Genomic DNA, 72,089 nt, shown 5'->3' on the forward strand with positions numbered 1-72,089 from the left:
GCCGAGCGTATATAGCGGCCCACTACACCTGCTATTCGCGCCGACTGCCTCAAAGCGAACGCACTGTGCCTGAACAAACATCTAACAGGTCCTAATGTTGACATTTTATTTCTCTATTCACTTCTGCTGAACAACTGTCAATCTAATATATGATTCCAACCGTATTTTGTGCAAGCAACGGAATAAGATATAAAATGCGCCGCATCCGCATTATTAATGATTTTTTAAGGGATTTTTTGAGATTGTGATAGCTGTCATTTTGATTTTCCTGTACTTTTCCGATTTCCGACTGACGTATAATTTTCACTTTTCAGGTTTTCAGACAAGAACGTCAAAATTTTCGTTTCAACCAGCTTCTACGAACTGTCACCTATGTCAAAGTCAAAAAGAAAAAATCATGGGTCCAGTGTTACCAAATAAAGACAACCCTAATCTACATAACACCTTACTGCACTTCACCTGTGCGACTTCACCTACCTTCTCTAGTTCTCTGTCTGCCTAGTAGTATACACCGTGTTCGTCTACTTCAGAACCATTAAAAAGTTTAATTAAAACATTACTTTTATCGCGCAATATGGCTAAACTAAACTATTATATTTTTTAAATTAACTTCCTATTGTTGGAAATATTGATATTATGAAAATGTGTGTGTGTGTTATTTAGAGCTCAACATTTGTAAAATCATGAAGATAACTACTGCCATAATGTTTCTAAAGTAACATGAGATTATAAACTAATAAATTGTAGAATTACCACTTAACGTGTCTTGTCATAGTATCGTGGCAACATTTACATTAGATACATTCCTGAATTTCATGTTTCATGCACGCTGGTGAATAGAGTTCGTCATGAAAATAAAAACATAAATGATTATTTTTTTCGATATTGATATTATAGAATTAGCAATTACATCGTTGGGTTATGTGCCTAGAGTATAAGATTTGAATTTTTCTAAAACAAAAATATAATATTGGGCTGGTGTTGGAATGTGTTGTGTTGACACTTGAAAGTGTTTGTTTGGAAGAAGCATCTTGAATTATATATTTCTGCCTGAAGAATGGCACTGGGAGGATCGACCTACTTGAAAAGCACCACAATGCTGGAGCAACTCTTGGAGGAAATTAATTTTCAAAGGACGAAGGAGATGCGTCAGCTGATGAAGGATGGTAAGTGACACTTTATTCTTAATTACTGATACCGTAAACAGGTGCACTTAACAATACCTTCCAGTGCACTGAAACTAGAAGTTTTAACAAGATGACCAGGTCCAACCCAGGTCCTGTCAACATGCCCTCAATCAAACAGATACATAGTTATATTAGGTATGGTCAAGAGGTATGTTCTTGTATTGAGTATGGGATCACTTTACCAAACAAAGAAACATAATTTTTGAGTTTGGCTAGGTACCTATTAAAGGAACATATCTAACTGTATTTTTGCTCATAGGTATCATTGTCCCGCGTCGTAAAAGTAGCCTGTAACATTTGTCCTTGTTTACCACACTTGTTTGAATTTTTCTCAATCACTTCAGGACTTTGGACTTAGGCGCTTAAGTCATTTGGAGATACAAATTCTACAATCTTGCTTAGACTAAAAAAACATAATGTTGTAAGTGCCAACACCCATAAGGTACCTTTTACCGCGAACTGACACATAGCCTACTAGCTTCTGCCAGCGGTTTCACCCACATCCCGTGTGAACTACTTCACGTACCGGGATAAAAAGTAGCCTATAGCCTTCCTCGATAAATGGGCTATCTAACACTGAAAGAAATTTTTAAATCAGACCAGTAGTTCCTGAGATTAGCGCGTTCAAACAAACAAACAAACAAACTCTTCAGCTTTATAATATTAGTATATAGATATGTTACTCTTATGTACTACGAAATACAATAAAATACTAAAGTCAAAAATATTGCCAACTCTAGCAAATTCTTATACATATCATTGAAGGAGTTAAAATACAAGTACTCTGTTTTATGATGATTACCATTTTTAGATTTACATTCCAAATCTCATTCTTACCTTAGTATGTACAACCAATACCTACTGTTGCTGGCTTTAAACAAACTACCCATCTATTTATTTTATGTAAGGTAGTCATTTCAAGTAAAATGTTATTTAGCATTTCGTTAAATTTTTGTATAATGAACTCCCTCTTGCATACTCACTCTCTTATGTAATACCTCTACATACTACCCCATTTGGTCCCTTACGTATTCCCCGTATGTTATCCCTTTTATACATATATACATGCCCTCATGACTACCCTATGTAAATCCTCATGTATGTCCACCCCTTTATACCTATGTATATTGCCCACGGAGGAAGGAAAAGGTAGCTTAGATGCCATAAGGAAGGTGGTCGGGCGCCTTCTTGTAGGTCAATCAACGTACGATAGGCGCGATCAATTACTAGAACTAACGAGACGGGTTACTTGTCTAATCAAAACCAATCTGTCCAAGGTTGATCTTGATTAATTGGTGAATTTATTTTGAAAATATTGGGCGAGTTGCATAGAAGGCGTGTAAGGGCAGAACTAGTATTTTTTCTTGTCATCTGCACTAGGGCATGCAATTTCGGTAAAACAAAAATTACCGGTAAAAATTCGGTAATAAAAATATTTTTACCGGTAAACCGGTAAAACGGTAATTTTTGTAATTTTTTTAAAACGTGATATTACAGCAATAAGATTGGGTAGTCTTAAAGCAAAACTAAATAAATATGCAAAGTATATGGTAAACGTTTTTGTGACGTGGGCCGTAACAAAAAACATGTCAGTACCATCCGTGCGCGATGTCGCCGACAAAATGCAAGAAAAACGGCTGCGATGGTACGGACATGTAAAAAGGAGTGACACCTGAGGACATCGGCAGTGTGAATGTGATACTCAATCTCAATATACCCGGTCAAAGGCGCAAAGGCAGGCCGAAACCGTGGTGGTTGAGTGTCGTAATGAATGACATGAAAATCTGCGAACTCGAAGAGGAACATGTCTATTCAGGAGGATAGAGCGAAGTAGAAGAAGGAAGATACGGAAAGCCGACCCCGTCACAAGACGTCACAAGACGGATAAACGCTAAGAATTACCGTAAAAATATGTTTTCATTGAAGTGAAAGCCCTTTTTATGGCAAATCATCAAATGACAGACTTTTTCAGTCTAAAACCCATGTTTTTAGTAGGCGTTTTATGGACCAGGGTCGCGGTAACTCTTTCGAACAATCCCGCGGCCCAGGCAGGCCTTGGCCCTGTTGGGCCCCACCGGGTTGCTGACATCTCCCTGAGGAGCCCGTAGAACAACGCGCGCCGCTGACACGGGTCTGTTGTCTATGCAGACGGTGGAACGATGAGCCACCCGAACTCACCGCCCACAGACCGACGCCTACGGTGGCCGGGAGTCGTCTCGACCCTTGGCGCCCGTGGTGTCTTCCTGGTCCACTACAGCGGCTGGGATCAGAGATGCTACTGCAGTCGCTCCAACGTCTCCTTCTCGAGCATGACTGCTTCGCAGAAGGAGGCGACGGCTTCCCATTCCCTCTAGCTCCGGACCATGGCTTGAACCAGGAAGGACGCGAAAGGTCGCCGCTGCCTATTGCCTCGACGACAACACGGCGGTACCCTTCCCAGGCAGTGCACACCTGGACTGTGTGCTCCACCGTGTCCCTCAGAGCTGTCCGCCCTTGCCCCAGTAGGTAAAATAAGCATTAGCTACTACCTAGTATGAGCTGACAGCTATGAGGATAAACAAAATAACCGAATTAATACAATTTGTTTAAATTTTATAAATTAAAATGAGAAAGAAGATTTGTATCTTACCTAGAGATAGTTAAGGACACACAAGTTTACTTTCCTAAAAAAACAGCAACTTTAACACTTACAATACGTAATGTATGCAATATTACATTATATTCAGGCTACATAACAAAGATTTGACGTTAAATGAACAATTGCTATATTTTATCAGAAAATGTAAAAACCGGTAAATTACCGGTTTCATATTATTTTTACCGGTAATCTAAAACTCGCAAAAATGGGCGATTTACCGGTAAAAACAAAACCGGTTAACCGGTATTGCATGCCCTAATCTGCACACCCGCGTTAGTTAGGAAATTTTGCGTAATGACATCTCCAGTACAGTTATTTCGTTCTCCATGATATTACCCTATGACTCCTACGTACAGTTACCGGCACGGATATTGAGCTCTCGGCGGAAGAGGGATCGCTTTGCGCACCCGTACGCATAAGGCAATAAGGCAGTAAATCGCTTCTGCGCAGGTGAAGGTCAGGGCTCAATATCCGTGCCGATAACTATACTCGCTATATATTGTATCTGAGAACCCAAATGTGTTTCCCCTATGTGTCACTTACATATATGTATGAGCCCTTATGCACTCTTATGTACCCCCCTATGAACTCCGAACAAACGAACTTTTACTACCCCTATGTAGTCCTCCTATGTAGGTACTATCTTGAGTATACCCACCCATATGTTCTACCTAACTATACATATACTCCCTCGCCTATGTTACACCTTTATGTACACACCCGAGTATATAAATAGCTTTGTATGTGTATAAACAACTCCTTTACCTATAGGTACTCAGTACTCCACTTATGAGCATTACTTCCTACTAAAAAGAAAGTACCTACTTTACCTATCACCTATGTTCTCCCCATTATTAGACCCTTAGCCATTTTTATAAAAATGCCGATTACATAAAGCGTTTGCAGTAAGAAGGGCGGAAAGGGGAGACATATTTTTGACTATTTGAACTATGCAAGTTTTGCTTATTGTTCCTATACCTACAGTTCCGTTAAGTAATGAACCTCCTTGTTTAGTGGTCATTCAACCATGGCCTACATGACGCTACCCAACATTGGGACAGGGGAGTTCATGACTCATACAAGGGTTGATTCAATCCATTAGTAATACGTCGACCCTTCTTACATCTGTCATGTAACAGTAGTTCTTGTGAATCTTTCCAATAATACAATATTGTAAGATAGTGAGTGACGTATCTATACTTAATATGTTTGTTACTTAGTATGTTTGTTACCCTCAGCATCGTGTTGATCTGCAGGTAGGTACCTACTTAATTATTCGGAAGTCGAGTTAAACACAAGCGATTCGGGTCGAAATCGCTTTGAGAAACTTATCAAGTCTGGAATTTGAGTCCAGTTGGTGATATAAGACGACGTGCCCGGGAACGTAAATTCCTCACCTCTTACTATTTACTCAGTAACAGACCGATAGCCGATCGTGACATAAGAATTTCGGAATTTTCGGTAGTTGCGAGCCACGTGGATGTTGTTAAGATGTTTTTAAGTCCAGGGGCCCGATTCTCCTAAGTTAATAATGTCAAAATCGAATAGAAATCGAATCGCAATAGCAGTTTTAACCATATCGGACATTCTGCTACTAATAAAAGACCAATCGTATTCGATTGATATTTGATTGGTGTGCTATTGATCTGCTGTTTTGGTGATTTTGGTCTATAGTATACGGTAGTTTGCTGTACCTACAATCATTTTAATCGTAAATCATTTGCAGACAAAATGATTCATTATTGAATGACAGAAAAGGTTTATCCTTTGTAAACTTCTCCGATTTATGTAACTGACTTTTGAAGTCGTATAAATCAAACAAATAAATAAAAATCCTTTTCTGTATCGTTTATTTCAAAGAAAAAATAGCGGAATGCCTCATACGCTTCAATCGTAATCGAGTCGGGATTGGATCTCAGTCGAATCGAGTCGAGCGTGAATCATATGTCGCTTAAGAGCGCTATTACAAAATCGAATCGCTCAGGTTTAGGTAAATTAGAAGATAGCCGGCAGCACTTGCGCGTGTGCGTCTAGTGAAATACGCAACGCACACCTGCGGACCGCCACGCGGCACAAACAAACTTGAGACTTTGCCACTTTTATTTTCGAAATAGTTTATTGGTTTTATAGTTTATGAAATATTATTTGTACCGATGAATTTTATAACCTAGAATAGCTCGATTGAGTTACAATAAACAAATAATCGTTTACAATTTTTAAATTATTTAATCGACAACCAAACTTTTCACCATGTTTATCAATTAGGTATAAGTAATTGATTTATAAAAAAACTAAAATCTATAATTCGTCTTCCATGTATTGTATCTTCATTTTCCTGCAACAATAAAAACTAGGAATGTAAATAGTTTATTAAAACAAATATGTCTGTTGCGAGTGACAAAAAATACTTACCATATTATTTGTACTGGTATCCGATTGAGTCTGATAATCTGAATTAAATATGCTTTCATTATCCTGCAAGAATCAAAGATATCCAATAATATTATTATGCAACAGCGAAACTAACGACGATGACATTTACGTACATATTTCTATATAACCAACATCAAAAAAAGAGAACCCAATCTATAACATTTTCGCATTAGAATATCATGGGTTAATACTTGTGTATATTACATTTCAATCAGATCATTATAACTAATAAATAAAATAAAAACTCACTAGTATCAAAACGAGTTCGTTGCGCAGGTTGCGCTATATTTTTCGAGCTCCGGCGAGTTTGCGCGGCGCAACAGCGAGCGATACGTCCTCCCTCGATAAGCGCTTGGCGCTGACTAAAGTTGAACACCGCGCGTCACAAGATTTATATTGATTTTTGCATTGCAAACAAAAATTATTTTAAAATATTGTTTTACTTTTAAATAGACCAATTTTTTTTTCAAGCTTTATAACAATACCACCTTAATTATTAAATATGTTTTATTTGAATTTGGATTATACTTTCATAGATAAAAAATATAGTTTTGTACGGAAAATTGTCAGTAACTCTCAGTTTTATAGAATTATTTTTGGTGTATTACTGTATGAATTGTAATAAATTGGTGTAAGCAAGCACAAGTACAAGATATAGTTGTATCTTGAACATTTTTATAAATGGTTAAATTGCTATATCCTCGTAGTACTGAAGCATCAAAAGATTCCCAAAAGCAACATTTTATGAAACATCCTTTGCAGAGACAAAGATTTTACTGATGTACGTGGACAAATTAAAATATTTATTGAAAACAGCCCCAAGATAAATGATCAAACTTTCTTAATCTTATTTTTGTTTTTTTTTTGTGACTATATCCAAAGCATAATGACGCATCAAAACTCGTATAAAACTCGAAAAATTGTGATAGCCCTCTTAAGTAAAATTAGGAGAATCGGGCCCCGGATCGTGCTAGGCTTGTTGCACAATAAGACGCAGCGCACCAACGTTTTCCAGACAACTTACCTGCTTGATTTTACTTCGTCAGAATTTTACTACACTCAGAGGCACGGAAGTTGGCCCAAACAATCACAAGTAGATATCAGCCCAGATAGCTGTTGTAAATTCTAATTTCATATGACATATTGGCAGTCCTTTCGTATAGTACAGAAAAATGTCTGTTTAACTTTTATAACACTAGAAAGAGATTTCGTTGTTGGAACACAAAGCAGAAAGTTAAGTTACAATTCGGATAGAAATTGCCGAAGTTCTAAGCACGTTCCAAAAAAACAGAATTTTTATGATCGTTTTTTGTTTTCACCAATTTGATGTAAAATTGCCCTTGCTGCAGCTTAAGTTGATCAGACAGTGTTGCTAAGACGTCAAGGGCGTAGGTACACAGCGGAAGATGGCTGAAACTTTAAGTGCACCGCGTACAAGTTAAAGATATGCATAAAAATGTATGACCAGACTGGCCTTTACACAAGAAGACCAGAAAGTGGAATGTAAGGTGTTCGTCGGCGCACGACGACCGATTTAACGTACATGCAATAAGAAATCCGTTTCTCACTGCAGTAGAGATACGCCAGCCTTTGCAAACAGCAAGAGAAGTCAACGTCCGTAAGCGCACAATAAGAAGGATGGAGGAGCGGGATGTGCGTGCTCGAAGACCAGCTCGAGGCCCGGAACTTCTCCCGCACCATCGCGTAGCCAGACTTAGGTTTGCAAAATTACATGCAAATTGCACGCATGACCAATGTAGTAAAATTTTATGGACAGATGAATGCAGAGTCATCTTTAAGAGCTCCAGACGGCCGTGGACGTGAATGGACAAAGCGCGGAGAACGGTTTCTTCCCACCACTACCAAGCAAACATTCAGTTTTCATGGTGGGTCCATCATGGTTTGCGGAGGCATAAGTTCAGAAGCTCGTACTGAATTATTGGCTGTCGAAAGTCGTCTGACAGCAGTGAGGTATATTGAAGAGATCCTTCAAAATCATGTTTTACCCTAGGGATAGGAAGTGAAGAATTTCGTATAATGCCGGACAATGCTCGACCTCACGCAGCTCTTTGCTTGACCGAATACTTGTTTGAGGTCGGTATTCAAAAAATGGACTGGTCAGCAAGAAACACGGCCATGAATCCTGTAAAACATGCCTGGAGCATGCTTAAAATACAGGTCCGTGCAAATCGTAACCCACCACGGACTCTCAGTGAACTGAAAACCGCGCTGGTAGCTGAAAAACATCATCCAGAGCATGCCAGATCGTATGTCATGTAGGCAGTCATCAGATCAATCTGTTTTGTTAAAAAAGTTGAATTTAAAAGTTAGTGGTGTTTATTGCGCTAAAGGACTCCGCTTTCTAATTAATGAAACTTAATTAAAATCTTCACAATTTTAAAATCAACATTCTGATTTTTCATTTAAATAATGGTCAATAAGGCCCAAATGTGCTTGGGCCAGATTCCGTGCCACTGAGTGTATTGCATTCCACTCTTTCATAGTAGCGAACCATTTCTTAGTGCTCCTCTAGCTACCCTTACCTACCCTGTCTAACTTCTTAGCTTATGCTGCGAGGTTTCCACCTTTCGCAACTGACTAAGTTCTTTTATTATAATTACAACATAATTAAATATTACCCACACAGCCCACGGTAAACCGATATCAAGGATAAAATGCCGATGTAGTTACAGGTTAGCTAATAATAATATAGGAAGTACATATACTATTTTTTAAGAAAAAAACATTTAATTAACTTTACAACAGCGTTGGTATAAACAGTTGCATGTTCCGTACATAATATTTTTACATAATTATTCTAAAAAGGGATCACGTAAAATGTCGGAATGTGGCATCCATCAATGCAGTTGCTTGAACTCTTGAATAGCCTCACTAACAAACTAGGAAGGACTACTTTATGTATAACAAACTGGTCGGACAGACTATATTGTCTCGGCAGGATTGAATCACTAAGAAGTTAAGTTGTCCGGTTTACATTCGGTTCTGATGACATGACAGTATGCAATACTGTATAAGTAGGTTTCCAATTAGGTAAATACTTGTACACAGCATTTCATCAAAGATTTTTAATGTGGCTTTTCATTAGACATTCAGTATTTACAAGATCTGTTCATCTAGGTACGAGAACAAGAACTTCATACAAATATAGTGTAATTGTACTCTAAACATCTCAAAAAATATGCATTAATTAAGAATGCATTGTTCAGGCAGTTAATGATTATTAATAATGTTCACGAATGCAATGTGCACACACAAGCAGAATGTACAGCGGACGCTGAAGAGGAGAGAGGCGCGAGCCTGCTGACTCGTCCGCGCTCATGTCACACAGCACCGTGGACATGTTCCATATACGCGAACTAATTATAATTAAAATAACACCTAGTTCTACTTGATCACACCTGTCGAGGAACCGGGTTCTTTTCAAGGTCATGGCTGATGTCTGTGTCCCAGGAATGCTTTTAAGTAGACCTCTTAGTTATAACTTACTTGAAACTTTTAGTTATAAATTTGTTTTCAACTGATGAGTACGTATCTTATTCAAGTACAGTACAATATTTGTTTATTATTCTTAATTAGAAGAATTATACTTTTTGTATTTGCTTATTCGTCACATAATTTGATAGGTGATTATAATTTCGTGATAATTATGTTGATGCAGTGATTTTTTTTACAAAAATAACTAGGTACACGTATTAACAATAAATGATGAATTAATTATTACTATTGAAGCAACATATAAATGAGGTGGAATTCAGTATACTTAATAACATGTTGAAGGCACTTTGCAATGTACATGAGTTAGCTACAACTTTGCTATCAAGCACTGTTGAGCTACAAACAGTTGAAGTTCTCTAACTGCAACATACACGATTTATGTATTTCATAATCATTTCAGATTGTGGTTTCGTAGTGCTACAAGGAACGACATATTGGACAGATCTGTTCGTGCGGCACTTTCTGTTTCAAGAGGAGCAGTCGATAGACTGTGACGATTTGTTGTTTTTTGTAAGAAAACGCCACGTGAAGGGCTCCTCGCGCTACCTGCCCAAGTACGAGGTAAGTGCTGAAATCGCGGACACGCGCCCGCCGCCCGCTCGCACGGTGCGTGCCACCTGCCACTGATTCATATCATTGTACTACACCAGTGCACTCTGAGTTCACACTATCTTGTCTACAGTATAACTTTTATAGAATTTCAGATATATTTTTCTGCCTTTAACTGCGATAACATATCTGATAAATGCGATAATGTGATTTATTATATCAGCTTTTTACTTTTTTGTGAACAGACTTGTAAAGAACAAAATTAAATAGGTAATTGATCAATTGAGTTTAAGAAAGTGCATCGGTGTATGTATGTCAAAATATAGCCAGTACGTACTCGTAGGCAGAAGATGTTTGTGTCAGACAACAATATGCTATGACCATATAAATAGTTATAGCGGAATAGTTTAATGCTGGTAATTAGTTGCTGAACTAACTTGTCAATTATGTGTTTTATGATACAATTAATCTCCCTTGTGCGTCCTTATCTTTTGTTCTTAATTTAAGTCCAAAAACAAAAATATAATAATGGCAAAGCAATGATGATGCCTCCTCTAGATCTCGTTAATGATATCAGTAAACATGACATCATGTGACTGTGTGGAATGTTTTCTAAGTGTTGTTGGTGCCCGCTGCTAGTGTTACTGACTCTAGTTCCATCAATTCTAATTTAGCACCATTTATGTTGAATGTTACAAATTCTACATGGTAATATTTCGGAATACAAAAAGTATGCATTAACAACAGTTATGTATGTACTTTATTTTAAACAATATAAAAATATTATTTCTTATAGTAGGCTGCTGGTACAACAAGTACATGTACTTATACGCAACTCCCGGCACTGTCCGCTACTTGCGTACATTCGCTCGTCACCAACTATACATTAATCACAGTATATTTTTTTTAATAAATACTTAGTAAGTTTTAACTTTGATTCGAGGTTGTTCAATAACCACTTATAAACTATACAATTTACAAACAAAAATTCTATCAACAGTTCACCGTACATAATTGATCGATTAAATTATTGTTCTTTGTCAAATAAAATCAAATCTTACAATTATATTCAACAATAAAAGCATAGGGTAGTCACTTTGTATAGAACAGTTTGCAATAGTTGTGAGGGAATAAATATATGCTCACTTTGCGAATTATCACATTTGACACGTAGCGGTCACTGAATGTCCCTCGCGGTTGTCGCGAGCGCACTGTAAGCACAGCCTAGCAGCGCGGGGCAGCGGCGCCACCGCTCACCCGGCCCGCGCGCCTGTTCGCAGACCGACGTCGAGGTGTTCCGGAAGGATTCCAAGAAGCTGCCCATCGGAGACCCCGAGATAGACTGGGAGGAGACGGTCTACCTTAATCTGATCGTGCATCAGTTTGACTACACGCTAACGCTGGCCATCTGCACGCGGACCAGTCCCAAGGAGCTGCAGGTCCTCAAGCGGCACTCGCAAAAGGTGAGCGTCATACGCGTTCCGGCGGCGGCAGCGTCGCGCGCGCGCGTCACTAGCTGAGCCGACTGAAGAGCTTGGTGCGTGGCCACGGCAGCGGCCAGTCGTAGCGCCGCGGCACCGGCCCGCACGTTGCGCTCCAGGTACGTGAACAGCCAGTACCACCACTCGCGCTGGATCATGTAGTGGTTGTAGCCGTTGCCGCTGCGGTGCGGCGTCACCAGCAGCGAGTGGAACGTCCAGAACAGGCGCGTGGTCACGTAGTACGCGATCACCACGTCCACCGTGTAGTGGCCGTGCGCCAGCAGCACGAACGACACGCCCAGCAGCAGAGCCCCACATGGCCCAGTGCATCGGCCACAGCTTCTTCGGCGAGTACTCCGCCACTATGAGGTAACTCAACACCAGGACCATGGTGTGACCCGAGTATATGTAGTCGCCGCAGTACGTGTGTTTGCCGTTTATTGATAATCCGAACCCGGATATTAAGTAGAACATTCTCTTGATGACTAGTAGCGGCGTGGTGTTACTCTTGGGGCTACAGTAGTAGGTGGTGCTTGACACCGGAAGCACAGTCACAAACATGGTGACTGACCGGTACAGGTACAGTAGGCCGATTATGAAGAATAGCCGTCTCGCCACGATGAACCGATGCTTGTGGAAGACGACCACGAGCATGGCGACTGTGGTTGATATCATTATAAGGTACTCGGAGACGGCGAGCCCCCAGTCTCTGGCGCCGACGTTATCTAATATGATGTCGTTGAGCGGCGGCGTCGTATTTCTATCTGGCAGTCTTTCGTGCACTAGTGACAGCGACATCATATTTACACAGACGCACATAAACAGGAAGAAGAATGATATAATAGTTTTCCATATTTCCTTGGGATACCTCTCCTCCCTGACGGCGCCGGGCGGGATCTCGACGATGAAGTCGCCGGCGTGCGCGCGCTGCGGCGAGTGGTCCTGGTCGGGGTCGGACTCGTCCGTGGTGGGCTGCGGCGCGTCCGCCTTCACGGTGCGCGCCAGCAGCGGCTGGCGCTGCATGAGCTCGGCCTGGCTGGGCATGTCGGGCGGTCGCGGGTCGCTGTGTTGTCGCGCCGCGTTGTTGTTCAGGTCATTCCGCTTGAGGCGCGCCTCGAAGTTGATGCCTTTGATCTCGTCGTGCGCGGTGTGTGCGGCTATGTCCACATCGCAGAGCGGCGGCGAGCGCGCGGCGTCGGCGGCGGCGAGGGCGCTCGCGGCACCAGCGCTAGCTGCTTGGCCGGCAGCTCATTGGCGAGGTATACTCGCACCGACTCGACCAGCGGCTCTGCGAGGTTTATCTGCTTTGGCGGCGATGGCTCCTTGTCTGGGGAGCGCGACGAGATCGTCATCCAATCACCATTCGGTTGGATCGAACCTGAAATACAGAGAAACTTCGTGTTAACTCCTCCTGTCTTTGTATAACTACTTTCATCAATCCTGTCCTATAGTTGACAATATAGTGTAATAAACACAAGGCAGGTAATAATCAGCAAAGTTACTTTCGCATATATTGCACAAAATATAAAAACATATCCATTTTCTACAATAGTTAAATTTTATTGTTGTAGGAAGTCTTCTAGCCAATAATGGCTTCAATGAAATAACCGACAGCTTTAGCGTTTTCGCGTTATTACCGATCAGTAAGGGGTTTGTTGATTAGAATCACGTAACGGCAAACTCGAATGTTACTTGATTAATTGAGATAGGTATATAAGTTGTTGTGAATTAGCATGTGTCGTTTTGAATTGATGTTTTGTAAATATGGTCGTTTCTAGAAGATACATCGTAAACAAAATAACAATGGCAGCGGAGGTACGGTTCAAAGACCGAGGGTTATGATTGCGCGACACGGAGGCGCGGGCGGCGCGGCGAGCCGGCACCGGCGCCCCTCCTTGCCGTATTGTCAGATGATAATAATTACCCGCCGCCGCGCGTCGTGTCGGAGCCCCGAGCCTGCGCCCCTCGGCGCGACCCACCAGATTCTATTTACTATTACACGAGACATTTATAGACCGCCCGACGACAGATTTCTCTTTATCTACGTGTTCTGCGACTAGTTTTCGGTGCGCGTATAGAAAGCTCGTTAACAGAGTCCCCGCTTTGCTCCGACTTACCCGATCAATGTGCGAGCTGTCATCCAGCGGGAACGGGGCGCCTCATCGATTGGATGTCCCGGTCCTGGTATGCGCCCGATAGAAAGCCGGAAAGCCTGACTCGCATCCAGTAAAATCACAAGCACGTAAACGAGGTCGAAATGGAAAACGTTATGCATAAACACTACACTGCGCGGGTAACGGTATTGCACTCACGAAAAGGCGTTCGATTATGAGCCTCTGAACGCGAAATTGCATTCACAGCGATGTTCACTACACTATACGAAGGTCTCCGACGACAACACAGGAATAATTTTATTATACGGCAGACATAACCGCTGCGAGCGTGCGTGTGCAGGGGCGGCCGCGTACTAGAAAACGAAAAGATGTAGCACTGGTTGGCTTCGGTCCGCCGGCGTTCGGGCGTTGTCGGTTATGTTCGCGCGCTCGGCTCAATGGAAGCAATTACGCGCGGCAGTGACGTCACAGCGAGACGTTCTAGTCCCTACTCCGTGCGGGTGCACCCGGCGCGGCCGTGTCGGCACAAGCGAGCGGCCGCGCCGACTATTGCCAATGAGAATTCTGTTTGTTTTTCATCTATCACCACCGCATTTGCAACACTATGATTTTGTTCTCGATTTTATAAAGTCAAATTTGAGGATTTTGGAGAAGATTTTCTAGCCGTGGTAGGTAAAGGAATTCCTCATTCATGCTTCAATAGAACTGTGACCTTTTGGCACAGTTTCACAAGATCAATGGTTTTACTAAATAAATAGATACAGACAGATTTACTTGTATTAGGTACCTAAAGTACCTAAGTACCTACCTACTAAGTACATTAAATTGTGTGAAAATATTTAAAAATATATATATAAATTCACTTACTTGAAAATATAACTTAAATAGTTAATATATTTTCCCGTAGGTACCTATAGGTAATATGCTTTTCGAGCGTGTCGAATTTTCTGGGGAAGGATAATAATAGCCAGTCGTAACTTGTAAGTCAATTAAGTGACTAATGGACTTAGCTGCCATAGTTCAAGTGACTATACGATATAGCAATTAATTCCTGGAATAATGCGGATAACTTGTACAACGCAACGCTTCTTTGAACGTTTCAAAGTGCAAGTGATACGTAGGCACGGTCCCATTGTAAATATGTATTAGTATGCACAAACGTGCAACATACGGTTGTGGCGGGATTTGGGTCAAGGTGTTCAAGCGGGCATTGCCTGCACTCCGATCCCTCGGCGAGGAGATCTCCTTTGTTAACGGTTCTCAATCCTAAAAAGCAAAATAATCATTTCAAAACAAGTGCCAGTGACGTACAGCGATACTGCAGCAAGGTCATGCAGATTAGAATTCGCTTCCTCGGTTTCCGTGGCTTTTAGCGAAAATCACTAAGTACCTACTGAACTTGAAACCTCTGTTGTTGTAATTTGTGGATAGGCAAAATGATATCGAGCGGAATGAACATTTTTTGTGGCTATTGCATCTGTAGTTGCTCGTAGTTTGGGTCAATAATTCATCGTGAACGAACGAAGTGGTTGATTGGTACACCCAAAAGGACTAAGTAAATATGTCGAGTCATGGTTGTAGTGGCTTCCTGTTGGTTTATTAGTTTGCTTTAAGAACTCGCGAGTCCAACTCTACACTCTCTAGTTTAATTTTGATGATTTAACGGCTATGTTGTTTCTTCCCTGTTATAAGTTCTGGGTTCTAGTAACGTTCAGGCTGATTTACGTGAATGTTTTGTCAACAAATGAATATTGGTCCGTTGGTTTGCCGGGAGTAATGACTGGCTCGGAGCGGCTGTATACGTGGGCGATCTGTGTCAGCTCCCCGATATAGCTGCCAACCTATCTACGTCGTCACGCTACAAATATTTCATTTTATCATTTGAATGTGTTTTGGCGCTATCATAATACCTTTTTAATTAGGCGGATTAGAACAAATTACTACAGAGTTATCATCGAACATTAGGTACTTACATTTTTTTTCAATAATGAAACGAAAACAATTATTGTAAAGAGGAACGTTCGTAAAACGATTTTCTGTCATTTCAAATGCAAAATACAGATTCTAACTTGGCATATTTGGTTTGTATGAGAATGACTTTCGTCATAGTCTCGTAGATTTGCCAGATTTGATACCGAATGCGAGAATTTTATTTAATTTCCCAGCTTTGATCGAACACTTCAATATTTTTGTGAAGTCTAAACTCATAGTAGGTACGAGAGCCCACTACCAAAACCATGTCTCATAGCAATACGGCAAAAACCCTATTAAATCGATAGATACGATTATCCTGAACTCGAAACTACCAATATCAGACATTTTCCGCGTAGCGTTTGATCTGATCGAATTTTCAAAATTGTCAAAGAATTTTAGCCAATTGCATCATAGCAATATGTCTGATTTGCAGACTGTAGTTGAATGATAGTTTTGAGATATCTTCTGAGGTGAGACAAAAAATTTGGTCGTGGGCTCTCGTGCTATCAATAAAACCGCTGGTATGGTTATCTTACCTACCTAATAAGGTTGAGTCCAGTCAAATTATTAATTTGCATTATTTTGTCCTGAGGGAAATTTACCTGCTGCGGTCAACATTATCAATATGTGGTTAACGTTAATTGTTGTATCGTCATTTTATGTGAGTATCTCTTTTACAAGTCATTCAGTATTATTATAAATGTATAGTTAGATATGTATTTAGAGATGGGGCAGTAGGGAAGGTGACCCAGCGTGTAAGATTTTGGCAATGTAATTTCTCCTTGCTTGACATAATTCTTGAAATAAGTGTTGTACCGTGTGTACCCATTACAATGACAATGTGACCGTGCAGGTGTACGCGTCGCCCAGCCGCCGCAAGATGGACACGAAGGGCGAGGGCGAGGAGATGACCTACCCCCACATCTGCTTCATGGTGGACAACTTCGACGAGGTCAGTACGCTCGGGATGATTCTTATCATTGACTTTGAAACAGTTTTGACAATAGTTCCCATGCCTAATAACATTATTGGAATGGGAACAATTGCCAAAACATTACTAACAAGAAACAAATTCTGAGCATCGAAATACGCGGATCTGCATAAAAATTGATACATGATTTTGTAGAGTAGAGAAACGTCATCTTTTAACATTTTTGAGCATATCAAGTAATAATAAACGCACACGTTTATTATTCGGATCATTTGCCTCAGAGACAATGTACCTACTACGTTGTAGGCCCGACTTTTTTATCCTAAAATTAATGATCACCCAGTGAGCTAGATTCTGAAACGGGCAGTGTTTGTACCTGATATTGCAAGTACATAGCATCACATTATGATGTTTTGATAGTATATGATCGTCCGACATAGCGCTACTGGCTTGATGAATGGCATGTTTAAGTCAACATTACTCCTTTATTTAAAACAGTTCTCGTGTTCGGATAACGTTCAAAGCTAGTATAAACAATAATACAATACAATAATATTGAGTAGTGCTAAACGGTCACTGTGTAAATATGTTAGTTGGAATGTCGTTTGTACTATAATGTTAGATAGTGAAGGATTAGTTACGGTCGAGATTTTGTAAAGTTAATAAAATCATTGCACAGAGTGATACTGCGGAATGCCTGATTTCTTTAAACGGTTAACTAAACTCGATAATAGAAACCTAACTTCAAAGCTCTCTTCAAACACACTGACATAAATACGTGCAAATTTCATGCTGAATTAATCACAAAAATATTTTGGGCTTTTGTGTTTTTTCTAGCAATAGGATATACCCCGGCGAGAATTGATATACCTTCTCGTATATACTTCCTACGAAACCGAAATACACGAGCGATTCGTCTTCGGCGAATACGCGGAGATGTTTATCTAAGGTGCGCCTCAAGGCCGACAGCGCCGCGCTTGTTTCTAGTTCACTTCAGCACAACATCCGAACGTGGCGCGGTAATTAACTTCCAACTCGAAACATTTACACTAAAACAACGGCAGACGACTTCTCGATGTCCTGAGGCCAACAACATATGTTTATGTAGCTCTGTATTCTATTATTTCGGTTATTTTTGGGATCGTTATCTCTATTACTCTAAAAATATCAACAGCTGCGTTGACATTTTCTATTCCAAGATAAGAAACCCGATGGCATATAATATGTCAGTTCTAGAACCTCGAATGTGTTAATGTGGCTGATATTGATGATGATATTCAAAGTCTCGTTCCTGTTTGCGTTAGCTTCGCCTGGCACAGTCGGTGGAGCGCCGCGTGGCGAGTGCTCGCGCACCGAGCCGGGCCTGGCCTGGCTGTCCCTTCATTGTGTCTGTCGATAATTATACAGTTGGCGCTGCATCGGCGGTGCTCGGTAAACGGCCCCTATCTGCGCAGTCTGTCTTCATCATGCAGCTGTCATCGCTCATGTCTGTACCAATCACGTATTTAGATTCACACGAGTATAAAACGAAATTCTTTTATCTCTATAAACAATGACATTAATAATATCTTGTTTCTGAAGGCTTGGGAACTTGCGATTTGTATGCATATAAAACTCGTTCCAAGTTATTTCTGCCCCGCTTAAATGGCTGCGCATTAATTTCCATCAGTTGATGCGATTAGCTAATTATCACACAATTAGCGATTGGCATTGAACTGGACGGTGATTAGTGATTACCTTATATCTGTAGTTTGATAGCCTCAGTTTTTAAACTAATTGTTCGTTATCAGGAACAGGTTTCGCGAGTCAGCCTCGTTAGTGAAATGTTTGTGTTCGTTGTTACGTCACGATGACTGTTACGATTGTGAAGGAGTTTTATTTCTCTAGCTGGGTTGTCACCAACTATTTTAAGGATCTGAATCAGGAATTTGTTCAATGACTGCGACCCCTACGGGTACGTAAGATCAGAATTTGGTGTTGCCTTTTCAATAGGATTGTTAAAAGTTCTCGAAATTATGGCGCGTCGTTGTTCCTAGTGATTTAAATATTATTAAATCGATAACAAAAGGCGATTTTAAAGTGTAGCTAGGGTAATATGGAAATGATAAGTATTGATTAGCTTAATTACTGACAGATTTTTCAAAATTGTGTCTCTCTGTTCAGCTGTGTAAATAATTGCCAAATAATAGTTGACAGATTAGCTGTATTAGATTGTAGCTGTCCAATATAATGTGTGTTGTTAAGAATAGCGTGTTGGGGCGGCGCGGCGCTCCTCTCAGCGCGTCCTCTGCGCGACCTTGCGCGCGAGCACTGTCGTGCTGCGTCGTGCTGCGCGCGCTGACCGATATGCAGCGCCGATAGCGTGTGTGCATACTACACGCCCGGAGATAAAAATAAATACTGCCAACGTCGTCGCTTTCATTAAACGACTCGTTGCATTTAATCGCACTTCATCATTGTTATCGTGGTTTTGCTCCTTGCTTGATTGGATTTGATGATTGCCTAGATTGATGCAACGCAGCCTCGCACAATTTTGCCTCTTTGCAAGCAAAGACATTTAATTGTATTCGACTGGCTGGTCTTTTATTACACTCCCAGTAAATAGATTGGTTGTATTGTAAATTTTAATGTTGTTAAGCCAACCGCATGAGCGCTAACTTGCATACTTGGGCTAATGCGTGGGAAAGTGAAGCGTCCGCTCTCTGTAATATGGTATTCCAAAGTGACACCAGTCAATTTTCACTCTTAATAATGGGAGCTTTGATAACTTGTATAGGCTTCACTAGGTACATGGAGCTTGTGATCACTGAAGTGATCACACTTGAATAATACAGAATTTTTAATCGTCAGAGACCTGAGTTTAGGGTCTTATCATCGGAATAATAGATAGACATTACAGTATGTATTATCGTAGCGGTCGCGTCCCTGAACTCTAAATATATTACTGGAGCCAGTCTAGTTGGCTCCCAGTAGAACATGGCGACAATTTCTCAGTAGTTACGAGATGTATGGTGCTATAAAACTCGGGTCAGCGTGGCGCGTGTCGTGCCTTGCTGTGGTACGGGTGGTTCTCACTGTCATCGTGATTATTATAGACCTAGTTTACTAGCAATAACATAAACTGCAAATATTCACTTATTATTCACATATTATTAGTATGCAGAGAGATATTATAAAAAATAAGCTTTCCAGATGGGATGGTATTTGCTACGACGCTAATGAGATTGTACACAGACGATTTGATCAGTGGCTGCGATCAAATTGCCTATGTACAGTTAATAGGTCAGCGAGCACGTATCGTAGGTTCTCTTATATAAATTGACGCGCCACAGTGGCCTACTTCGCGTACCCACACCAGCACTGTAGTGTACAGTTCAAGCCTGATCCAAATGTCTGGGCTTTATCTCGCCCACCGCATATCGTGCTCGCTCTTATACTGCAGTAAAGTGACTTATATCAATATTACTAAGTATTGTTGTCAATTCGGTACACATACTTCAAAATAGGGTCAAAAGACTTGAAGTAGCTATTTGAAAGTCATTCTCCAAGCCATTACTAGGTAAATAACCCAAGGTTCCGCACCTACAGAACTTTTCAGTCCAGGTTACCTCAACGATTTAGTGAGACTAACGAGACGAATTTTCACTAATATTTCATATAACATTTAGAAAATATATATAAAGCATGGCAAAGTGGTATTGGAACTTGCGTGCTTCGAACCGCGCACTATTACTTGAAAGGCAGGTCTAAATCACTGCCAGGATACAATACTTAATACGGTAAAAGTTATAATTACATACATATGTTATAATCCGTACTGGTAGTACATATGCCTCCAACCCAGTATATCAGTTTCCGCTGAGAGTGAAGGTGTAGGCGGGGTATCGGGGTATCTGGTCGCGCTCCAGTTGCCGCGGCTGCTTGGAAAGCCTCCAGGTGGCCCAATTGCATTGTGTTCCTATCGGCGTTTGGCTGGAGCGCTCGCTAATCCGAACACTTGTCTGCATTTATGTAGTGCGGATATATTGAGAGCACCGGCTCTTAGCCCAAGCACCTAGTCAAGAGCTGCTCTCAATTACATATCCACATCGTGTTTGGCAACTGAAGTAATTCTCGGGAATAAAGGCTGTTGTTTTTACAATATAACTCAAGACTTTGTATGCATCTATCAAATCGACAAAAACGTCTTTCAATGCGACAACTTCATATGAACTACATCAAGCAGATGAAGTAATTGTACCGATAGATTCCACTCCACAATCATGGTTTTCAAAAACAACAACATTGATTCATGTGTTCACAGAAGAGGCGTCACGTTACTAATGCGTACGCAGATCATGCTTATTTATCATTCGCCAGGCGACTGTGTGCTGTAAGCGGTGAATCATACAATGACGTCACCGTCAAAACTTGGACGACATCCCCGAGAGAATCGCGCTCATAGGGATGATGAGAGCTCTCCAAATATTTTATGAGTACTATCCTAACTGGCGTTGATTTGAGATGCGAAGTTTCAAATGATCTATCTGTAACGTTATTTAGGAGACACCATTGAGTGTAGTCAGCGCAATGTGGACGCGATTTCGGCGTGTATTGTATTGATCTCGTGAGAATCTGTGTTCAACAGTTAGCGAGGCGATGCGCTGCACGGAGCGAGCGGACCGACCGGTAATTAAATCCGGCCACAACCGGTGCACCACCGGCCCGGCGACTATCGATCACGTTTGTCTAATGAAACTGTAACATGAGCCTACGTACACCACAAAGGGTTTCTAAATTCATAAAGTTACCCGAGACAGTTAATTTCGCAGACCTTGTGCACGTCTGCTCGGCTGCTGTATTAGTGCCGCGTCTAGCATATTAATGAAGCACTTAGTTCGTAATTATTTCATTGCGTCTAAGTACAACAGCACCTAGTGTACGTTCCGACTCGACCACTGTTATGTATGATTAATAGTGCACGGATTACGGCAGAATGAAATGCAATGCAGCCGCAGACACTTTATTTTGGTGTCGGTATTTTCTAGCTGCGCTTTCGATAGCAAACATAATATTTTTTAGCGTTGGACGTCTACATTTATTGTTCCCGACACAGCCGTTATCAGCGATACACTTTCATTTAAAAGTAATAAGGTAGATTATCTCATAAACGTGTTATTATGGTATACCACGAGTGAGGCGATTGCCATCTTCAGGTGGTTTGCAGTGGCGAACACGCGAAGGAGACGGCCGACTGAGACACGCAATCGCGGTTCCATTAGGAGAATGTACGGCCTTATCGAAATATGATCATAACAATTATAACAATTATTATAATACAGCATATCTTGAGAGGTGAAAGTCAATCATCAAGTTTAATATCACAGAATTAAATACTTTTAGTTTTTTCAGTTGTTACTAAATGACCGACAGTCAGTATCATCCAACATCAATGAACTGCACATGTACTATGGCGCATGTTTGGTCCATGGTGATCTCAAATTCCAATCAGTCCAATCGTAAAATCATGTCCATATAGAATGTATCAATTCAATGGTATTTACACATTATTTCAGGGAGCGACTATTAACTTGTGCTCATGGCCAAGACAATATTATTGTAATGTGAACAAAACTATTGATATAGTCACAAAATATTGATTTATTATTACAAATAAAGTTGAACAGGACTTGGCTTCTATGCGATCTCAAAACTTTTTACGGTGGAGGAATTGCGTAGAGGATTGGCTTTTTTTACATTTAATGTTTTTGGTGGGATCTAATTTATTTTTTGTAGGTCTCCTTCTTCTCTAAGTATATAACAAATTAAATTAACTTACATGCAACTAACGAAATATATAACAAACTAAATATGTAGAACTAAACTAGCACGTAAACAACATTTTTAAAATAAATTAAACAATTTCGAAATTGTCGAATTTTTTAATCGAATATCTTTTAGAATAAAAGAGATTTATTTCAGAGGTAGATGGCGCTATCACATGAAATTATTTTTTTTTTTAACTAAAAACCGTAGCGCGATTTAGACCAGGACAACGCCATCTATCGAGCGAGCATGCAGTATTTATCGCACTGCATTAATATGAAAGATTTTATCATTATTCATTTTATTTTAACCTAGCTTTTTTATTCATATGTATGTATATTTAATACATAATAACAATATACCACACTACGTAACAATAAAACAAATAGTAACATTTTGTACATAAATAAATAACAAAGTTATCAATGCAGTCAAAATTCATACACAATGTTCTTGAAAACCGCAAATATAAATTTGTTTCCTATTTTTTATTAAGTTTTAAGGTTTTATAATTTTCCTTTATATGTAGCCAATAACCTATCTTGGTGCCAAATTTGAAGGTTCTAAGTTTGCTAGAAGTACCTTAGACTTTTGATGATCGGTCAGTGAGTGAGTCAGTGACAAAATGGTGTAACTTTGATCGCTCATAACTCGTAAACTATTTATTCAAATTTCTTGTAATTTTGGGACTGAGCTTGTTCTAATACTTACTCTTGGTCATCGAAAACCTAAACTCCTAGCTTTGTTCACATGGAAGATACAGGGGGCTGAAATAGCCGCGAAACGCTTCGAGAAAAGATGGTACGGCCGTGCCCGCTTTGCTCGAGTCTTATTGGCACTGCCGTGCCCTCAGATCTCGATGCAATAGTATAACATTCTTTAATTTCATCAAGTAAAATCTTGTGTTAGTCGTACTATTGAAATTCAGTACAATTTGTTCTGAATTGTGTTTCAGGCTTTATCGGCTAACTTTTTCCAACGACGCTGCTTTTAGTCAAACCAGATGCATGCCTGTGTTACCTCATCAACCTCCTCGTAAGAATTTTGAATGTAAAAAATAATTGGTCGTTATCTGCGTGATTAGATATAGTTTCACGTAAGCAACAACGGCATTCAGTAAATATGTCCGAAATTAATAAATAGGATACAAGAGAGGTTGTACATGCGCAGGCGCAGTCCTTGAGTGGCGGCCAGTGAGTCCGGCGCCCGGTGCGCGTGCACTGGTGTTGTGTTTCGTTCTCACGCCTCGCGCACACAACTTCGCTTCGTAGATACCTAGCTAGTTAGCCTACAATACGACGCTAAATAGGCTAGGTACAATTAAATCACTACTCTAAATACTAAAAGATTGTAAAATTCAACTGTGTTGTTACATAGAAAAATAATACGCTAAACAAGTATTTCATGTTGACATTCACTTTACTTCGAATGTTTCTCGATTCTTCTTTACGTTGCTTTTCGTTGTGCGAAAATATTTAATATTTAATCTACGAGTATTATATTTCAAATAAAAGAACAGAATAAGTGTGTTTTTATCGCAAACAGATCTGGCAGACATCTTAGGATGGATAGAGATGTTTGCATAAGATAGCTTGGTCGACTCGGAGGTGCTATGTTGTGGAAGCGATAAGCGAACGTCGTTATATTTAGCGTGGACGTACGCAGCCGGCCGTGTATCGCGCTTTATTCTCTAATATTATGCAGTTAGAAGCCAACTGCAGCACTGTGTGTGCACACAACACGTACAATATATCTCTCACACAATGAACAGACAAGCCAATGAATAGCCCCGCAGTTGATGCACATCCTAGCTCTGTGAATAGATTATATTGTCGGCATTTAACCGTTATCTGGGTTCATATTCATTAGACTGTTGTGTTGTGTGATTGTGTGGTCAATACGCTGTGATTGCGGCCATGTGATTGCAATCTGCTGCTTCCAATCAATTGACTAAGCGATAATATTTCAATTGAAAACATGAAGCCGTCATCGACGTTGGAAAAAACAGCCGATAAGAAGTTGTAATTGTCCTCTGTGCCTTGTGGTTTGACGCCATTAATACGACAGCCTGTCCTTGTGCACTGTGTAGGTTAATCATGAATCCGTCGTGTTTGTGTGTCTGTGTCAGTTATCTGGCGACCGACATGCAACTCAATGATATGCAAAAGAAATAGTTCTGCTGCTGATATGTGTGGAATTGTAGCGGACTTTGCATCCACACCTAATTGCGTGTTTATTGGAAATAATTAACGTGATTAGCTTAAGTATGAGTAATGGTATCAAGTGAGTCATGGAATACGAAGTGAACATTTTATGCCTAACTATATGTATAATACAGAAAGCGATTGGTTAAGTAAGAAAGGAATAATAGGTAAAAATGAATCAATCTTGACATCAGAAGTTATGCAACGAATGGATAGAAATATCGCGATTGTTCCACAAAAAAACTTAGTACCAGCTGTCCATTTAAGTTATCATGTGCGTGCACAATGCAATGCAGAGAATGTTAGTAGACTTCATCTCTTCCCTTCTCCGTCAACTGATACTCGTTTGCGTGTTGCTAGGTTCACTTTTCTATGGATTTCGTAAATGGTTATCGGAATCGTTCCATACATCTTGTCCCACTAAGCTTGTATTGTCCTCATACTTTTATAGCCTGTATTGTTTGTCAGTTTACGAAGGTTTTCGTTTTTTTTTTCAGCAACTTAGTCCATCAGCACTTTTTTGATCTGATAAGTTTTTTTATGATAATTAGGTACCTGGCATACTTGATTATTAAAGAAAAGATCGTAAAAGTGATAATTGTTAGGTCTTAATCTTCAGTGTCCGTTGTGTGCAGCTTTGGAATTTCCTTCATTTAGTTATAAAGTAAACGCGTCACCAATTCGCTGTTCATGCGGTAAACATGAATACAACTCTCTTGTCTTTTCTTATTGTAATTCAGTAAACCCGCGATCGTCACGACAAGGTCGCCACAGTTTACTCATTATTCGCAAATTGCGAACCTTAGCATCGCACATATGACACCTTGACATTGTGTACAATGATAATTACTTAGAACTAGAGACTGAGAGAGATAACGTACGTATTAGGTAATTTGCTTAATTATGCTAGCTACAGTTTTCTATATCTATGTATTTGGGTGAGAACATGAGTAATTCTGTTGATACATAATATGTATTGTAACAATTGTCCAGTGTAACTAGGTCACATAAATTGTATTATCGTAAGCGATGTGTTGTCGTTGCCAGTAACCAGGAAATAATGGCCAGATCTAAAGCTTAACTGTATTGTGGGCGGTGGTCAACATCATTTGGAAACATCGAATAAAACGATATCATGGTTATCTATTCAACTTGACAAATATGTACCTACGTGACTCTAATTATGGAAATCAATTACGATGACATCATTTGTTGTTTACTTTGCCGAGATCCAATAATTAATGAAATTATTGTAACCGATGTAACCGATGCGTGGTGGGATTTCCTGTAAGTTTTCGAAGCCGACATTTATTTTCCTGGTTATTTATATGAACGACTCATGAGTACAGACATACGGATCAGATTGCGCTCACAAATATGGAAAACTTGGTCCATGACGTAATGTCGGCTAGTTATGGCTTAAATGAGTAACGTTAAAAGCATTCGCGTGGTCGATACAGAGTGTTCGAGAGAATTAGCATATTGAAATTAAATTAAACGACTTAGCTGACGATATCTCATTAGGGTTAACCGCGGCCTCGGCACTCACTGGCAATGTTACAATGTTATGTCGCGAACTGTTGCACTATAACCAAGGTATGCATATTTCCTTAATTATGGCGGTGTGAGTTAACATTGAATAACTAATTATGTCCATTAGACCTTCGGTATTTGATGCATATTGAGAATATGACGTTCTACTCACGTTCTACAAGATCAAGTGTTATATCAACATTAGCGTTTGTCTTTTAAAGTTATCTGTATTATGTACGTTCTCTTCGTTAACACTGACAATGCAATAATGTTCATTGTATACGAAGTTTCACGCGTATACTACATAGCTAGCTTTTAGTTGATTGTGTAATGGGTAGCTATTATCATTGACAGCTTGAAAGATTTTCAGAGTCGCATTTAAATAAGTATGATTCATTGTGTTTGTGTCAAAATGTTAGGTACATTACGACGTGGCTTGAGGTACCTGTAAGGAGATCTTACAAGAATAAATTACTAAAAACAAATACAAGGTTGTTAGTGAGCCAGTTTTTGTAGCTAAACGATCTAATTTATACTTATGACATCGTAATGTATGAGTCGAAGACTTTAGTTTTAACCTTTAACGTTGTTGCTAAACCACTGGCTGCCCATTTTAATACAAATTATACTAGAGAACAACGCTGTGAGCGTAGCGGTGACGGTGACGACACAGAAAAAGTCGCCACAAAGTCATGTCTCTTAAATAGAAGCATGTCCATCCACCGATTTGATCGGTTTTTTGATACGGGAAACCCTTTATTCTATTGTAGTAAGAGTCCGTGTTAATGTGCAGTGTTGCATGTGTCAGGTGTTCTGCGACATAGTGGTGCGCGACGGCGAGATGGTGTGCGTGGAGCTGGTGGCGCGTGGCCGGGGCTGCGCCGCGCAGGCCGTCATCTTCCTCGGCTCCATCCGCTACGACATCCTCACCAGGGTCTATGACTCCAGGGTAAGTGCTCCAAAATGATATCTACTTTATATCGGGATTTATCATCCTTTCTATAAAATTATTAAGTTTTATGATATAGTATGCCAGATTTTTATCTGAATAACAGTTGCTCTTTTTCACTGTTAAGCCTCATTTTACAGAAACGTTAATATTCCTGCGTTTTTGTTTATTTGTCGTTTTATTTTCTAATGTAAAAAGCATTCACATTAAGCTGTTGTGGTTCTCTCACCAGATTGTCTCGAGATCTGTGGTGCCTTTTGCGACTCCATTACTGAGTTGTGATGAGTTTGGTTATCACGTCTGTTTAGCGTGTGTATGTAGTAGTTGCAGGCTATGAGTGACTTCGTGATGTGTGAACTGAACTAATGTGAACTTACGTAAATAATGCCACGAGCTCGGCCCAATGCGTGGGAGATAATCAATATCAAACTATGAAAAGATGTTCTTTTCGGCATTTCACTGTAACTGTGACATTTAGGTGACTCATTTGATATTTAAATTATTGATATTATATTTTGATGTCACGTCTAAAGTAAACGAATGTAGTCTACTTTAACGTGGAGTTCAACTTATTTTTTCAGTAAAATGTGGTGTATCGAGCACCTAAATAGGTATCATTGTGTTATACTACGATAGGTATCCAAGATTTAGGATATGGAAATAATATGTTATGAAATTCAATGTCAGTGATAAAAGCTTAGATTATTTGCGATAATTTATGTGCTTTGCATGAGTCACTGAGGGCTCACAGCTCATGGTTATGTATATTTTAGAGAAGGTACACAGGGTCCGTGTCAGTGGGTAAGTGTCGAGAGTAAATGTCGCGGCCGGAGGGCGCAGGCCCGAGCAACAAGTGTCATGGCGTCACCGCTAATTGCCGGGCGCTGGGCTTAGACGACCTCACCAAAATCAAAACAAAACATGTATCCGGCTTCCTGCTACATAACATTAGCATATTTAGAATCCGCCAAAGCGTTCATTTGGGTACCATGGACATAAGTGCCAACTATTGCGCAGATTCACAGCTGAAGTGAGTTGACAAACGGCTCAAGTCGTGATATAAGGCATGTTGTAGTGCCTCAGACAATGGGCAAAGAAGAAATGTCGACAAACGCTTCCGAGTGTCGCGAAGTGCTCGCGAGCACAATGGCCGCCGCCGGGGGCTGTGCCTACAGAGCCGCGGCCCGCGAGACCTCGCGCTCGACGCTCGTGAGCAACTCTATTGTTCCGCTCTCGAGCGACTGTTAGCAACGACATCGTCAACAAACAAACTTTAACATTTTTTAAGCCTTAACGTATCAAGACTTCCGCCAAGGAAAGCGATTAAGTACTTATGGATACAGGCTAGGTCATGTCGCGTTACAAAATAGCCTGTATTTTAGACACGATTACAACAATTTAAAAATACTAACTACATTCAATATAACTTGTAATTAGTGGGTGCATATTAGCGGTTTCTATTTACTGTTGATAATTTACTGTTGCATGGAGTACGGCTTATCGCATCTCTGTAAAGAATGATGTAGCCGATGTAGGCTAGCATTCTAGCAAGCTGAGCGTTTGAAATGCTACTCCAACTTGTCATTTCCTGTAAATACCTATCTTATAAATGCGCTACTCATGTAAGTGATTAAAATCTTAATGAAGTACCTACTGAATAATATAGAAAAATATAATAATTCATGTATGGTCGATAACGCGAAGATCCGCTTAGACAACGTGAGCATATCGTATCTGGACGCAGATTAGACAACGTATCTCTAAATACGTTTGCCATGCGATAAACCGACGGATAAAATGCATATTTGACCATATTTATGAACGCTGCTATATGCATGTACATAATAATATGTCATAATTAATTTTTTGTCGTGTTTGTTAACCTTTGCTAGTATCATTTGCCGAACCGGATACGCGTTACTTAGGTATAATTTGACGCTAGTCGGGATATCTGCTGCGTCTGAGCGTTATCGTCGCTGCTCGCATGGAGCTCGCTGTTTTCCGTTCATCTTAATAAACTAATACAAACATTCTTCAGTTAGTTGATGACTAATAGCGATAAGCCGGTTACACAATAAGTGCTTCACGGTTTTCGTCCTCGTCATTTGCGGTTAAATTTAACCTTGTTAACCTTGTTGGTTGTTATAAAACATACGATGACAGAATAATAGTGTATTCCAGGATCCAAGTAGGTACTGATGTAGTAGGTAGGTATGTCGTTAGAAGCTTTCTATAGTAAGTCATGAGCACGAACGTAATCATGGTTGTTAGCTCGAGGAATCCATACAAATGGCGGCAGTTCATTATAACGTAGTTGTAGCCGGCGCGGCCTTGCCACGGGTCCTTTCCGATACACACCCTCTTGCCTAATGGAATATTAATGTTTTCTCCAGCGGCTTTGTGTTCTCCCGCCACAATTTGCGAGAAACTACAGACCATTGTTACGTACATCGGTTAGAGAATGTTCCACATCCTCGGACCATCTAAAAGTTCGCAAATGACTGTCGATATATGATCTAGAACTTTCCAGAATAAAAGTAATTTGCCGCTACTCTGGCTCGTGTACAATATTTCAGTACAGTACAGTTACAGGCGGTGGGAATCGAAACACATCGCGCGGCCCGCACAACCAGAACGTTAATGCTTTATCATCATTTTCGCATCGATATAATATGTATTTGGCGATACCATAACGACCACCATCAAAATATCAATAGGCTCTAAATAAGTTAGAAACCAGATGAAATAGGAACCAGTTAACCATATAACTGAGGACAACAAGTGAAACAATGAGGACAACAAGTTTCATGACAATCTCAGATCGTTACCGGCTTGATTCGGTTGGAGTTAACGTTACCTGTTGAGCTTCCAACCACTTTTGTTCCCATTGTATCCCTGCGCCCATGTGGAGATATTTTACGAACGGAACAGTATAATGTAGGTATGGGCGCAGATTCGCGACATCTCGCCAAATTGTATTGGCTATTGATTCATCGCGTCACAAGCTTCTTGCTTTTTAATATCATCGATCGATTTCACTGATATCGTTGTTTTGACATTATATTGCATTAATATTCAAACGATAACAACGGCAACAGTTCGCTCGGATAAAAAATGCTTTATCACATCGGCCTCTATGTCGATAAATCCTTAGGATGCCGGATCTGCGATAACTGTCCGAAAGCCTCGTGACTTTGTTACGTTGTGCTCGTATCTCGTAGAAAATTCTAGATTCACTTATTATCAGATTGTATCTTTTCAGGAATTCTAAAATATGTGGCTCGTTTTACATAACACTTTCTGATTGCGATTCGCAAAATTACCTATCTGAAAGTCGATCTAAGAAGTCTTGCGTAAACTTCGTTGTTTTAATTAATACGCTTTTATGTCGAGTGTACGATATGAAATAAAGTTGTGCAGAATATCGCTGTAACATGTTCAAATAAGTTTCTAATAACGTAAGTACCTACTTCATTATTATCTAAGCAATGCTCTTCAGGTAACGTAGTATCTTCATTTTCACTTATCTCGTATTTGAATTATCGTTATAATCCCATGAATAAAGTTATAAAATGGCATTAAACGAGTGACAATCGCTTCTCAGATCACTTATATGATACTCTTTACTCCACTTAATAAACAATTCTAGCCCGAAAGTCATAATACCTGCTCCGTGCCAACGCGACGCGGCGGAGACGTGGGTACAAGAAGGACAACTTGACATACTTAACTTGGCTTAATTTATGTACGCAAAAAATACGACAGTAAAAACTTGATATTATTTTATAAAACATGTCTTGCCGGGATTGTTGGAATGTCGCTCTACCAGTTTCACACAGAATGTATTTAGTAGATTTTAACATGAATAGACACACATTATGTTGTCGCGATGACTGAGTAAATAGTCATAAAGTGAAAGGCGAGCGATCCCTTCCTGTGACGGGAGCTGGGTTTACGAGGTGTGCGTTATGGGGAGTCGCGGCGCCGGCACGACGTCACGCGGCGCCGGCCTTCCACTCGCCTCACAGAATACGTCTCATATCGCACCCTCTATCATTGCACGATTTTCTGGGATCTGCGTGATGAGAATTATCATATCGAACCTTCTCTAGAACGTGCTGTTGATTATTGGATAGTCTTTGAATACGTTACTTTTGAGATGAATCTCAACATTGGTGGCATTTTATCGGTAGCGACATAATTTTCGCAATCCACGTCATTATAGCTTAGAGACCGTTAGAGCCATTAAAGAGCGGAAGGTCTCCTTTCACGTGGCGTGTGTAGCGCGTCACTGCGCGGTCCACTACGGTCACTGCTGGCCATTGACGAGACTTGTGTCATGTTTTACATACGACTATTTTTGGTACGGTATTTTGTATTAAAATATCACTAAGAACAAAGAATGATTTTAAGAAAGTTTATTACGACGAATCTTGATAAAACTTTCAAGGAAATAAATTACAAAACGCCATTAGGAAGTGTCTCCCAGTAAAGTCGGGGTGTGTCGGTGTATTAACAAGGCCTGATTAATGGCAGACTAATTGATCAGTGTCTGTGGTGGAGCAAACAAGCAGGCTGTAGTCGTGACGTCACGCCGCCCGCGCCCGCCCCCGCGCCTGCTCCCTCAGCCTGGGACTGCCAGTACACTGCTGTGTACTAGGTTAGTTACCACATACTATTGTACTCACATGAAGCCATGCAATCAACTACAACGGTATTTATTGCTAGATTACAAGCAGTTTATTGTATACCTACTCGCATCTAGCGATTAGTTTTGCCATTGTTTTATTACATAACGTTAGAAGACCATGTTTCATGTAAAATAATAATATTAGGTATTACGATCATTTGATTGTAAGCGTGTACCTATTAAGTATTTGTTTATGAGTTGACGCGTGCTCGGTACATTTTGGAGCATTCATCGCTAATCCGTGGAGCGGGCGCCGCCGAGGGTGCCGGCTGACATCAGTAAGGGCGCACACGTCACGCGTGATCTCATCTCACCACCCGACACCATCACCCTCTCACGAATGGGTAACCATGTCTATACTATGTGCGGCAAATACTGCTGCAACGTTATTGTCATATCTTTTGTATTAAACTCATTGCTCGTTAAGCAAAATGTCGCATGTAACAGACAGTTTTCCACTGATTAGCAGTTTTCAAGTTTTTAGAAATGTGTTTGTATACTTCACATATTCGCCATCTAGTTAGAGCTTCTCATTCAGCCACCCGGCCACTTCAATGTGCCAGTGTGTGCGAGCGCCCCGCGGCGCGACATCGTCCTCGACACCTAGTGTGGGATGCTGCCGTCGATTGTCTCAAGTGGGTGTCTCAGGAAAATGCTGTCACTGTCAGTTTGCCACAAGTAGGCCATCTGTTCGGCTTGTATCGATTGCCGGCATGCCGCCGTCCGCACTCCATCACAGCTTGACACTAGTAACACTTGACGCCTTTACATCATTATAATTACCTTCAAGTGGTTACTAAGTGGACTTCGAGCACTTTTCGCTACTTGTCTCTATCTCGTGACTTTGTTACTAAACTTGCCGTCGGTTAATAGGTCTACTCTTGCGTAAAAAATAGAACAATCATTATCAGGGACCCTGAACTGTATTGTTGACGGCGGAAACTAGTTCCTTACTTATTCATTGCTTGCTCGTCGTTTGTGCAATGTCACGTCGGCTAAGTATATCAAAGACAGGCGAAGCTACGTATTGATTTGAATAACTTTCTTTTATAGTTGTGTTTATGTAAGTACATATGTTATCGTCATGAATCATGTGGTGAGTGCGAGTGGGAACAATAGGTGTGTGCGCGGGGTCGACAGCCGACGTGCTTGGCTGAGGGCCGGTGGTTCGGCTGTAGGGCACTATGACTCACGTGCGCGTCACTACAGACGGAGCACTAAAGGGCACAGTCTGGCCGTTCACGCCCGCCGCTCTTGTTGACCTACTTCTTTTTGCAACTCATCGCGATTCCCAAACGAGCTTTTCATTTGGAAGCTTTATTTCTCGTATTCCAAATGCAGATTCTCATGTTTTCGAAAGATTTATGACGTAGGTAACTAGTTGTTTACGCGGTTTCGCCTGCGTCTAAAGGGAATTATTTCCCGCACCCGGATGAAAGATTAGGTACTCCTTGTTACATCAGCTGTTAGAGACAGTCACTCTAATTGTGTTTATTAGTAGGTAAATGTAGATGACATAATTTTGGTTTGGAATGAATGAGTACAAGCTTCTGAAGATATCTGTAAACTTCTCTGTTGGTGTCACAGGACACTGATAAGTTCAAAGGCGTATTAGGGATACTTGGGATATACCTATTAAATATACCATTGCTTACCAACATGGGGATATTAATTTGTAATTTATAGTAAAATATTGCGCAACGCGTGTTAAATGTAGATTGGTTACTATTAAAAGCCGTATAGTGTTAGAGCGGCCTCCGCCCACTGATGTGATGCGGTGGCTATTGGACCGGTTTGTGGCAGTACATGACAACTCGTTCCATTATCTCAGGAATTTGTTGCTTCATTCATCTCAATATCACGACGAAATTTACAAACGTACGATTAGTATTAAATAGGTATTAATTGTCTTTTACATATTAGGATTTTAATTATTATTTCCCTATTCTGGGAACTTTACTTCTAATTATTAAAACAATAGAGCAGAAACATGCCTATATGCCTAAGTGAAGGCTGTAGTAGCAGGATATTATATATTTTCTCCTTGTATTATTTTTGACGTAATTATAAAACAATGTCGTGTTTAGCATGTTTGTGCGGCGAGAGTGCGGCGTGAGGCGGAGGCGCGCGTACGCGAGCTACACGCATACAGATAAACTCGTTCCCAGCGCACGCCTGCTGCACTTCCCGCCACAAAGCCCATTGTTACGACACAATATCGCTGCTTGCTTTCAGCTATTGTATGCTTTCTTTTCTCTATGAAAAGTGAATGTTTGAGTTACGTGAAAACTGAGAGTTGATCGATGTACTTTAAGCAATTGTAGGAATTTTGCTGTTCGTTATCTATGCTACACATGGTTGTGTGTTGTTTCCAGCAAACGTCGCTGTCGACGAAGGTGGCGCAGCGCATGTCGTTCGGGCTGCTGGGCGGCAAGACGGCGAGCGCTGCGAGTTCGTGCGCATGAAGGCCCAGCGGCAAGGGCCACGCCGAGATGGCGGTGTCGCGGCCCCACGCCACCGGCCTCGACACGCCCTCCTCCGAGCCCGGCCTGCCCGCCACCGACATGTGGGACAGCGACTGGGACGACGACCCCGAGGAGATGTTCATGTACAGGCACCAGGTCAGAACGCATCACTAACCTTTCATTTAGGCACTGAGCACGGACTGCCATTACAGTAAGAATGTTTTGGTGCTGGTCAAGTAACCCCCGGCATGGTGTTCCAGCGCCGGCTGAGTGACCCGAGCGCGAACATCAACAACTTCGTCCGCGGCGGGTGGCGCACGCGGGACTCGCGCGACAAGAGCCGCCCGAGAATGAGGGGCTGGACTCACTCGTCAACGGCATCGCTGAAGTGGAGGCGGGTGACCTGCGCGACGGTGAGTACCATCATATGTAGCGAGCACCCTCCGCGGCAGGGCTTAATGCAATGCTCAAAGCAAAGATCCTTCATATTGCCTCGCTAACGCCATCTAGTGAACGCCATAATACCTATGTCGTAAGAACTTAATCAAATCCAATTAGAATCTTAATTATTTTATTGCAGTTGTGTAAATACATTTTCTTATAAATGTCCTATTTGTATGATGTAGGTATGTGAGCGCTCACTTGCTTGTTCAGTATGCGATGTTCAGTTGGTGTTCCGTCAGTATCAATATGAGGGTCTTAATGGGACTGATTGTATAAATGACTGTGACATTGAGCAGCGCCGAAAGTTCTCGGTCAATGATTTGTTCACTTTATCTTTATTGAGTTCACATTAAAGTTATTCGTTCCCTAATTGAAACGTGGTGTGCATGAATCAGACTTAGTGTGCTTTGATCTCGCCTACGTGGGCGGTGCGGCCCGGGGTAGTGCATGTGGTGGGCGGCGGGAGTACAGCGTTGCGTCCGGCAGGGCGGCGCGCGGACGTGTCGTCGCCGGCGTGCCTGGGCGCGGTGTCGCGGCGCGTGGCGGCGCAGCGCTCGGCGTCGGCGGACGCGTCGCAGCCGCCGCGGCGCCGCACGCCGGACGGCACGGCCGTGTACTACTGGTGCGACCTGCCGCGCCGCCACGCCGGTACTCGCCGCGCCGAGCCCCACTGCTGGCATACTTCACCGACCCATACGTCATATCACTTCATTTACTCTATTACACCATTCCATTTACATTACTTTATCATTCTTTTACACTTATTATAACCGTTAGTTAAAATACATTCTAAAGCTGAAATTCTATCCCACGCGTCTGTCGTATGCGACCGTAGGCCACGTCAATAGAAAAAGTATCGGTCGGAAGCCGTCGGTGGCACGCAACAGATACGTGGGAAAGAATTACAGCTTAGCTGATAGAGTCGTGTGTGTGTGAACTTGAGGACACTGAGGGTGGTGGTGTTGGCACAGAGCTGGACGACGGCGCGTACAACCCGCTGTGGGCGACGCGCGGCTTCACGCAGACCTTCCACCTGTGGAAGGAGGGCAAGCGCCAGCAGTCCACGCCGCTCAACGCCTACCTCACCTACGTCACGCTGCCCTGGTGGACCATCGCCAAAGGTAACAGCCACATACATTCATAAACACACCTTGTATGTCCATTCACACTCATGCCCAAAACCTTCCTCACTATTTTGCATTTATGAATATACTCATCAGCATTTCAATTCCTAGTACCTCTTTCAGGTTTCCTCTTAAGTTTTCTTCTTTAACTAATTCTATGTATAGTCTAAACTCGCCACAGATATTCCTGTTGTTATTTAAGAGCATACAAACTGTGGACCAGTAGGTACCACAGGTGGACCCATTGTATATGCGCTATACGGAAACTAATGTCCCTGTAACTAATTTCCAGACATCCTGGACCACCGCGAGGAGCCGGTGCTGACGTTCTGAGTGTCCGACTGACCTCGACGTTTTGTACTCTGTACACACACCCTCACGACGCCGTGCGGACCCCAACCAACGCACAAACTTACTCTAAGAACTGTTGTTTAGTGATAAACTGAACTCAATCCAGCCCTGTGAGATGTCCATTCCAATACTAATTATTTACTTATACAAAAATGTTACATGTTACGAGCTTCGAACTCGCTACAAAAACTGATGAAAGAAATCTAATTTTATCCTTATTTAATAAGCCAAAATGATAGATCTTCCTATGATAAAGTTAGTTTAAAATTTAAGTGACCACATTGACACAAGTTCTTGGCCTGAATGTAGCCTTTGCTAGGACTTGCGAGGACTTCCGATATTGAACAATGAAGATTTATGTCGTTTTCGCTGAAAACCATGTGGGTACTTTAGCATAAATGACACCTCCTATTGAATAGGTACTTTAAACTGTAACATCGTTATTAAAAACAGGAAATATTGTAAGAATAATACATGGTATTCAGCTATAAAAGGACTGTTCTATACCTACCCCATGTGTCCATAATACCCACACAGCTATAGACACGTAAGTCATGGTGTATCATATAGTGAGGGTGTAATGATTGCCTTATGGTCCGGCGTGTCTTTCTGAATATTTCGGTGTCGTGTGTCGTGTCTCTGATATTACGTGTACTACGCTTGCGCTACACTTGTGATCACTCAACTTCATTTCATTTAGATATAACTTCAAAAGTATTTTATACTTGACAAGGAAAATGTCCTCAGCAATATTACAAAAGGAACAAATAGATTTTAGGCCTTTAGTTTCAAACAATTAATATTTTCCTCGATAAACAATGGAGGATATATATTTAATTAATCAGTTAAATTCATTACCACTATAAGGAAATGTTAAACTATTGCATCAGTAAAACAAACATTTGTTTTCAATATTTGCCTCCGCGCTCGTACTTGCTAACAATATTAGTTTTGTCATCACATTTACCTGAATCATGTAATGGATACGTAATAGTGGGACACATTGTTCTGACGCAAAGTGACCTTCGTTACCGAAACAATGTGCATTATTTGTCTGCTGTGCACACACACACCAGTATCAAGCTTATTGATCTGTAAAACTTGCACCAAATCACTGACATTGTAAACTGTATTACAAAGTTTACATCACACCACTATCATTACGGACGAGATAGTTATCAATGTCCACCATAAAGTGCCGTATTTATGAAGTTATCTGATCACGGGTACAAATCATCATAATTGTAAACTACAGATTACTTCATATTAGTAGGGGAGGCCTAGAAGGGATTTCGGGATTTACTCAAGCGCGGCAGATTAGTATATAGGAGGTACCTATTACCCCATTTAACACCTCCACCAAATATAAGCCCTGTATATGCAGCCGCGCGTCTAGAATAAAGGATCAGATTAGTAAAAAAAAAATTATCATCTGACATTCTCCAGCGCGTCAGATTAAGATAGGGTAAGTTAGTTATATGCTAAAAAGTGTATATTCCACTAATCTGACAATTTGCGATTGACGATAAGAAGTAGGAAGGTTACAAACTTGTAAAAAAACGTCATCTTGACTTTTCGAGCGCGGCTATTTTTTTTTTTATTTTGAAGGGAGTAATTCAACGTTCACGAAAAATATAAAATCTGACGATTCCCGTAAGCCGAAGTAAGGAAAATTAATCGATAAAGTTTAAAGCGTGCAGCTACGTGATGCCGGTATTCTCCTCCCAAGTTTCTATTCTCTCTTTTTCAATTCAATTCATTTGCAATAAGTGTTAGTACATTTTGGGTCTTAAATAATCTACACTAATATTATAAAGCTGAAGAGTTTTTTGTTTGAACTCGCTAATCTCAGGAAGTTACTGGTCATGGTATGCAGATATATTGTTTTTAACGAAGACGATTCATTTTATTGCATACTTTTGTTAAATACGTGTGCCTTCCAGTTGCATTGTTTGTCTATCGTGATACCGAGAAATGCCGTTTCGTATACTTCGCCTTTTTTATACAGGTCGTGGTGGCCTAGTCATCCGGTTAACATTGGCTCTACTCTGCATAACGTGGTTCACAAATTACGCGCGTAGTGTCGCTTCATCAATGAAAGCAACTGCTATCTCTTTCTATCTGTTCTGCAAGAGTGGCAACGCGCAACTCTACTGGATGGTTTTAATTAAACTAATAAATTAAGTCTTTATACGTATTTTTTTTTGTACCTATGAAAATAGCTGGGAAAAAGGCTGGGCAGATTATTTAGATTTTAGATTTATCTATGTTAGTTCTTAGTTTTGTAAGATTTACGCGTAGATTATTTCCGTCAAGCCATGTTATTATAGATTCTATTGTATTGTTTATGACACATGTATATTTATCAATGTCATTATAATTAAATGTAATTATTATAGAAATTTATGTAATGTATGAGCAGATTGATACACTCCGCTAATAGCAATGTCATATATATCATTGTATTATGTGCCTTCTTATCGAGAACAACCTTTATTATAACAGCTTTGTTGAAATGTTTGTCCGTTCTGAGATATATCTCAAAAAGTGTCTTTTTGATCTTTAGATCAAAAAGTGTGTAAAAGTTGATAGTACTTAGAAGACATACTCGTAGTAGCACTTAGATATTCCTTTAAAAACTTGAGATATCAATGGATTATTTAGTTTCAACTTTTACACACTTTTTGATCTATATCTCAGGACGGGCAAACGTCAACAAAGCTGTCATATTAAAGGTTGTTCTAGATAAAAAGGCCTATACAATGATATGTATGACATTGCTATTGGTGGAGTGTACGAGGTTCCGTATATTTGTGTCCATTGTCCTTTATGTTTTTCATACTTATTTGCTTATAAATAAAAGTTTTGTACTTCAAAGAATAGGTACATACTGGTTTATTTACTTGCAATTTTTTCAGTTCTTCAATTTGTTAAAAGGTTTGCAAAAAAACTTTCCAGTGTCTGATTAAGCGAATTCCTCCAGATAATCGTCAGATTATAAGATGATTACGTTAAGGGTACATAAATGAACCATATATATCTTAATCTGACGCGCTCGAGTACTTCAAAATGGCGATTTTTTTTTGCAATTTCAAGTAATGGCCACGAGTTTAGGTCACGTCTAAATCGTCAGATTATTGCATCAGAGCCTTCGTTTTGGTTCACTTAACACCCCTTTTGATAATCTGACACGCTCGATAAAATTATTTTTTTTCCCATTTTTAACCCTTACCTACTACCACCCCCACCATGGAAACAGTCAGATTAATATACGTATGTTTTCAAAATGACGTAGGACGTGCATGCTATTAATATCTGACGCGCTCGAGTATGTCCATGCAACTGTTTTTTTTTACATTTTTGAAAGTTTATAGCCACTCCACCCACCGATGAAAGTGTGTGTATGTCAGGACATTTTTTTCTTCTTATCATCTAAGCTTCGCAATCTAATAGGTCTCATTGACGCTCGAGTCACTCCCGATTTAGCACTCTCGCCTCCCCTACTATATTGTTTCACAAATTCATCGCCTTTAGAGCCCCCGCAGACCACAGACTTTTTATCGGCCGATAGTTTAGTCGGGTTGGCCTGCTAGTACGCACACCGAGCCAACTAAACAGTTTAGTCGGTGATGAGCGCGCAAACTATCCCAACAGTCTGCCGACTGTTTGCTAGTTTCTAACCAACTGCTGAAAAGAGTGGTCGCACCGCACGATGAACATTAATAAAACATTGCATTAAATGTTATTATTGCTCTCATACACCAGAGAAGGAAAATTAAAAAGAAAGCCCGAGAGTATTGGGTGCATCATATCTTTAGTGATAGATATTATTAAATGGAAAATTTTACACTAAGAGTGCATTCCAAATTACTCGATTATTAAAGGGCAGGGCTTTTTTCGACTTCCTCGATCAAAGTTACGATCGAAGATTCCGAAATAAGTGACTGAGAATTGGGTGACGCCATTTTATAAAACACGCGTGACCGACCATTCGCTGTCAAAGCTCGGAGCGAACTGAACTATCGGCTTAGTCGGCCGACTATAAAATCGTTATGTGCGCGTGTGGTAGGGAGCCAATACTGATTATACGGTCGGCCGATAGTTTGCCGACAGTTTAGTTTGAATTGAATCGGGAAGCCCATCAAACTTATTTATCGGCCGATACCAAATCGTCATAGTGTGCGCACTTGCTTACATCTGCGTACTGATCAAGAGCCCGACCAAACTATCGGCCGATAAAAAGTCTGTGGTCTGCGGGGGCTCTTAGTGTGTGTCAATATAAGCACACATTATGACTACATATCACAAACGTTGGCTTAGCTATGGATACTGTTCCTATTACTGAAACGCTTTTACAGGAATATTGTTTAATTTCAAGACTCACTCGAATAAGCTAATAATATTAAAGTTCTTGTTTGTTTGTGTGATAGGCGTAATGTGCCATATTTTTTGTACATTCCAGATAGAAAGGCCAGTAGGTTATCAAAGTGGCGTCTCGTGTATGTTTGGGCGCCATGTCTCTGTTACCAGGTTTAGTTTGTAATGTCCTCTGAAATTATCCTTAAAAGACAATTATTATTTTATTTCGATGTGGTATATCCATATTATAGTAGTTTACCACAACAATATTGAACCTAGTACCTGGGTAATCTTTGAACTTTAGAATGATTGACATTCATGCAATGACCAGAATATGTGATTACCTACTGTTATTCAAAAATATTTGTGTTAATTTGTAAGTAAATAAGATGATGGATACTAAATTGTATATTATGTGCGGCTGATAGCCATAACTAATACTCTAGTCACTGTATGTTTTCTAGTCACAGCTTAGAATTAAGATGATTTATTTTGTACACTGCCATACTGTTCGGGGAATGACAAAATTATTTGAAGTTGACTAAAATTTGTTTGCTTGTTCAATAAGTTGAAGCATAGTGCTTCAGTAGACGAGTTACTTGACTCAACTGGACAGTAGACTGTGAACGTTATAAAACAAATGACATTATTTTTGTAATAGCTGTGAGAAGTTTACGTCGTGTTAATCGAATTAGTTGAACATATTTTTGTAATCATTCTCACACATGTGAATCTCTCTCTAAAACTATATTCATAATTAATCTACTTGTAAGTGGTACGTTAATAATACTGGATTTGAAATAAATCATATGACGGATGATAAACTTTTGACCCATGAGCAATGAACATGTTATACAGAGTTGTCTGCAAGAAATAGCATATTTTTGTAATAAGAGTTATAACGCATTGTAACATTATGTCATTAAGCCTTAATTAGTGAGAGGTATCATTCCAGTCGCGGCAGTGTGACCTGTGCGGGCTGGACAGTGCTGAACCGACGTGACTGACCAACAATTGAACGATGCATTTGTATTGTCTGTAGAGCCCACAGACCAGTCCCGCACACGAGCGCTGCTGTGGAACCATATATTTATATTGTTTGAACTATAAGTCTAGTCAAGATATACTAAACATGCATAGTTTAATATTTGTATGATATGACTGAATTAAATTATTGCAACAGCGATGTTTTGTTTGACTTGCGGCGGCGCGTGGCTGCGACTGCGCAGTAGCGGCATCTGGGTTAATGGCGGTCACGCCTAATCTAATGTTGGCACTCATTTTAACGTGTTTCGCATCATTGGACAAAATTATCCTTCACGAACAGGAATACTTCCGTGAAAATGGGTTTACGTACAGGTTAGCGCATACTAGAAGGACTATAGATAAAATACGCTTGTGGGATCTATGAGGACAGAAAAATTCAAAGCTAGCTGCGTTGATTTAAACAGAGTGCTCGGTGGGCCTATAAGTATCTAAAGTTACTGTTAAATAACTCAAGCGTTTTCACGATTTGCGAAATATTGAAAAAACACTATGCAGCTTGATTATGCAAACTACTAATAACGGATCTTACTAGTAAGACTAAAAAATGTGATTATAATTATTTTCTCCGTGGAAACGACTTATATCAGACTTTCATCATCAAATCAACAACCCTTTCACGTTGCTTGTAATTCGTACGAAATGGAGTAGGGCACTACACGACTGATTGCAGGCCAGTACACTTACATTATTGTATGAGCTTTACATACAAACATCCATCTGCATTAGTACAGTGGATGTGAAGTGCTGTAGTTACCACCAGAGCTGGCGAATCTGTAGTAGTAAGGTTGTTCACGAAGGAGTATTACCTGCAACAAAAAATTAAACTAAATCAGTCATGGTCTTTGTTGAGGCGACTCGAACATTACGGAGTTGGACAACGTAGTTAGCAGAATGAACTGTCTCCCCAATATACTATCATGGAAAATCATTTCATGTTTTATCTTTTAATTTTTCCAGTTTTTTTTTTTTGTCTTGGCATTCCACATTTTGTGTAATAGTGAAATCGTTAATTACAACTATTTTACTATGTGATACAGATTGACGACTTGACGACTATTACAACTTGAATTCTAAATTCAAAATAATATTTTCTTTATTACTAACTGGTTGTGGCTGTTTGGAGGACTGCCTTTGCCGAATTCTCCCCTTACAAGAAGAGCGCGGGAAAGAAAATGAAATGTGCCGGGAAAAACACGTAAAAAATCTTCTAGATTATTCAAGTAACATACCTATTGCTGGTTTTGGTTTCTAATATTGGTGTGCAGGTATTCCAAGTGGTGTAAGTGGTGTAAGCAATGTCTTAGTTAGTTACCAACTTATTGGCTGTACCTAATGACGAATCATACTTGTATCAAAATGTTATAAACAAAATCTACGTGCTGCTGTGGCATACGGGTGAGTTAATCCTCAAGCTTGTCAAATATTGTAACTACTTAGGATTTCTCTAAAATTGTTTCCGAGTTGGAAAAAAATGTGATGCTCTAGCGCTCTCAACTTTTGGAGCCAAGCTTTTAGTTGTAGCTTTTACTAGAACACGTACGGGAATGACATACTGTTTTCTCATCAAGCTCCTTTCTGGAAATATCATTAGGTACACGAATGAGTCATTTTAAACCAATGTCATTTTTGTTAGTGAGATGAGATCGCCAATTCTTGGTTACGTCCTGAACCATTTTAGTGAATTATACGGTCCTATAATGGTGGTGACGTTCAAATCAGTTCCTCAGCCTCGTCTCCATCCGAAAAGCTATCAGCTAATTTAAGGACAGCGTCGTGACGGAGGAAGCATTCAATTAATTATGTAAGACAATAATAGGGTGTGCGTAATCTGTAAGTGGTGCAAGCGCGACCGTGGGCGGAGGTATGCGCACGCGCGGGTAATGAGCGGCCGGAAGACGTCACTTGTCGCGCGAGCAGTCGCCTGTCCGCAGCCTCACCGCGCCGACCTGACCAGAGGTAACTGAACGCGCACCACACGCTTCCTACTTCACTCGCACATCGCACGCACTGGCGGAACTCGTAAGGGATTGCGGCGGTAAGTCAATTTATAAACTTGATCATAAATAGGCTAATCTATTTTTCCTAAAATAAGTGTCGGAGACAGGCAACTTAACCTCAGTGGAACATCAACAAGTCGGAACTTCCACAAACTAGAAGTTGTGACTACAGCTTTCATGTAGTGGACAGCCAGTGCCGACCGTTGTAAGGGCAATGAAATCTTACAGAGCGTTACCAACACGGACGAAGTCATTGGTAATTTGAAAACCGGAGACAGCAACAGGATCAAGTATCCGGAGGAGACTAAAAGCCGAAAGCTTAAGTATATTTTACTTGACTGTGCCTAATACAGCTGTTAATCGTATGTAATGTAGGTACTTAGATGCTCGCATACTTTGGGATCGGGTGACCTTGACTGCTGGTGAGGTAGATCGGGATCCAGGAGTGTTCTATCCTAACGGTCATAGGAGCAACTCCAAATTTTGAACTCACAGGACATGATCATCATAAGAGGCGATCTGTTTGCTATGTTGCAGTACAAAGTCACTTAGGTAAGTTTGGGACGTAGGTACTGATAACAAACCGATAATCCTGAAGTTTCCGATACTCTGTTCTTACACTTTAGTTTACAGGACGCGCTTTTGTTTGTAAGCTTTTATGTAATGTCTATTTGGTAGCTTGTTATGTTCTAAGTAGGTACTTATTATTATACAAATGACAGTTTCAATGTTACAAACATTCGCAAAACCCAAACCCACCCATTTATTAAGGTACCTATCCCAAAATGATATGTTATATCATGAGACTTGCACTGATTTCTTCGTACGCGTTGGCACGTTTCAGCAGGAAATGGAACAATTTCCCGTGAAGACAAAGTAATTTTATAATTCGTATCAGAAACATCTTTAGTAAACATATTTTGAGTGTATCGCATAAAACTTGACACGGTTTGAGGCGAGGGTCGGAGATGTGACCCTTTATCTGCGGAGCGGGCGGCGCTCGATACCGCCGCACTCTACTGCCGGCGCACGCGCAAGTCTGGTGAGATCGCGACGCTGTTCTTAGCAAGCAGAAAATTCTAGCAAAATTAATGTCTTTGTTTGTATACTTGAAATTATATTGGTACCTACTATAAAACTAAAGTTTAAATTGTATAAATTATAAGTTGTGATTAGAGCCCTAGAAATCTCTTTGTTTCATCACTTCCTGAGGAGCTTTATTTCAAAAGTTTTAAAAATTAAAGTGTAAATATCGTGTGTTCAGTAGAGTAAGATGTGGCGGCTGTGTGTGGTGCTACTGGCGGCGGCGGCGCAGGGCTGCGAGCTGTCGCCTGGCGCGGGCGCGGCGCCCAAGGCTCTGGGGACAACTTCTACCGCCTCATCGTCAACGGCGAGGTGGAGCGGTACGCGCCAGGAGAGAGATATGTCGGTCAGTACAAATGCTTTTTCTGTTATTTTGCCAGGGTCGCCTTAATAGGCTGATCTAATTGCAAGGAATTTGTGCAGGAACTTTGGCACAGATATCCCATATCCTTTTCTTTAACCATTTTGGTACAAGTCAGCCAGCCAAGGACCAAAAAATTACGTCTTCTTTTCAATAACGATTTTATATCAACATGGTTCGGAACTAAGAAAAGTACCGGCGCATTGAGGTTCTTAAGATTTATGCGATCTATTTTCCGCAAATCTTTTGTCGACGAATGCACGAGTTACTTATGTGTTCATCTATGTAAAAAGCAGTATCTATATTGTAACTATTACAACAAAGTTAATGGGCGGCTGAACAAAGCACGCACTTGTGCAGATAACACAACTGTTTAGGTACTTTTGATTTCACTAGAATTGATAATTATCTTTGACGACTGAATTTTATGCTGAAATATGGTATCGCATGTGTGAGTACCTAACAATGAGGTCAATTAACTTTGCTAACGAGATTTAGAGTCGATTCTTTTGTTTCGGTAATCCAAACTTTGAAATTTTCTTTTCATATTTTACAGACGAGTTTTTCTATTTTAAGAAATTGCTCAATAGTAAATAGCAGCGCAAATGATCCTTGCTACCATTAATTTCCAGTGACCCTGGTGGGTTCCCGCACCCATGACGTAGTCCAACAATTCACGCGGTTCCAAATGAAGCTGGACCCCCTAGACCCCGCGGCTCCGCGTCTGCCCAGCCGGCAGGGCCAGTTCCAGCTGTTTGCTGACACGCTCACCAAGTTCGACGAGGAGTGCACCAACTCCGTGGTGGAGGCTGATGACCTGCCCAAGACTGAGGTGCAGGTCATGTGGAAGGCGCCTCCTACTGGCTCCGGATGTGTGCTGCTTAAGTGAGTTACATGCCCCTATGTTAGCAAGTATATGTTCCATGTGTTTGTTGTTTGACTAACAACTACGAAAGCTTGTGTGTTAGATTCGAGAAAACATGCACTTTTCTTTCTTGTAATCATGAAATGAAAGGCAAAATACATAAACAAATCCCAGAATTTTCTTATAACATTTACTGGAAAACCGTAACAAGAAAGGTAACATAGTAATGTGCTATGTGTCAGGGCGATGGTGTACGAGAACGCGTCGCGCTGGTTCGCGGAGGACGGGCAGCTCACGCGCCGCGTGTGCGAGGACACCTCGCTGCAGGCCAGCGACTGCTGCGCCTGCGACGACGCCAAGTACAAGGTGGGCTTATACTGTTCTATGTATTTATAATATTCTGTGGATTTTCTGAACGGTCATGACAGGCCAGCATGCAGCAAGAGACAAATGTGCGGTAAGTAAGTCCTTTAGATGGTCTATTGGATAGTATCATGGAGAATTCAAGCGTAGAACAGTTAGCTCTGCACTTCGAGGAAATTGTTGCAACTTAATTTTGTTAAACTAGGTATTAATCTACATAGCTCACACACGCACACATGGGCTTTTGATACAATATTAATGGGGATCTTTATGCATATTCCAGATGGTATTCGAAGGCCTGTGGTCACCACAAACGCACCCGAAGAACTTCCCCGTGCAGGCTCTGTGGCTGACGCATTTCTCTGACGTCATCGGCGCCACGCATCCCAAGAACTTCAAGTTCTGGGGGGAGGGGGAGATCGCTACTGATGGATTCAGGTTAGCTTATATGATATACCGTAAGGTTTTTATAGAGAGTGTTTCTTATAGATTCGTTGTCGTTTGTTTTGAATGCAGAAACAGGTTTTAAGAAACGGCAGAGCTTTTTAATTCCTCAAAACTTCTGTATTCACCGTACCAAGTAATGCATAGGCAGGTAAGTTCCCGTTTATTATTTTTTTAAATATGTCGGAGAGTGTCATTAGTACGGACACTAAACGTCACGCAAGCGCGCCCTCTGGCGGCGTTTCCGGTGAAACAACATGTTGGCGCGCTTGGCAGAGTCGTGGCGGTCGGCGCGGCGTCGACGGAGCTCAGTCTTCGTTGAGCCGTCGTGTTGCAAACATCTCGAAACTGCCCTACGTCACGTCTAGTGTGTGTCTAGTGTTTTGCCTAGTGTTGTAGTACCGTTGTAGATCCATATTGTAAAGTGTCTTTTGAAATTAAAGTGTAAAGGTTCTTCTAACCTAACAGACACACATGTGTTGCTGGGGAGTTTGTTCCGCCACTTCTTCTCCCCAGCCAAAACACATAGGAAGTGGCGAAAGGCGGGCGTTTTGGGAGCTGTCTTTTGTTCTGACTAATTTGAATAAACGTTTTTGAGTTTTGAGTTCTTTTTGAGTTATCTCTTTGTGCGATTACCCTAGCTGATGTCAGACAATAGTGCCATCCTTGATGTGTTCGCCTATCTGACAAATATATTTTTTTATTCTTTGAAGTTCCCGTTTAACTTTTCTAAGTTTTCGTTCTTTACAGCTTAGTTAACGTGAGAACAGAGTTCAATTAGTTGCAAGTTTTATACACTTTATCGGTACTTCAATATTTTTTCCCAAATGACGTAGGTTCATAATAAAGTATGTCTGTCTCCAGGTCCCTGGCGGAGTGGGGCTCGGTAGGTCTGCTGGAGCGCGAGCTGCGCCAGCAGGGCGGCAAGCTTCGCTCCATCGTGAAAGCGCAGGGGCTGTGGCACCCGCGCGTCAACGCCAACACTACCGCCGGCTTTACTGTCGACAGGAAGAGGCATCTGCTGTCCCTTGCCTCCATGTTCGGTTGGATATTACTTCTTACTTTATTTAGTAGTAGTTTAAAATATTATTAGGGGGATGATAATATCTTTGTGAGACTATTAGTCGGTTGCGCTGAATACTAAAAATCTCTAATAGCCTATTAGGAACTTATCTGCCAAACAAATTATACTTAACTTTTGTTTTCACAAGTTTTGGATAGCAATATGATATATGTGATAGAAATTATAAGCAGCGTTTATCTGATATATAGCATTAACTATCAGATAACTAACTGACACTTTATCAGTAACCAGTGAAACCTAATCATTGAAGATAGATAGATATACACTTTATATCAGGAGAGAGGGAGACTATAGCCACACACAACTCATTACATCTCTCTGAGACAATTCCTCCTGCTGTGGATGTAGCATGTCAGACTCGTATTGACTAAACTCACCACGTTCTTTTTGGAGCCTTAATGTCCCAGGAGCTCCTACGCACCTTCAAACCAACATAACGTTATGATCCTCCCTGCTGCAGGTCCGTCTCCGGACTGGGTGGTGGGCGTGAGCGGGCTGAACCTGTGCCTGAAGGACTGCACGTGGGCCGAGTCGCGGGTTATAGATCTGTTCCCATACGATGCGGGAACTGACAACGGCATCTCTTATATGGTATGTCATTACCGGATTCTTTCAGAAGCAATTCTATCATATAATTATTTTACCTTCAAATTGCAAGAACTGTTTAAATACAATCTGTATCAGGATTGTGAACTGTTGAAGTATTTATACAATTAATAAGGGTTGTAGCAGTTTTGCGAAAGTCGACAATGGTCTACGACGTATTATTCTTTTGTTCTCTATTTGATCTAAAAAGAATGTCATCAATTTTAATAGTATATACCGCAGATCGAAGCTGATAATCGACTTATAAAAAAATGATGATTATAGACATGTGTGTCAAACATCAAAATGTTTTTAACTAAGACCTTATAACAATTCCCAGTCGCCGAACTCAGAAACCGTTCCCCGCGAGAAGATGTACCGCATCACCACCATGTACCCTGAAGACCCTCGCGCTCCCTTCTACAACCCGCGCAGCAAGGAGATGCAGCCCATGGCCAGGCTGTACCTCACGCGGGAGAAGGTCATCTCCAGGAGCTGTGATGAGGAGGTGCTGCTGCAGCAGCTCGTAGAGGAGGAGGAGAACACGCAGGCTGTTAATAGACGTGAGTTTTGTATTGTTTTGTTGATATCTTTTTAAGGTAAGAGTTTTTTAGAAAGAGTTTCGAGATCTTGGGGGTTTCGTTTTGGTTTAATCAAGTTTAATAAATGACGTAACTTCAATGTAACCTATGCTAATATTACAAATAGGAAAAATTTAATTGTTTGTTTAATCGAATAGGCTCCGGAACTATTGAACCGATTAGAATTATTCACTACTAAATAAATTGTTGCACTTGTAAATGAATGTAGTGTAAACAATTGCTGGTTTACCTAAATAAATAATTTCATTCAATTTCATTCACTGTTAGGAAGCTACCTATCCGCAATGAATATGGGCTTTGTTTTATCCGGGCACGAGGAGAAGTTTCCCAGGACTTGAGTGAAACCGTGTAGAACAACTACAGCCTTATTTATAAAAATCTCTAATCATCATTAAGACATGCATAAGCAACGTTTATAAGTAAGAATTTTCTTAAACAGCCTTTAAGTATTATTTATTATTTAATTCACGTTTATAAGTAAGGCTGCTAGTTTATAAAGTATGTGCGGTATATGTGTTCCAGCGGAGTGCGCAGTAACGGAGTGGAGCGCATGGTCGGCCTGCTCCGTGAGCTGCGGCGGGCCTGCGCATGCGCACCAGAGAGTACCGCATGCCGCAGAAGGCGCAGATGTTCGCGTGCGACAGGCAACTCGTCTCCAAGGAGATGTGTGTCGCGCCTGTACCCGAGTGCGAGTGAGTTAACTTTATCATACTATAGATATTTCTGGTTTTAATCATTGGTCACCAATATAGAGGGTGCTGAAAACTTTGTTTGACTAAATCAAAGCCGCTTGGCTCGGTTAGTCCGTAAAATGGTGACTATCTTGTTATGACGAGTTTCTTTGTGATTTGAAAGTCAGGAAAAACTGTAGTTCTCGACTGTCATTTGAAAATCTCAGTCAGAACCTTAAGTCTAATAACCAAACTAACAACTATGTAAAACACTGATTTTATATAGTTGTGTAGTTATTTCAATGACAGTGCATTGAAAGCTGCATGCAGTTAAACTGGAAGCAGACACCGTCTTCTGCACCCTTCATCACGTTTCTTAATGACGCTGGGAACCTTTCACGGGAGGGCAGAGTCACGAGGGTCGACTCATAGTTTTAAACTGGTTGAAAAATCTAAATGTTGTTTTAAACAACCATATAAGCTTATAACTTCCTCCCCCAGAGGCGACTCAGCCCCTTCAGTCGACACGGATAACAACGCTACGCCCATAGAGGAGGACACTGGAGTATGCCGCACGTCAGAGTGGGGACCCTGGTCTGAGTGCTCCGTCACGTGCGGCGTGGGGGTCAGCACGGAGAAGGCACTTCCTGGATCGCATGGGGGCCAAGAAGTGCCCGCTGGTGCAGACTGGTATGTTATATATTTATTGGTGCTATCTAGTGGTTAATAAATAGTCTCAATATTCTATCTATCTGTGGATTTGCGTATTAGAGATAGAATTTTGTCATTAACAAGTATGTATGTCATATGAAATTTCTATCACTAAAAAGCAAAACAACAAATTAATGAATTGAATATTTGAAACGGCATAAATAATTAATAGAAGTAACTGGAAAAGTCATAATATACCTAGCCACTTGCGGTTAACGAAAGTAGTGGAATAATATTCATCGCCAAAATCATTTTTAACTATTTTATTAATTGCAAAAATAGTTATTTTATGAAAACTATTATAGAATTGAGTCACAATCTATTATCTATATTGAGAAACTCTATGTTTATTAACTTGTACTACCCAATACACCGGAGGCTTCGCATGCCTTTTGGCTCTGGTCTCTGTTTGTTAGTTCACAAGTTCGTCAAAAGATGTCACTACTGGTAACACGGTGAAGCAATTTTTATTTATAAAATCGTTTCTGTATATATTCCACTATATTAATGGATAAACAAAGTGACGTCGATTTAGTTAAACTTTATTAACTGTGTTTTTGATATTATTCTCTAGTTTGCGCATGTAGTTTTACCTGCTTCCTGAGGGAATCATTTTTTTTATCCGGATAGGGGGAAGTGTTCAATGGGTTATTTTTATGCATTTCTGAGTTATACAGCAATGTAATTAAGGTTTAAATTTAACTGAAATATATACATGCACGTCATATGCGGATTTGAGAAAACTCTCTTTGATTTGCTAGGTGATTAAACCTACATCACATTCGATAAGAAGAAGATTGTCATATATAAGTTGTTACTTTTCTATTTTTTGTTATTTCAGTGGTTTTTCAAACAGACAGACATGTATTGCTGGAGTTTGTTGCACTACTTTCTTCTCAACAAAAATGCATAGGAAGTGGTAGGCTGCTAGGCTGTCTTTTGTAAATGTGCTGATTTTCAGCCATACTTTGAATAAATGACTTTATCTTTTCCAGAGGAGAACCGCAAATGTATGGAGCCAGAATGCACGGAACAAGAGCGCGAGATCTCCGACCCGTCGTGCCCGACGACCGAGTGGGCCGCCTGGTCGCCGTGCTCGGCGTCGTGCGGCCGCGGCGTGCGCTTCCGCATGCGCCTGCTGCTCGTGCCGGCCGACAGGCAGCAGGAGTGTAGTGCCAGGGTCGAGCTCATGCAGCAGCGGGCTTGTGTCGAGAGGGACAGCTGTGCCATTGATATGATTACTGCTAAACGTGAGTTGATTTTGTCTTTATCTTTTTGTTGAGACGGTATTTTTGTAGCTTTCTTTTTATAAGACACTAACGATCCACCCCAACTTCGCACAGGTGCGTGCGCCGCGTCAGACTTATGTAGGGAAGCATTGTTTTATAGCAAAAATTATTCGTAGCCAAAACCTTTGCTTTTCCTTTCAATTTGCCAATTGTTTTTACGTAAATAGATCAATGACGTTTACAATACAAATAAGAAACTCATTAATATTCAGACGCGGATCACTTTTCTTGATGTCAACCAACTATATAATAGCGAACACACATAGCAACTATGTATTTATGTAAAAATAGTAGTAATTACACATTTGTAGTCTAGACGAAAATCATTGTCATCATTTTAAAAACCACACGTTTCACATAAATATATAGATAACCTACCTATCTGATATCTACATAGCATAGATTCCACAAGTTGCTAAAAGCATTGAAAACATTACCATACATTTACGATTTAACAAAGTAATTGAGAGCACCGGCTTGTGTAACGCAACAATGCTATCTCTAATAACGTAATTATTGCAATATTTAGAACAAACAGTTCACTTCGCGCGGAATCTCAACGTAAATAAATGTGATGTATCGCAAGGTTATCTCTCCCATTGAATTATTGCTAAACTTTACATAGTTGTGAATACACATAAATATTAAATTCAAGGGCTAGGTCTGTTATTTTATTTGAAAAATTGATGTCTGAGAAAGATTGTAAACATAAACTGTGACGAATCAATTAAACTAAACGATATCTGTTGCTTTAACGAGTGCCATTATATTTTTAAGTTGTTTTTAAGAAGAGGGTCAAATCGATTATCTGAAATAAATACATAACCTTAGTATAACATGTAATTTTACACAAATGGCACTGGCATTGAGGAACCAGTGCCCAAATGGCAGTATGACCCTAACTTTAGGAAGCGCTGGAGGCCGCAATGATTCGTAATTCGTGTGTTTACCTTCATTTCAACAGTACCTGCATGATGTGCGTGTATCTGCAGGAAAGGCATCATTTTAACATTTTGCAAGTCAGAAACACCTGTTCAGCAGTTTTATTGTAATCAATGGCAAAAGGGACAGAACTGTAAATAATGAGAAATCCTGTTGATTGTCTTAATTTTTGTAAATCATGAGATGTAAGTACCAGTCATCATCATCCGCTTGCACAAATGTCATCCATGCCATCCCAATGTTATTTGGGGTCGATGTAAGCTGGTGATCCCGCCGGCTGTCATTTGAACATTTGCTGCTGTCATTGCCACTTGGACTGGAAGCCGACACAACATAGTTTGGAAAAGGCTCCGTAGATGATGATGATGATGTTTCCATTCCATTCTAACTATCTTCCTTTTTCAATTTTTGTGTCTAAAGTCCAGTTTCACTGGTTACGATAAAGTGTGAAATTCTGCCAGATGTTGTTTCCCGAAATCTATGAAAGTTATAGTTTATCTCTCAGATAAATTCCTGATAGGTTGTTAGAGGCTTCGGTGAAACTGGCAATAAATATTTTTGCTTCTTATGAAAAGTAAATCGTGTGGTGGCAGGTATCTGCATGGAGGAGGCGGACCGGCCCGTGCCGCGGGCTGTACTCGCGCTGGGCGTTCGTGGCGCAGAAGGGCATGTGCGTGCCCTTCGCGTACGGCGGCTGCCGCGGCAACCAGAACAACTTCATCTCACAGGACGACTGCACCAGCACCTGCAGCGTCATACTAGGTACGTACCACTCTCACTTGGAATAATTCACTTACTTACTCTGACTCCTAACTTCCGACAGACCAAGCGAACGACGCCAATCCCAAATAAAATTTGAAATATTTTATATAACTTACAGGTGTTTACAGGTACTTATAGGTTCTAAAAACACTATATCTAGCAACAGTAGTACCTATGTCTCAACGTTTGATATGTTTGTCAAAGGCAAAGGGTAAATGGTTTCAGATACCTATGGTTTAATGGTTTGTGATTTCTTGCTTTTTATAGTGATTATATTTCCTTTCCTAGATTGTTAAGTAAACACAGTAAAACTGCACGGTTCTCATCGTTGTCAATTTTCCCATTTCCTTATGAATTTATGTTCTAGAAAACGGAAATGTTCTCTCAATAACACGCGTTTGCTCTTAGTCATTAAAACACGACAAAAACATGAATCAAGACTATCGTTAAACAGCTTTAATGACTGTAATACGTGGGATTAAGATGTGATTAAATCATAAATCTTTCCCACTGTCTACTTACTGCAGATAATAGTGTCACGCACATTACAGCATAATAGTTAAATTACAATAATAGTTCTCAGTTAAATTATCTCGCAACCAACTTGCCTCAAGCTTCAAGGTCTTAATTCGAACATTACCAAAATAGGCTTATACGGGTAATTGTGGGCAACCCACTTATCAGCTATATTAGGTAAAACAAATACTTAAATATCTACAAACTACATGATAAATGTTCTGTGTCACAAAACCTGGACAGTGGGCCAGTGGGCCGGCGCTGGCCACGAATGTAGCGCAGTGGGTGACGGAACTGACGTCACGCCCCCCACTCCCTGTGACGTCACCCGCACTACGTCATCGTAGTGATTGCTGTTTGAATTGGGGAGATTCGATTATAGCCGATGCGTTTGATTTATGTCCGGTTCAACTAAATGAGAATCGATTAGTTTTGTACTTACGGATAGAAGTTTTTAACGTTTATACTATGAGGCGAATAGTGTATAGGTAGTCTTTTGGAATCGCATTTTTATGTGAAAATATTGCGTAGCTGGAAAAGCTAGGTCCACGCAGTTATAGTAAGTTCAACTCAGTCTTGCGCGCGGCCTTATGTGTGGGTAACCCTTGTACATATACAGTGACTTTGTGTGAGTGACAAGAGGTACAGTCGGGTACAAATACAGTTATTTAGGGGTTGTATACGGCTGTTTAAAGAAAAACAGTTATTACGTAATTTAATGTTTATTTATTTATAATGATTCTAAATCGCTACTTGAAAAATCAAATGATGATATTACCCAACATCCCTTCATCAATTTGACTCAAACGTTAACATTAATGAGTTTCATTATTTCCATCTTATTTTGGTTGACATTATGCGAAGCAATATAATTTTTAAATTCTAAAATTTTTAAATTCCCTACACATTTTGTTTACATTGTTATACTAGATTATGCGTCTTTTTACATTCTTAGTCCACACTTTTATTTATTGCGTACCCCGACCTAGAAAATATGTAAGGAGTATTTAATCCATCTTAGAAATTTCATCTCATTTATTTCTTAGATACTACTACTAGTCAATGTCAATTTGAAAAAAACATATTAGAAAATAATGAAAAACTGTAAAATGTAATAATAAAAAGCTCCGAATGTTGTTTCATTTTTTGAAACGCTACCTGACTCCTTAAACATTTTCTCCGTGAAGAACTAGACATTTTCGTAAACGACTGTACCCATAACAAAAAGCGATAAGAACATGTCATGCTCGGACGACGTCACTGTCACACGAATGAAAGTTGTATATTTACAAGCCGACGCACACATAGGGCCGCGCGCAAATCTGAGTTGAACTATCTATAGCAACTTTTACAGCTTGAGGCTGTTTGCCACAGATAATTAGGTAAAGTGACGTTTTAAGGCATTTATCATTATAGCTTAAACTTACAAATTGACAATTCGCACAACGACGACATTCAAATAGCGTTCATGTTGCAAGCAAGGGCATTTTGCGCCATGATAGTAATTTGTTATTTCTTAAGCCCTGTAGTGCAGTATAAGAGCTTGTTTCAAAATATAGCACCGTCACGAGACATTAGGGGCACTTTGTCGCTGCAACTGTTGTAATGTTGCTGCAATTTATACAGGGACAAAGCTCTTTGTGCGCAATGTGACATAGAGAAGGTGAGCCTTTCAATGATTTGACTTGGTGGTATTTTTTTGGGTAAGTACTTCTGCATAAAATGAATTGCATTTTTGAGATAGCTCGTAGATTGTATCATCTCGCGTGGCTTCATAATCTTTAACCGACAGTACCTCCTTCAGTTTGTATATTTATTCAAATCTAAGTGTTAGTTGTCAACATCAGCAAGCAATACAAGCATTAAAGTTTCATTAGATAGCCTAATCAGCTCAGTGTCCAGCGCTGGCTCCGCGCCAATCTGAGCCAGTACCAGGTGCCGCCACCTCGCGCCCAGTAGCCACGGTCATTAACTCCTCTCAATGTATCCACGTGCGGGAGGTTGCCATTCATAACGTATGTTTGATGTGCAGGGAGCCCTCGTACATCAGCGCTGTTTGTAAACCTGCCTGATTATTGTAATTCATTATAATTTATGGAGCATTTAGAGAGTCGTTTAGTCGTTATTTATATCAGAATAATGTGAGGAACTCATACATGTTTTATAGTTCGGTGTAAGGTTTGCTCGTGTTGCACGTTTCGCTTGTAAACACAGGAACAGGATCGCCAAAGCGAGGGAACAATGCGTAGCTACGTGGGAGTATGTAAAGTCAGATTTTACGAGTGTCTCAAGTCGTCCTGCTGTGGGGCGCGTGTGACCCTGCGAGTGCGCGTGTCACCTCCGACGGTGACGTCATGATCACGTCACCTCGTGACGTCACACGCCATCAAACGATTTTTACCATTCTGTTTACGAGGCGGGCGCTCGTAAAAACAATACATCTTAAGATACATCTATACTAATTACTATACGCATTCTTTGTTTCATGTGATTGTTGAGCTCAGCGCTAGTGTGTGTGTCAAGCATGTTAATTTCGTTCGTTATGTCATTGTAGAGCAAAAAATATGCCACTTCGTACGCTTTGTCTCGAATCCGTGAAATATGTTTTGTTTTGCGTAGTTGAGGAATAAATTAAAATTTTAATAAGTTTTAATAAGTTTTAGTAATTTAAGTAACTAGGAAGCGACTGGGTCTTAATTCGCTTTAACGGCCAAAACTGCTAGATTTATGACTATACAGTTTTAGGTAGTTGAACTCGAAAAAGGTAACTTAATAGTGTAGTATGAGCTAGTTATCTTAGCCGTCAGCTACAGGCGCGCCAACAACTTCCGCTCTCGTACTGATACTTTAAATTAGTGCTAAATTCCGGGATAAATTAATGAAGTTGTTGGCGTTGAATAAAACTTTATAATAGAAAGTTTTGTGGATTTAAAACTTTATTTTCAACAGTTTGAATGAAACACTTACGCATGCCGCTAGATTTATGAAATCACAATTCAATCATCATATTGTTTTACTGTTTTCCATTCAACATGAAAATTATTAAACATAAAACTACCGGCTTGTTTAAGTGCAGCGACGGCGGAAACGGAAAGTAAATGTTTTTCAAACGCGAGCGTGTCGAAGACAACATAATTACTGAATGTGTTTGTATAGGCAATGTTAACTACAGGCTGTGTTGCCTCTCGATATCATATTACTCTATTAAACATAATGATATGACTAAATATGTATGACTCTGTTATATATTAGACTACTTTACCAGTCAGCCGTGCCCGATTAGCGGAGAATATTTTTGACTGCTAATAGCCGATACCTAACTCGCGACAAGCAATGTTGTGTATTATCACTACACAATATAACGACATAACAATACCGCACCGTTGACGAGACATTTATCATGCTACAAGCACTAATGTGGAAATAACAAGCCGACCTATCGCGTGCCTTAGTAACTGCTTCGACTGGCTAGTAACAATAACATTATAGAAAATGACAACCAATTATCACTTACAATTTCGCAGTGGCTCAAAACTTTGTGATTTTTGCCACAGGGCGCAGGTTCGATACACATATGGAGCTACATACTACATACAACAAAAATTGCACGGCCTTCAAAAGTAGACATTGTGTAACTGGTTTGTGTATGTAAACGTATAATTCGGTATGCAGCGCGATACATTACACGGCGATAACGTCGGAATATGTTCGATTTTTTCGTTGTTTTGTGTAAAGAAATATTTCGACTTCGGAGAGCTAAAATAAATAAAAATATGCTAGATGCTCTGTAATTTTGCCCTCTACTCTTATAAAGTCAAATAAGTACCTTACTCGAAGAATGTTTTAGTAACAAGGTATATTTATTGTCGTGTACCAGGAGCAGGCGCCCCGCCCCCCGGTCTACCCCCACAGCTGAACCAGCTGCCGACTCCAACCCTGAACAACAACGTGCTGCCAGTGTCCAACAACAATAATGGTAAGTCCCTGTCTTCATATACAAGAATACTTCAAGTGTTTTCAGTTTGCACAGGAAAGTTCTCCTTATCATTTAAAATTGCTAAATCCTCATGGGATTGCTATGTTAAAACTTTTATACGGTGACCTCAATTCAGATGAAACCTAGATAGAATATATTTCGCAGTCCATTGCAATGTGAAGAAAGAGGCCGTTTGAACAGTATGCACTAAGTTAGTAGATCATCCCACCTGGCCTTAATCTATTTACCCACATACGTATTCAGTATAGGACTAGACAAGCCAGTGTCTGTGTCCCACGAAGCGTGCTAGTCTGGGAGGGGCAGACATGACCATTGTTATTTATATCCTCGCTAAGGTAAGCCGGTCAAGGTCTGTCACAACCCGCTATTTTTGTTTTACTTATCTTTTGCCGACACATGGGAACTTGGACGCAAGCCTTCTTTGAGTTCTTATTGGGACATGTATGATTACTGGCTGGTTATTAAGTCCATTGAAGTAACTCGAATAAGTTAAGTACGTTAGTAGTACTCGAGTGTCGTGCAGAAGGTATTGTTACCATCGTAATCGAACTTCGTTCTACTAAGGAATATCACTTGGCTCATTTTCCTTCTTTATTGGAATGACTGTAGTAATGAATTGATTATTAGTTTATTGTCATTATGATTTGATACAGGACCAGTGCAGCCTCAGGCCGGGGACTGCGCGGTGAGCCCGTGGGGCGAGTGGAGCAAGTGCTCCGTCAGTTGCGGCACAGGATACCAGGAGCGAGTCAGGACTATACTGGTCAGTGCCAATATTCTATATAAACGTCATAAATAAACTTCGTTCTGTTATCAACAGCTTCCTTGTGATGCTGACGAAATCAAAGACATCAAAGTTCATAATGTCAAAATTTGCAACAGGTAGATCTTTTAAATGCCTGTAAAACCCCCGTGAATGTTTTTGCTGGGAAAAGGGGTTGTTTTTAATAAGCATCCACGGGTGGTAACCGGTACACAAAACACACGAAATGGTTGCACCGGAACCGAACGGAACGAACGGGTTACAATGTAATAACTTCAGTTGGTTTACTTAACATCATTATGCAGCGAGAACTTGTAAGGTTTGCTCTCCAATTTAGGAAGTGCCCAATAGTACTATACGAGAAGCGCGTTGTCGGCACGTCTCACTCAAGTGCAGGCTACAGTATGAGGGTCAAGGGGTGACTACACAACTATGCTGCACATACATAGTTCGAAGAAATATGTTTCCATTGAAGTTTTCAAATCAACAAGAAATCTAAAATTCTACGAACATTCACCATTTATGTTGTCAATCGCTTGCATTATTGACTCGATATGTCTTGTAGTTTGACTTGAAAATCATACACGTGGCGCTTAACTTGGCATGAAGGGTCGCGTGAACTAGCGATACATCAATATGTCAGCAGTTATAATGGGGGTAAATCAACAGTGGATAGTTATAAATATGGCTGTGTGAGCCTGAGGGTCGTATCATCAGGTCTAAAAATAGTGATCAATCAGTGACAGTCGCGGTGACCTCGGTGACGCAGTGCGCGGGACATGCAGAGGGTCCACACATATCGTCCACGTACCCGTTCAATCCTCATATTTATGAAATATTTTTCCCGAGCTCTTTGAATTCAAAATCAGTTCAAACGTCCTGTACATAATTGTAAAGATGTTCGGATTCAGGTGATTTAGTTTTCGACATGATGACTCCCGCCTTTATCGTGTAGTCGCATGTCATTTTTAATTTAATCTCGTCATTTATATCTGGTTAGTCAAATTTTTTATCTAAAGTTGTACCTAGCCTTTTGTACAATTTTTGTATGTTCACATCTAGTATGACAGCATTCTCGCGTGCACTTACCTACACATTGCTCCTGTGTACACGAGAGTCCCTATATGAGCACACTGCACTTAGCACCGCGTACTCAGGTGAAGCCACACACTCACCATGTGGATTATATTCAGCTGTTGCAAGCTCACTCTCATTATTTTTGTAAGATTTAACGATTCTCGTTACTTTATTATTTTATATCGCGAGTTATAAAACATGTTTTTGACGATGATACAGCAAACAGTGAAGCTTATTGTTTCACTGATGAGTGAATTGTTTTGCATCCGAAACGAACAAAGGCTTGAGATTAAAGTAACATTATGAGTTGCGGGTAACGACTGTATAGGAATGCATTTATTTTGTTTTTCGTACATCTTAAATTAGTTTGAACCAGGAGAAATACGCAAAATAAAGTCCGAGTCGATGTGATCATAACAATAAAGTTTGTAATTGTGGAGAAGGCGATACGGTCGCATTGAATATTGATGGTGTTTGTAAAGACGCCGGCGGTGCACACATACGCCTGTCAATCGATATCCACCGCGAACCGGGTTACCATGGGCTTTTATAGAACACCATAGCCATTTATAGAAATATTCATATCATGTTAACAATATTTTTTTAATTTTTTAATTTGCATAAAGTAAATCTATAACATGTTCGTATCCATTTTGATTTCTCGATAATTTGTGTTGAAACAACCCTATTACCACGACTAGGGCGGACCGCCCACCACACGTTATCACATGGTCAAATGATACCGTTTACCGATAGCTAGCACCTTATAATCACACATGATGACATACCCTTCACTTAGCACGTAATCGTAGCGCGTGATCGTAGCACGTCCGCGTAGCACGTAGCACCCCGCTACGCCGTGAGAAACAACACCTTACCTGCAAAGAAAAGATATAACATGTAACATACCAGATAGCTGTCATTATCTACTCAAATATTAATGGACATTCTAGTTTCATTCGTTTCATAAAACAAGTCAGTTGCGTTGAAATGTTCATAACGATACTTATCAATGTCACTGCTACGTAATAAATTATGTGTAATGTGACGTGTTTAGCTGTTTTACAAAATTAAAATAATTTCAAAATATATCTTGTCTAAATAAAGGTCGATCGCCTCGCAAATACGAGTACGTTTACATCACCTGTCGAAGGAACAAGATTTAATGAGTCACGATACCAAATTATACTTGATAGCATTGGCCTTACAAATTAAGATTTATTTCATACATTAACGGCCAGTTCAAGAGTGCAAATGCTTTGATACTAATCAAAAGAGCGTCTACCTAATTCAATGAATTGGTCTGGAAGGCCTGATTGATTCAATCAATCATGCTGGAAATATCTGGAAGTATGAGCATGTGGCATTTTTACGTGAATTAGCGGGTGTCGGATGTAGTGGCGGGTCCCGGCGCAGTGTGCGGCGCGCCTAGCGTGGATAGGTCAAGGTCGCGTGGCCACGAGGGACGCGCCGAGCGGAACCGAACCGCGGGGATATTGTACTGCGAGACGAATGTGCCACATACTGTACCTAAACGTCAATCTATTTATGTTATTGTTTTGCTTTCACTCACTGCGATTTACCATCGAATAGCTTTACATAGGTTTTTACTAAGACGATTTATTAAAGAGAAATAGACGTTATAAAGAGTGTAGCGGTTTTAATAATATAAACATGCTGCCTATTTAAAAAGTTACAAAAATATAGCGTACGCCATTAATACTAATATTAAAATAAACATGAATGGTGCACATACATATTAATATATTATAAATCGTTCGAGTTCGCATCATTCACAGAAATAAATCGCTTGCCCGGACCGCACTGTGTACTCTGTACACACAAGTTGTGTAAAATTAAATGTTTCTTTATTTGCACAGCGTCATAAACATGGGAATTCACAGAAACACTGTAAGTGTACACACTCGCCATTACAAATACACGGAAACCAGATTTTAGCAACAGGAATGGGAAACAGGTTCCGCTAACATGAGTCGATACTCAAATCTGTGAGAACATTTAGAATCACTAAAAAATAGAGAGTATTGTTTTAACGGCTATTTAACATCCCTCGAACTTGCATGTTAGTGCAATTGTGAGCTGAAGTTTCTTTACGATCAACTTCTCTACACACAACTGTACACAAACTTTTTACAAATGTAAATATATATGCAAGTTGATTTGCTATGAATATGTATGTGTTGAATAAATAATCCCCGAAATCGACTAATTGAATAACATTTTGGATGTGTTAAATAAGTAATTAAAACCCTTCGTCCACAGGTGCGTCCGTCTCCAGGAGGCGCGCCGTGTCCGCGCGCGTTGTCGCGGCGCCGGCGCTGCTACCGACAGTGCTAACTACCCTTACACTAACCAGGTCTGTGTAGCACCCTCAACTTTCACTTAATTACTGCATTTTATACACATTTTATATAAAACACTTACCAAAGCCAAATAAATAAACGCTTGCAAGACGAACTTGTGTTCGGTTTAAAGATATTTATTTCTCATAAGAACTTACATACAGTTCACTCATAATGAGATACAAAGTACTTCCTATTAAATTAATTATTTACACCTCCAGGTATAGTATCTAGGTTTACATTATAGTGTGCATACATAATCCCTAAGTTTATTTTTAAATACGTTTAGGTTGTTACAATCTCTCATCTCATTAGGTAAATTATTGTATAGCTGTGCTCCTTCAAATAATATCGTTTTCTTCCAATAATTTGTTCGAACTTTAATGAGTTGTAGTTATATGTTTCTGTTGTGAATCCCACCAACATTGATCGTTACAATTTGGAGGTTAAATGAACCGTCTCAACGAACTCTAGATAATAAATAAGTTCTATTATGAAGTTAATGGACTATTAATGGAGTTCATTTTAATAATAGCGTGGTTTATTTTTGTTCTACTTGAATTATTGGACATCGTATTTGAGCATCTAAGAATATCCTCGAAGATAGTTGTCACTATACTCAAACTCGTTTATTGAAATTAGCCTAGGAATATCAACACTTTTCAATTGTCAATCTATACCTTAGATAGCTTCCCAAACGCCTAGCTTTATCTCTTTTTAGTATTTTTGTGGGAAAGATGAAGGATGGCAACAGTTACCAACTACATATTGTTGTTACTCGTCATCTAAATTCTAAATCATATAATTTTATCTTCTAAGAATATGTTGTTAAGCAACTGTTAGGAAGTCAGTTCTAGCTAAACTTGTAGAGTAAAACTTTTAGATATTCCGATCCGCTGAAGGCGTCTGTCTACCGCTCAAGGCAGCATTGCGTCAGTGGAAACACAAATGTTATGGAAACTAAATGCAGTGCTCAGTTTACTGAGTCTGCGTGACACACATACGCACGCTCTCAATGTCGCGCGCATCGCTCAGACTAGCTATAGCGAGGATGTTTGATACTCGATAGTTTACAATATTCCACCGAATGTTGGATCAAACACTACAGCCTTTATCAATCCATGAAGCAAGTAATAAGATCAAGGCAACAATTCATACCAAAGAAGGATAAACCTCGGCTTTCCCTTCCTATTTTATAAAAAAACTAAAAATACCTTTAGACTTTAGACCTTTGGTAAGATGCTGAAAACAAAAATAATAATCGGTCAATAATTACAAATTATCGTTCGCCTAAATGCATGCCCAATTCTAGATATAACTAGTGTGACATTTTAATAGAGCAGCCTGCAAGAGCCCGTTTGCAATAAAAACATTTGTAAGAAGGTTGTAAAATCAGAAGTGCGGAAAAAAACACGCTCGAAGACGCATGAACAGAATACATGAGAAAACGGAAAAATCCTGAGTGATCTGTTCCTTCAAGGACTATTTATAGCTGAACAATTAAACACAATCGCTGTTACAGTAGAATGATGGCAATTATCAGCAAACTGTGAGCTTCCTCATGGAGTCACGGTCCTGGTGACGTCAGCGCTGACTCAACTGATACAGGTCAGTGTCAGGGTGCCAAGTCCTCATTGCTTTCCTATAAGTCATTATTTCGTGTATGAGGCTATGAACATATTTCTAGGAAGCTATAAAAACTTCAAACTTCTATTAGTCACGCATTGAAAAATCGCTGTAGTTTTTTTGTATAAGTAACGTGAGGTAATTTATTTAAATAAATAAACGATTATTTATTTATAACTAAATATGAAAAATATAATAGTCTGAATGACTAAAACTATGTATTTGAACGTATAAATAGCATTACGTAGGTACTGTTGCATGCGACCGATCGCGATATTTTTAAAGTTGTACAGATCGTAAACCCGTGATATTTTATTCAACTAGGAAAATTATAGCACGTAATTTAATTCAACAATCGATTATTATGTAACTTCTGAAACGATTAAGGTTCAACTGTTTACTTCAAACTTCAGTGATTTGTAAGCGCCTCAAATAAAAATTATCACACGAAGAGACAACAAAATAAGTTAATTAATAAAATTATATTAACCGCGAGTTAATTAATTTAAAATTATATTTGTCGTGTTTAACCGTAATACTGCGACATGTTTATAAATATAACGTATGCAAGAATTCGCGTGATTGTGTCGAGTACACAATTACCGCGGCACACACAGCGCAGACATTGTAATGGCCGATATCCGCCGGAGGAACTGCACATTACTAATATTATAATACACTATCATAACACCGCGTAATACGCAGCTTCCGTTCGTCACCACCAGTGACTGATCTGCTGTAGTGGGCTCTGGGAAGGGCGGGCATAAGAGCTGGATCCGCCCCGATCACAACGTACAAATTAACAGATAGATTTGAATTCAAAAATTTAACGTTATGTAAATAAGATACGAGCTGGACCAAAACTTACATATAACTTGCGTGCTTCCCATTTATGGAAGCACACCAACCTTTTGGACAAAATCGACGAAATTATAAGACATACACTATCATCCATTTTAAATGTGGCCTTGGACGACAGAGCTTGGTCTCAAGCGACTCTTCCCATCCGTATGGGAGGACTTGGCGTCCGTAAAATTTCCAGTGTAAGTTTACCAGCCTTTATTTCCTCGGTCCATGGCACTGAGAAATTGATCAGGAAAATATTACCCACCACACTGGTCAATTTTGAGGTGCCAAGCCTGACTGAGGCTTTAAACGCTTGGAAAGTCGCATGCCCGAACACCGACTTACCCGCCAACCTGTCCTCTCAGAGACAGTGGGATGAGCCGCTCTGCAGAGTAATACGGAAAAGTTTAATCGATACGTCAATGACTTCTGCAGAGCGAGCGCGCCTACTGGCTGTGGGTGAATGGGAGTCGGGTCTATGGCTTGCACTTCCGTCCTCAAACACAGGCACCATGTTTGATGACACCACCTTCAGACTCGCCGTTTGCCTCCGACTAGGTGCTCCATGCTGCTCTCCTCATCGCTGCCACTGCGGGGAAGCTGTCAACAGCCTCGGTCACCACGGCCTGTCGTGCAGCCGGAGTGCCGGCCGCATACCACGACATGCCAACATAAACGACGTGATCCGTCGCGCTCTTGTTGCCGTCGGCGTGCCAGCCGTACTCGAACCAAATGGCTTGGCACGCGACGATGGCAAGAGACCAGACGGCATGTCGCTATTTCCGTGGAAGGTGGGTAGGACTTTAGTGTGGGACGCGACATGCGTCGACACTCTTGCGCCATCTCACCTTCCCGGAACTGCATGTCGTGCTGGCTCCGCCGCTGCACAAGCAGAGAACCTCAAGCGGCGCAAATATAGTAACCTTATTACATGTTTGAGCCGTTTGGGGTTGAAACTCTAGGGCCGTGGGGTCCGAGCGCCCACCTTCTTGCCAGGGATATTTCCCAGCGCCTGGTTGACACTTCCCGGGACCCAAAGGCTGGCTTTTATTTCGCACAGAGGTTGAGCATTGCCATCCAACGTGGCAATGCTGCCAGTCTTTTGGGTACATTACCCAGTGACAGCGATGAGGACCAATTTTTTGATGCCCTATATTAGTTTTAAGTTGTATATATATATAAGTTTATTTTATTTTCAATTAATGTAAATATTTTGTGAATAGATAAACTATAAAACAGATACGAGCTTTACGACTTCACTAACTTATTTTTAAGACTGCCACCCCATTTTTTAATGTTATGACCATGTTTTTATCTTTGTTTGACCATCAGAATTTGTCAGCAGCAGTCTGAAGCGTTCAGCCTTGGCTAGGCGCACTCGTGTGGTTGAATTTGCACAGATAAGTTCTACCAAACTGCAGGAATATAATAAATAACGGTCTCATATAGTAGTAATAACATGTAAATTCACACAGTAGGTAATAGATGAGTTTACAAATTGGTCTCTAGAAGTTCTTTGTCCAATATTTCAATGAAAAGCAATAATTGAGTAAATTATTGACACTGTCTATTCAAAGCACGACCATAAACTTGGCGATACTTCAATGTTAATGCTGCAATCATTTGCTGTTGACTTTGTCAATACAAGCCGCGTAATGAAAAATAATGTGTCGTGCATTAACTTTTGTTTATTTTACATAATTAGTCTTACTTAAGTATACTTACTGTGCAAACGAAATAAATACCCATTGAATACTAAATTACCAACAACATTACAATCATGATACATGGACATGACACAACAAAATGACCAGCGGAAATGATGTCCTTTACGAGAGACTAAAATGATTGTCACCTTCTCCAGAGATTAGTTTCCGTGTTTATAGTGTGCTATATATCGGATAATCATAAAATCGTTAGTGTATGTAACGTGAGGAAGCCGTGCCTTCCGAGTTGAGTAACGTTTGCGAAACCTCGCGAGCTGCCGGCGCGAGGGCTGTGCTGCGAGGTCGCGCCGAGGGCACGTGAGGGCGCACGAGGGTCCAGCCCGAGCACGACATCTCGCTGCTAATTACTGCGATATTCAGAGTCTGGCCATGGCATGAAATGTACGTATGTTGATTATGCATGCCAGTGGTTTATACAACAATGTAGCTTTCTGCCATTATTTAGATTTTTGAGATAAATTGCATACTTAGTTCCAATAGATTACATTTATTAAAAAAAATCGTATTAATAAACAAGAAATATTTGCAAAAGTACATGTTTGTAATTCAAAGTTACAAACAGTTTTGATTGCTTATGTTTGCTTATGTCGTCTAGCTTAGCTTGAAATGCTATGCTAAATTGATCTAACCCCTTCTTTCAGTAGAAAACTTGAACGGCATAAAAATACACTGTAACGACACTCTCAAATACTGTAAGCTGGTAAATACTGAAGGCTTGTGTGAAGTGTGCGCTACACGTGTTGCACCCACCCTCTGACGATATCGAGAGAACTGCTAATAGCTAGGTAACGTTACTTCAACATTATTGCAAATCTAAGGATTATAGATCATAACTGATCACTTTAGAGGTTTATCTGAATGTTTATCCAGGCAACTAGACAAAACTTCACTTTGAGTTTGAGTGCTATGCAAGGCTTTGGCACTCTTACTTTCGGTACCACTTTGAGGGTCCCCAATAAAAACTATTTTGTCCTTCTCTAGGAGAGAATCTATCTATAAAAATACATATCGAACATACACATCCACCTTATTTACACTGCAAAGGTCAACAGACAGACCTCTCAACTTTAGCGTTCATCATCATACTGGACATGATCCTTTTCGTTTTTCTTTTCGATCACAATATAGTTTTATGTTTTAACTTGTGCAATAATGTGGCTGCATCAAGTGATTGACCGCCAGTGACACATCAGTCGAATGCAGTCAATTGCCGCGCCAATTGCATCGGGAGACAAATTGCGAGATCCACGGCCGTGGGTGTATGTCGAATTATATCAATACATACCGACATACATATGTATGTATCCCAATTTGCTTTAAGTGAAGATTCTTTCGACAAACATAATAAAGTATACCGTACTTTGGTAATAACATATTAAGAGGGACGGTGATGATGTCCTATGTACAACACAACTTTATATTTAACATTGCCGAACTAGGAACGAGGTGGGAGTTACATTATGTGTTCGGAAACGAAAAAATCAACGAATAAATGTTTACATAGATTAACATAATTTGATCGCAGTATCGGGTCGCTAGAGGAACTGATTATGATGATCATAGGCAGAAGTCATCATCTGACAAATTATTTCCGCCACGTTAATACAAACCAAATGAATATCATTACGTATTCATACAAATTGTTGTATTATGTAGATATACAGAGATAAGAGGCAATTGTGATACGCGTATTATCTCTCTCGGCGTACAGATTAATATCAGCTACATTATAATTTCGTGGTCGGATGCTGTGGCCCATTGAATCTGGCTGTCTGGCTGATCGATCACGACCGATGACGACCTTCTAACACAATACAACGCGGATATATGCAACATTACACTGAACGCTGTTTTATCTGATAAAATATATAAATAGCAGGCATTTTGAGGATTTCCTCCCGGCAGTCGAAGCGCGTGTTGCCTTGCTCGTAATGATAACAGATGAGCAATTTGTAGATAGCTGTTATTTATTTAGGTACGTCCTACTATTATGAAGATATAAATACCTAGTTTATTCGCGTCGCCATCTGAGCATTCGGTCCGAATGAAATTAGAAAGGAATGGTGAGAACTCACCATCTTATCGTGTGAATATGTGAATGGAGACACTTTCAAGGCAAACAAGCTATTTGCGAATAACAAACAAAAACATTTAAAAATAATGTTCAGTGATTGGGTACCTACAGTTCTATAGAACGAATACCTATCTTTATCTTCACATTTAGAACTAAAGTAAATTATTCAAGCTTGACTTTGAGAACAATAACATTGTGAAGAGATCAAAATTCATAAGTACATATAATGTAGAACAACAGCAGACTAATTAGCATTACACGGCTAATATCATAGTCACAACTCGGTTAACGCGGACACACCCACTTAAGTAAACATAGCTTACATAGCTACTTGGCTAATAGATGCACTAATAGACCCACCTAATAAGCGCTAGCCGTTTCCCCCTGTTCCACCTGGGTCCTTTTTATTATTTTTTTATTACCATTAAATTATTAACCAATCATTAAATTACCTATCTCGCTCTGGATGTATCGTGAGGGAGTGTCAGACTCTTACTGACTTAAATCCACCATATTTCTTCTTAAGCCCTTTATGTAACAGGTCAGCGGTAACTCTTTCAAACAATCCCGCAGCAATGCTTCCTGAGGTGAATTTCCAGTTAATTTTAGGGAGAATTTTCAGTCTCTAAACTAATTGCGTTATCTATGGAAGTGATTATTATTCTATTTTTATTTCTTTGTGTATGTATGGCTTGTGTCAATAAATATCTTTTCTTTCTTTTCTTTTTCTTCTTTAACCGGCTTCGCAGCCAGCAGAATCCAGTAGGAATTGAATATGGTCACCGCTCATTGGTGGTCATTACACAAAAGCAAGTAATATAGGCATTGTAACCCGACACTAGCGGGAGCATACCAAGTCGTCTGGTGGTTGCAATTTGCAAACATGCGTCATACAATAACTGTGGTCTCAGGTTCCATCGGAGATTACCGCTAATTACAATTTGAGAGCGATTGCCTAACGTTTCATATTCTCAATCCACACAAGGTTAAGGCGAATTTCAAATGCCAGTCACGCATGTGTACTTGGATTTCTTATTATCTTGTAATTGCTAGCCGCCAAGTGTAATAACTACTAGAAATATGAAAATTATTTTGTTATTATTGTAAAGGTCTACTAAGGCTGTACGACATACGATATACTCCAATGACGTGTAAATCCAATATAATTTTCCTATATATTTGACCTAGGTAATCCTTCAGCAATTTGTTGGGGTAGGAACTAAACAAATAAAGTAAGTCCGGCCCACCTCGTGGTCTCCGATATTTATTTATCAAATCCATTTACATCTCAATACTGACACTATCGCAGGTGATAAGTGATAACATACGATTTAGTATGTACTTATTTATTTATAGTTGATTCCTTTGATCCGGCAATCTGCAACCTGCAGCGGAGCGCGTTTACGTTAGCGCGATTTTATAAAAACCCTAACGTTACTAATCTATTGCATTGTATATCGAGACAGTGTCTACCAAGAAGCAGAACAGATTCAATCACAGCTCGTCATGGTTCATTCATGCCAATATTTTATCATAAACACCTCACAGTCTGTCAAGAAAGACACATACAAAGGTAACAAGCGCCATTGTTCGTGAGGTTATCTAATTTGCGTATCATCCCCGTCAACTCCATCGAATCTGTCACATTCTCCCGGTTCCCAGTAGTCCTCACGTCAGGGAAACTAGAGCAACATCAGGACGTGTCGCTATGTCTTCCACGACAGACGCCCATTGACCTTACATCCATGAGCTTCCTGAGTGCGACGTGACGCGGGTAACAATGTCCCATTGTCTTATGGCTAATAGCTTCTGTTTACGTTGTGTAATTGCTAATGAACATCTGTTATTTTCTAGTTTTCCATGACCATAAACGACGGATAGATTCGAATATTAATTAAGTACGTTCTAGTACGTTGTCGGGGTTTGCAAGTTTTGATAGAGCCCTAAGCTATCCTAGATGTGATAAACTATCTACCAATTTGTTGCGAGTTGACAAAGAATTCTGAATGGCATTTTTTTACGCAGGAGCATAAAGTACAGCTTATGGTATCCTCCTATTTATGTCAAGAGGTGTCTGAAACGGTTAGTAACATTGGGCATCAAAGCGAAGGAGGACAACCCACAAAATATGTACAAAATGTCATTGTTATATTTAGTTGGTATTCAATGGACGCACGTTGCCACATTATTTATAAGGTCAAAAACGATCGATTCACAAGCAAACGTGAACCGAAATAGATGCGTGAGCGAGTTCGGTAATGCCTCGCTCCTAACTCCTAATGTACGCCGCTGTGAACACCCAGCGCCTCCAGCAGTCGATAATTCACTAATTAGTTCAATTATATTGCTTGTACATGTCACGCGTTAATCATCGCTATCGTGTGATCAATGGGAATTCGTTAATTAGCGCATTCCGCGCGAGTACAATAATTTCCACGAATGTTTGGGGGTCAAATTGTTTAGCGGAGTGATTAAACGCCGGAATGTTTGAAGTTATTATTCCCAGACATAACACAGGTGGGTGAACATCCACAAAGAGTTCTCCGAAAATGAGTGCTCCTACGTGCGCTATCAATAAGGAAATGTTTGAAGGTCGCAGCTGGACGACTTCACAGGTTAACGTCGCACAAATAACATTGAATTTTTGGTAACATCTGGAATGCATAAACCGATTCCGATCCAATCTTATTGCAGAGAGATGATATTATAATAGGTTCAAATTGGTATTTATGATAAGACAGTACGGAACATAAACTTCCATAATAGCCATACAGATGCACTACAACGGCCAGACGAGACCTATATACGATGTCATATTTACGAACTTTTGACAGTCCTTTGACATTTCATAGGAGTTTTATTTATTAAATCCGCTGTGAAAACTAAGACAACCCTGCAGCTAAGTCAGGTGGTTCCGTCCGATTTATAATAAAACAAAAACACAGCAGTTGTATACGAATGTCGGCGTTACGTCACCGCACGCTGACCGTGACCGCGCGGCGAAAGTGTAGGCGACCGGCGCCCGCGCATCGCGCCCTGAAATGACGCACAGAAGTACCATATTGTCAAAACCGTTGCTGATAGCAGCTCACTTGTAAATGTTACGTGCTAATCTGAAAGTATTTATACTTTCTTCAGAAATAAATATTGCTGGATTAGATTGACAAGAATGAAGATACCCTAATTCCTACATAATTTTATTAAATGCACGATGTGGAGTAGACCTTCTGTTCCTGTGACTATGTTGTGTAACGCACCAAAGTGGCACCGGTCGAGCGTCGGTTTAGACCAGTGGTTCTTAACCTTTTTGACATGAGGGACCACTTTGACTAAAGTTTGTCTTGCCGGGGACCACCTCATCGGTTTAACTAAATTAGTACTCATTTCTTTATATTTTATTATTTATCAAATAAAAAATCTGAATTTTTGGGTCAGTTCTACTCAAAGCTAAACGCATGTCAGCAGTTGTGTAGGTAAGCAAATGCAAATAAAGAAAAACTTGCCTATGTAGCTTCCAAACGCGCGAGCGAAGCGAGCGCGAAATTTT

At 40.3% G+C, this 72,089-nt stretch overlaps 3 protein-coding genes and 1 long non-coding RNA gene across 4 annotated transcripts; 2 read left to right on the forward strand and 2 right to left on the reverse strand.

The window, feature by feature from the left end:
- The first annotated feature begins 465 nt into the window (after positions 1-465).
- On the forward strand, positions 466-37,355 carry LOC135117427 (uncharacterized protein KIAA0930 homolog). The gene is given in 12 exon segments (XM_064036692.1): positions 466-1,166; positions 10,175-10,335; positions 11,604-11,786; positions 16,746-16,844; positions 27,174-27,314; positions 34,380-34,443; positions 34,446-34,470; positions 34,472-34,625; positions 34,730-34,811; positions 34,814-34,882; positions 35,885-36,034; positions 36,330-37,355. Coding segments are annotated over 12 exon segments (1,278 nt in total). The 5' UTR covers positions 466-1,057; the 3' UTR covers positions 36,371-37,355.
- LOC135117419 (uncharacterized) lies at positions 6,029-7,568 on the reverse strand. The gene is made up of 3 exons (XR_010276893.1): positions 6,508-7,568; positions 6,238-6,300; positions 6,029-6,160 (listed from the first exon to the last, which is right to left on the reverse strand). It is a non-coding gene; the product is annotated as an uncharacterized LOC135117419 (long non-coding RNA).
- LOC135117377 (phosphatidylcholine:ceramide cholinephosphotransferase 2-like) lies at positions 8,987-16,237 on the reverse strand. The gene is given in 5 exon segments (XM_064036500.1): positions 8,987-11,908; positions 11,910-12,107; positions 12,109-12,986; positions 12,989-13,182; positions 16,225-16,237. Coding segments are annotated over 5 exon segments (1,356 nt in total). The 3' UTR covers positions 8,987-11,835.
- Positions 37,356-45,064: 7,709 nt separating the features above from the next.
- LOC135117386 (spondin-1-like) lies at positions 45,065-62,384 on the forward strand. The gene is given in 18 exon segments (XM_064036566.1): positions 45,065-45,131; positions 45,134-45,220; positions 45,868-46,120; positions 46,343-46,466; positions 46,747-46,901; positions 47,772-47,950; positions 48,452-48,582; positions 48,917-49,139; positions 49,701-49,755; positions 49,757-49,870; positions 50,351-50,479; positions 50,481-50,539; positions 51,556-51,810; positions 53,385-53,400; positions 53,402-53,553; positions 57,947-58,045; positions 58,720-58,829; positions 62,190-62,384. Coding segments are annotated over 18 exon segments (2,283 nt in total). The 3' UTR covers positions 62,265-62,384.
- The last annotated feature ends 9,705 nt before the right edge of the window (positions 62,385-72,089 follow it).

Source organism: Helicoverpa armigera, chromosome 10 (genome assembly GCF_030705265.1).
Source record: "Helicoverpa armigera isolate CAAS_96S chromosome 10, ASM3070526v1, whole genome shotgun sequence".
Classification (NCBI taxonomy): Eukaryota; Metazoa; Arthropoda; class Insecta; order Lepidoptera; family Noctuidae; genus Helicoverpa; species Helicoverpa armigera.